Source organism: Arachis hypogaea, chromosome 12, assembly GCF_003086295.3.
Source record: "Arachis hypogaea cultivar Tifrunner chromosome 12, arahy.Tifrunner.gnm2.J5K5, whole genome shotgun sequence".
Taxonomy (NCBI): Eukaryota; Viridiplantae; Streptophyta; class Magnoliopsida; order Fabales; family Fabaceae; genus Arachis; species Arachis hypogaea.
Genome location: NC_092047.1, coordinates 74,939,349 through 75,011,437, shown reverse-complemented (window position 1 = coordinate 75,011,437; position 72,089 = coordinate 74,939,349). Strand labels below are relative to the sequence as shown.

The 72,089-nt window shown below is 37.8% G+C and overlaps 4 protein-coding genes and 1 non-coding gene across 5 annotated transcripts; 2 read left to right on the top strand and 3 right to left on the bottom strand.

The window, feature by feature from the left end:
• Positions 1–18,256: 18,256 nt before the first annotated feature.
• On the top strand, positions 18,257–19,408 carry LOC140176762 (uncharacterized). Its single transcript, XM_072208307.1, has 2 exons — positions 18,257–18,511; positions 18,722–19,408. Exons 1-2 carry the CDS (start codon positions 18,257–18,259, stop codon positions 19,406–19,408), a joined length of 942 nt encoding a protein of 313 aa, XP_072064408.1.
• Positions 19,409–28,482: 9,074 nt separating this feature from the next.
• On the top strand, positions 28,483–33,198 carry LOC112730134 (uncharacterized). Its single transcript, XM_025780240.1, has 2 exons — positions 28,483–30,708; positions 30,874–33,198. The coding sequence occupies exons 1-2, from the start codon at positions 28,483–28,485 to the stop codon at positions 33,196–33,198; spliced, it is 4,551 nt and encodes a 1,516-aa protein (XP_025636025.1).
• A 6,138-nt stretch (positions 33,199–39,336) lies between these two features.
• Positions 39,337–39,444, bottom strand: LOC112731641 (small nucleolar RNA R71). The gene has a single exon (XR_003167412.1). It is a non-coding gene; the product is annotated as a small nucleolar RNA R71 (small nucleolar RNA).
• A 6,455-nt stretch (positions 39,445–45,899) lies between these two features.
• LOC112727543 (zeatin O-glucosyltransferase) lies at positions 45,900–48,265 on the bottom strand. The gene is made up of 2 exons (XM_025777335.3): positions 46,832–48,265; positions 45,900–46,313 (listed from the first exon to the last, which is right to left on the bottom strand). The coding sequence occupies exons 1-2, from the start codon at positions 48,207–48,209 to the stop codon at positions 46,195–46,197; spliced, it is 1,497 nt and encodes a 498-aa protein (XP_025633120.1). The 5' UTR covers positions 48,210–48,265; the 3' UTR covers positions 45,900–46,194.
• Positions 48,266–48,609: 344 nt separating this feature from the next.
• Positions 48,610–49,407, bottom strand: LOC112730133 (uncharacterized). The gene is made up of 2 exons (XM_025780239.1): positions 48,726–49,407; positions 48,610–48,614 (listed from the first exon to the last, which is right to left on the bottom strand). The coding sequence occupies exons 1-2, from the start codon at positions 49,405–49,407 to the stop codon at positions 48,610–48,612; spliced, it is 687 nt and encodes a 228-aa protein (XP_025636024.1).
• Between the last annotated feature and the right edge of the window lie 22,682 nt (positions 49,408–72,089).

Here is a 72,089-nt window from a genome sequence, read left to right as displayed (position 1 = left end):
ACGTGTACGCGTGGATTGGAGTCCGCATGAATGACGCGAACGCGTGAACGATGCACTCGCGTGACAAGAAAAATCGCTGAATGACGCGAACGCGTGGACGACGCGAACGCGTGGACGACGCGAACGCGTGGACAACGCGTACGCGTGACCTGCGCGATCTGCAAAAATAATAGAAAATGCTGGGGCGATTTTGGGCCGCGTTTTGACCCAGTTTTTGGCCCAGAAATACAGAATAAAGCCAGGAAACATGCAGAGACTCAAGAGACTTTTTTTTATGCAACTTGACACAACTTCACATATTCTCATTAGGATAGTTTTAGATTTTTAGATCTGAATTTAGAGAGGAGTACTTCCCCTCTAGGTTCTCTTTACATTCATAGTTAATTAGTTTTAGGCTTTTGGATATTGAAGAAGTCATTACCTCCGGTGAAGACATTATTCTAGTTTGTTTACTCTGTCCCTTATTCTTCCATATCCTTATTTATTTTATTTAGATTTACAATTGGATTATTCTTATGGATTATTGATGCAAAGGATTACTTTTACTTTTAATTAATTCTCTATTTTATTGTAATTAATTTATTATGTCTTCTTATATTTTTCTGAGTATTATATCCATGTCAATAGAGTAGACTCCATACTTGACATGGGGGTTGATTAAAAGGAGACACTTCAGTTGGAAGGCTTAAGTTCTGTTTAAACTGGAAGTTGTTGGCTAGTTCTGTATTTACTAACGCTAGACCTTCCCAAGGAAGAGGACTAGGATTTGCAAATAAGGGTTAGCTTAATCACTTTACTTTCTTTTATTTAGTAAGGGTTAACTAAGTGAAAACAACAACCTTTTTAATACTGCACTTAAGAGATCCCAACAAGGATAGAACTTCCAATTAATCATTTTCCCAGTCAAGGCTTTTTATTTAGAATATCAATAATTATTCTTAGTTTATTTTTATTGCTTTAATTTATAATTATTTGATTGCTCATTATTCAACTCTCAAAACCCTCGGAAAATTCCTAATTAATAAAATAGCATACTTTCTCGCAACTCCTTAGGAGACGACTTGGGATTCATACTCCTAGTATTTTTCTATTCTAAATTTTTGTGATACTCTTTTTAAAATTGGTGAGGCAGATTTTAGCTGGTTAAGAGCTATACTTGCAATGCTGTTCTCTTATTAAAAAAATCTCTTAATTGGTCTAACTTCTTTCACGTACCACTGCCAATGCAACTTGGTTATTCATTAATATTTTAGATTATTCTATCTTTAAGTGCTAAGTGTACTTTGTGATATCAGTTAATGAAGGAGATTCACGTATCTTTTGGATGGTCATCTTATTTTTTTGGGCATCTTTTTATTAAGATAGTGAGAGATTGACCAATGATGTTGAAAAATAACATCCAATTTGATAGGTATCATGTAATGAATATTATGTTTATCTTTGTGATTTTTGGCTTTCTTTTTTCCAATTTACTATGTTTGATTGAGTAAATTTAGAAAACAAACCTAAAGTATTCATTTTGTAATGGAAAAATCTAAAAAAAAATTCTATTTTACCTTACTGACGGATTTACAGACGAATTTTTCTATCTATATTCAGAGTTTGGAATGGTTTTCCAAGGCTTCATTTACCGCGAAAAAATCTGTCGGAAAATCTGACGCTAGTTACTGACGAAAAATCCGTCGAAAAATCTGTCTCTAATTACTGACAAAAAATCTGTTGGAAAATCTGTCTCTAATTACTGACGGAAAATTCGTCTCTAATTACCGATGGAAAATCCATCGGAAAGTTTGACGTTCTAGGAAAATGGAGGGGAGAATTTACCGAGGAAAGATCTGTCGATAATTGGTAAAAATCTGTCGGTAAATTACAAATGGAAAAAATCTGTCAGTAAATAATTTTTGACGAGGCTTTTATAAAGGGATGAAATCCGTCGGTAATTTCGTCGGTAACTAAAAATTCGTCTGTAATAAAGACAAAATCTGTCTGTAATTCTATCTGTATTAAGCAATTTTCTAATTGTAGTTCTTCATCATCTTCACTTGCACCATCACAAACACCGGCACCTATAGTGCCGCTATATCAGGACCAACGGGACCTATTGGCATTAGGATTTTTTGTATAGTTTAACATTATTATATGTTATTTGTTTGATGATATTACTTTATTTTGTTTTGACATTTGTTATTTTGCAATGTAATTTTTTATTTTAATAAGACATATTTAGTTTTCATTAATTTTAATTTGAATGTTAATTATAATAATTATCACTACTACATAATTGACTTTTACTAACATTTAAAAAATGTTACCAAATTATATTAAAATATTAGCTATGTATATCAGTAATATTTTAACAAATGTTAAATATACCCTATGTTACTAAAGAGTTTTACTAACATTTTTCTAAAGATTTAATAACATTTAATAAAAATATTACAATAGATCTTCTATAGTAATATTATGAGAAATGTTACAATAGACCTTTCTTAGTAACACTTAAAGAAATGTTACAATAGATATATTTTGTAACACTTAGAAAATATTACCATAGATATTTTTTGTAATACTTAAAAAATGTTACAATAGATATTTTATGTAACACTTAGAAAAATGTTACCATAGATATTTTTTGTAACACTTCAAAAAATGTTACAAAAGATCTTTAGTAATATTTTTTTAGTTATATTATACTATTTTTTATTTTTTATTTTATATTATACAAAATATAAATATACTAAAATTAATTACTATAACATGAAATATTTTATTAAATTCACAAATTCACAAAATAAAATTTTTATAGCCTCTTTCATTAATCAATAATCATTGTACAAATACTTATAGAACTTAAACTCTATAAACATTCCATATAAAAAAGAAAAATGTATTTATCTGCTTGACTAGCTCATCGCTGCGACAACTTATTACCATTCCCTTAAACCGGTCAACCAAGTTCATCTGATGCACATCAAACAAAAACGCAATAAGAACTCATATAGTGGGCAGAAATAAAATCTGTAGAAAAATAATCATTGAATCACCTCTACAGGTGGTCTGGAATCCCAAGTAAAGTTTTCACCTTCAATTTCTACAACATTGTTGTCACCAACTGAACTTTGCTTAACACCACTTACAATTTCATTACTGCCTAACTCTTCAGCAAGCAAAAAGGTATTGAGTCGATCGAAAGATACCACAACTTGGATAAGAATAGAGAGAGCCTTAGGGATCATCCTAACTGGTTCTGACATGATCCTCAATGTTGCAAGAACTGTGAAAATTATCCCTACTCCAATGAAGCATTATGGAACAGAACACATCTTAGGAAGATAACAGCATAAACAATTGTCCTATATACAAATTCAAATAACCTATTTACAATTTTAAAACTGGAATTTACCATCAAAGATTCCAGACGCTGAACCATTTATCATTTTTTCCTCGCCAACTATTATAAACCTGCTCCACAGCATCATCAGTGTGAAGTCATGCTTAGGAAAATACCATGTTCGATATCTATCTTCTGAATCCTTATGAATATCCTTTGGAGTTTGTTCCTGAAAAAATCACAAACAAAACTGTAAACTACCTCCTTACTAAAATGGTAAAAGTAAAACCATATTTAATGTCTAAGATATCGCATAGTTTAGGAGGATATATATATTACTTTCCTAACTTAAATTACTCAAATTTTTTAATATCTTCCTAAGTTACACTATTAAATCACTATTAAAAACGAGTTTAATATTGTAAATTTACAAGTTTATGCATGTCATTGGGTAACCTATTCAAGTAACCTATAGAATTGAGAGGATCAAGTATTCAAGTGGAGATTGAACACTGAATTTCACCGTAACTCATTGCAGCAATTTCAACTTCAGTGAAGACCAGAGAGTAGAATAACTAGCGGCTTATGTATATACTCATGTGGAGAATGATGCAAGAAATGGAAATGGAACCTTTCTTATTACTCAAACAGTCACACATGTCGAGCTTCCAAATATATATGCTAGCAAATAAATTCCTATGTTTGTTTCTTTGATCAATGACAGTAAAGAAGGAGATAAAAAACTACAAGAAAGGTAACATAAGATAAACTGGTAGTGAATTGACAATTATAAAAATACAATATGATGGCAAAGTTCATAACAGTCTAAAGTTGTGGATCACTCACCGAGCTTTCAAATGAGCTTCCCTCTCCTCTATACAAGTGTAACAAGTGTAATAAGCATCAGGAACCTTTATATTTAGCAATTGACTTGAGACAGCTGGGTAAGGCATGGCTGAAAGGAGAATTTCAAAGTTGCTCATGGTACTGCTACTTGCTTGACTCCTGCAACTGTAGCAAACAATGAAAAGAATAAAAACACATGCTAAAGCTTGAACTGTTAATTATCATAGCTAGAATGAACAAGACATCCTTAAATTAAGCTGTTAGTTACTAATCATACTGTCAACTAGCAAGTGAAAAATCTCTAGTCTTAATCTAAAATCTAAATGTCATAATTTCAAAATGACATTCATTCGGCAAAAAGAATTATTGAGAATTTTTAAAAATAAAAATTTGTTGGATTTAAAAATAATTAGGTTTTTATTCGTTATAAAATGTAACAATTTAACAAAGGCTAAGTGGAAAAACCACATTGGGAGCAAGTGTTACTTCACGGTGTAGTAGAAAATACCTGCCCCATTGGAGAAGGTACCCAAAGCAAACTTTTCGAGGTTGCCTTTCCCTTTCAAAAACAAGTAGCAGCAAACCCTCAATTTCAAACTTCAAATTTGCAATAATTTTATGCAAGTGAAGCATTTCAATGCTAATTAGTTTCTGCTATATTTCATACTATGCACTGTTCATGAAAACAATAAGTTAGTACAAGATGGTCTTAATAAAGTACATATAATAAGAGCTTGAATGAGCAAGAGGAATACCTTGAACATGCGCATTATTGGCGCAAACAGAACCATGAAGAGCAGAAGATGATAAGTTAATAACTTAAAAAACTATGTTTCTTTTATTACGCAGCAGGAACAACAGAAGAAAGAACTAATAAAGTTTAAGTGCACACCTCAAGAGACAGGATCAAGCAATGTCTTGGCACCAGCTAATCCTCTGCTCCAAAGCAACCAACAGTTAGGAGGACAAATTTCAATTTCACAACCACTGTATGTATACAAATAAAGGAATATATATATATATATATATATATATATATATATATATATATATATATAAGAGGACGAATTTTAATTTCGCAACACGATATCTGATTTCAGAAATCAGAAACTGCAAAGCATAATAAAGAGAGGTTCAAGAAGGACCACAACATTATACACTATAACGGTCCAAAAATAAAAAACTAAAATAAAATAGGTTTAATTATTCTGCTGGTCCTTATAGTTTCGTAAAATTTTTAATTAGGTCCCTATACTTTTTTTTCTTTTAATTGAGTCCTTGAACCAATTTTTTTTAATTGGGTCCCTACACTTTTTTTTCCTTTTATTTAGGTCCCTGTACCAATTCTTTTTTTTTAGTTGGGTCCCTATAAAATTAAGCCAATTACTACTAAAAGGGACTTAATTGAAAAAAAAAATTGGTGCAAAGATCCAATTAAAAAGAAAAAAGTATAGGGACGTAATTGAAAATTTCACAAAACTATAGGAACCAACAGAGTAATTAAACCAATTAAATAAGAATGAATTAACATAATGACAAGTCCAAAAGCTCATACTCCAAATTTTATATCTTCTTTAGTAAAGTTAAAAGATGCAACAAAGCTAACCAATCATTTTCTTTCAAAAATTAGGACAAATGCAATAAGGACAAAAAAACTACAAATTGGGGAGATTGTAGAACTCAACTATAAACAAAATCATTGAAGAGAACTTTAATGGATAGGACTTCAAATTGAAAACAAAGGACTTACCACTCACACGTCTGGATAACTTTTCCAACTTTGCTCGTTACTACTAGCTTAGCCTTTTTGCCAGCAAATTCTCTTTTCTCAACAGCTTCAGCATCCTACTACCACCTCAAAATTAAATTGTTAGAGAAAAAAAGATACATTGCTGGAAAAGTGGAATCTTTCACCTCAAAATTTAGAAATTCCATTAGGCAAAGAACCTGATAAGACATCGCTGGAAAAATCTAATTGCCTAAGCCTACTCAATGACCAAACAATAGCGAAATCAATATAACCGGTGAAACGGTTATTCGAAAGATCAATGCTATTCAATGAAGAACATCTAGAGATTCTGCTAGGAATTTGTCCTTCAAACATGTTATTGGACAAAGAAAAGTAATGAAGGAAATTGTAACTGTCAAAGAAACTTTGAGGGATATGTCCTGAGAATGAGTTGTGAGAAAGATCAAGAGACCTAATTGAACTCATGTTGAGAAATGAAGTTGGTATTTGACCAGAGAAGCCATTGTGACTTAGATTAAGATTCTGAATGGTGCTGGAAAGTGTAAGTGAAGGAGTAATGCTACCATTGAAATTGTTATGAGAAAGAGACAATACCATTAGATGCTGCAACTTCTCAAGGCCTTTTCCAATTCTTCCAAATAATCCCAACCCAGCAAGATTGATCTTAGTGACTCTTCCTATTGCTGGATTGCATTGAAACTAGTTCCATGAACAAGCACTTGAATCATCTTTCCATGAAGCAAGAGATGAAGAAGGGTCATGGAGGTCTGATTTAAACACAATCAGGCTAAGAACATTGTAACAGACCAGACCATCCGCTAGCACGATATTGTCCGCTTTGGCACACAAGGCCTCACAGTTTTGCCTTTGACGATAGGGATGATAGCCGAAGCCCCCACACTCACTCGTCAAAACGCGTCATGCTAGGGAGAGGAATCTAGCACGATAATAAGGCATGTTTCGTTCCCTTCTCTAACCGATGTGGGACCTTACAATCCACCCCCCTAAGGGAGCCTAGCGCCCTCGCTGGCACATCGATCCGGGTTCCGGCTCTGATACTATCTGTAACAGCCCAGACCACCCGCTAGCACGATATTGTCCGCTTTGGCACACAAGGCCTCACGGTTTTGCCTTTGACGATAGGTATGATAGCCGAAACCCCCCACACTCACTCGTCAAAACGCATCATGCTAGGGAGAGGTATCTAGCACGATTATAAGGCATGCTTCATTTCCCTCTCCAACCGATGTGGGACCTTACAATCCACCCCCCTAAGGGAGCCCAGCACCCTTGCTGGCACATCGATCCAGGTTCTGGCTCTGATACCATCTGTAACAGACCAGACCACCCGCTAGCACAATATTGTTCGCTTTGGCATACAAGGCCTCACGGTTTTGCCTTTGACGATAGGGATGATAGCCGAAGCCCCCCACACTCACTCGTCAAAACGCGTCATGCTAGGGAGAGGTATCTAGCACGATTATAAGGCATGCTTCGTTCCCCTCTCCAACCGATGTGGGACCTTATAAACATCATCATTTAGATGAACATTATTCATGTCATTACTGTCTCCATAGCAAAAACTCAAAAATGGTTAGTTAACTAGTTAAGTTTACATACACAAACAGAAACAAAACAGAACAGGCGTGACAATATCATATCACAATAGTCGTAACATGTCACATAATATCCAAGTCTTGCTTCTCTCATTCTAGTTACTAACTGCTAACACTTTGCTTTCTAGTGCAAAATATTGCTAGGATAACTAAATGAATTTCGAAAATAAAGCGAGGAAAGAAAAAGGAGCGCCTTAGCAGCTGGAGATGCAATTCTGAAATCACCAGTGTCCTCTTCGGGATTTTCGGGAGTGAATTAAGCAGATCTTAACATTAGAAATTCAATCAATTCATGACCAACAAATCTTAACAAATATATACAAAAACGCTTAAGAAGATTGCAAAGAATAATAATGAAGCAGTGAAAATTAGAGAAGAAAGAACATGAAATGAGGTTCTTCTCCTCCTCCATTAGACTCACCTCAAAACAGAGAATAACACACATAACCCTAGAATTTGCTGAAATGAGAGAGAGATTCAAAGAGCGGAAGAGCACGATCGAAAATGCCAGTGAGATTGAGAACGAGAGTGCGAAGCAGAGATTGAGAGCGAGAGTGTGAAGGAGAACGAGATTTGGGGTGAGATTGAGAGCGAAAGTGTGAAGGAGAACGAGATTTGGAACAGGTTCCCTGATCTTTCTTTCGTCCCAGCAGTTAGGGTAGGTCTTCGATTTTGATTTCCAGGATTGGAATAGGTAACATTTTTGAAGTGTTTTTAAAAAATTATATATATTTACTAACATTTCATTATAAATATTACTTTATATATAATTTTATAATAATCACTAACACTTTAACAAATATTAAGCAATAAATATTACCAAATGCTCAAAATGTAGTAGTGTATGATAATTATGCTAGTAAAGCAGGTTATAATTATAATAATTATGCTAGTAAAAAATATTAATTAAAAATTGATTTTTTATTAAATAATATTACTATCAAATTTTGCGTAGAATGCATCTGACGGTCACATATAGATTTATTTTTAAAAATATTTTATTAAACTATATTAACATCGGTATTTCTGTAGAAAAATTTGGATGTTAATTAAGACACTAAAAAATTAAAATAGCCCCAATATTATCGTTAGATTTTTTTCGATAATAAACCCAAAATAAATTGGCTATTCTAAAAATAGTTGTAGTTGGATATTAGCAATATTTATATTATTAGATTTATTCTGACAGTAATATTATTATCTTTGGATTTTTTTGTGAATCTGTCTGTAAATCTAACGATTTTAAACGAATTTTTTTCCTAGTGATAGCCATTAGGATTTAGTTAAAAGGGTTTAAGTATTTGAAGAAATTAGAGAATATAATTACATAAATTTAAGAGTTATTAATAAGTTTATGCTTTTATAATGAGTTGTATAAGATAAAAAAATCTTTGAGCCTATTCAATAAGTAGTATGTGGCGAAATCAATTACTGAGTTACTGAGAAGTGTATTAGATTATGTTCTCTATATTATTGTTGGGAGAATTTTTTTTTTTTTTTGTAAAAATGATTTTTCAGGTTATAATAAATTTTTTAAAAAAAATATATACAATTTAGTTAGTAATATTAATTTGTTGAAATTGGGATGATAGAACTCAGAGCTTTAGGGATTGTGGTTAATGGAATTAGGATTATTAGTGTTTACGGTATAGACAATAAGATTTAAATAAAAAAGTTCAAGTATTTTAAATTTGGCATTATAATAAACTAAATTTAAAATTTATTCAATTGATAATTTTATAATAGAATTGGGTAATATAACACTATATGAAATTCGCTGATTTGAATTTATTATCGGATTTAAAGTGGGACGTTACCGTTAAATTTATTGTCAGATTTTTTGTCAATTTAATCAGTTTAATATGATTTTTTGTCATCCAAAAGAATTGTCAGATTTTTTGTCAGTTTAATATAATTTTTTGTCACCCAAAAAATATACAGTCAGATTCGTTAATTCGTCGATAAATTTGAGCGTAAATTTGATTAAACTTAGTTCCAATGTTACTTCGAATTTACTGGTAGACATATCTGACGATAACACAAAAAATAAACACATCATTTTAGTAATCGCATAATCGTTACAATTGAATTTTTCTACTAGTAAATCCGATGATAAATTTAGGGTAAAATTCAAATGCAAATCCCTCTCTCTCATTTTTGCAAACTCTCTCTCTCTGTCCTTTTCTCTCTCTCTCCATTGAAAATGGTTGTTGCACCACCCAAAGCTATCATCGCTATCGCTGAGACTCGTTGTTGCCGCAAATCAGCACGTAGCTGTTGCTACTATTGGAGTTCTATGGAAAATCTCTGCCGCCGCTGTTGCTAGAGTCTTTGTGAAATAATGTTGTTGTCCTTTATCGTTGAAGGTCGTCATTGTCGCTAAGGTCCACCATGCCAGAGATAGTTCTTGTTCATTTTTCTTTTTAATTGTTAAAAAAATTACAAAGACTAAACGCTAGTTTCACCATCGTAAGTTTCACTGCTGTTTCCTGTCACCACTGTATTTCCACCATCCTATAACCATCATCAGAGGCAATGTACCTGTAATTTTCTTATTAGATTATGTTCTCTACATTATAATGTTAGAGTATTTATAGTCCTTTTAGGATCCGTTTAGAATAGATTTTGAAAAAAATATTTATTTTTTCATTTTTTTTAAAATATTTTTTTAATGAACAAAAATTATTTTACATTTAAATAAATTTTAAAAAATTTTCAAGTATTAAAAACGTTTTTTACTTCTAATTTTTTTAAAAGTAAAGTATAGTTAGTTTTTAAAAAAAAGTAAATAACTTTTTTTTAATAAAAATATTTTTTTTAAAAAACTTATTTAAATAAATTTTAAAATAAATAAAAATATTTTATTTTAAAAAAATTTTACTTAAAAAAACAAATCCAAACTAATACTTAATTTGTTGACCCACGTAAAGTGAATAATTTGCATCAAACTTCTTTTTTTTGCATCAAGAATTTTATTTTCGACTAACACTTTATAGGTTAGGGTATAAGGTTTACCAACTTAAAATATAAATAAAAATGATTGTTTTTTTTTCTTAATATATACATATACACTAATGTTTTTCATGTCTAAATTATTTAATTTTGTTATTAAAAAATTAATTCATCTTATTTTAATTTTTATGTTTGACTTTTTATGTATCGAATAATTTAAGGGAGCACAACAATCATAATTATTTAACTTTGGTATATAATTATTTTTGTGCTTATTATGTTACGTTATAATTTAATAATTTATACTAAAAGTACTTGATAATATTATTATTGTAAGACTCCGAATTTTTTAAAATTAAATAATTAACTATTTATGAGTTAATATATTACATTGAGATATAATTTAAAAAAAATTTATTTTTAATAAAAATAATTAAATAAAATTTTATGATTATTAAAATTTAATTTAATTATTATTTATTTTATTAAATTTAATTTATTTATCAAAAAAAATAATTTAATAAAAAAATTATATTATTATTATTATTATTATTATTATTATTATTATTATTATTATTATAATAGTGGCCGAAGCCTAAAGAAACAGAAACAAGCAAAAGCCAAACGTGGCTTGTTTATATATAATCATATACATACATAATTGACACATGTTTTCTTTTATTCCATTAATCATCCTCATACACGCATGGTTGTTCATGCTTTGAAGAAAAAAGAAATCAAAGAGCCGAGGGAGAGAAAGAAAATCGTGAACCCGATGAACTTTCAACTCCGATTTCTTAAGATTCGTAACTCCAATAAAAAAATTTAATCTGATAAAAATGTTTGTATCCTCCTCTTCTACACGTTGGCACCACTTTTAATCGGTGAAAGTTGACGGTGACGTAGCTCCCTTATTCCTTGTGTTCGGCCAACTGGAGTTCTAGGAGGCACAAACGATTTCTGACATTTTTTTCTTCGGCAGCTCGGTCAAAAAGCTTGTCCGTAGCCTCGAGTATTTTGATTTCGTACGGAGGTAGAAAATTTTATTTTAAAATTAAACGTTTTAATCTATGAATACCATTAAAATTTAGTGAATAAGTACAAATAATTTATAAATGTCTCGTGACTGGTTATGTTATTGTGAGTGGTTAATTGATGAAATTGAATTGCGACTGGCTGAATTGAGGCTGTGACTGATGTTGGTTTTCTGATTTTGATGGAATTGTTTAAAATTTTGATTTATGAGATTATGATGAATTGGTTGGTTGTGGCTGAAAATTCTTATTGTTGAGTTAGAAAGTCGGTTTGATTGAATACTATGTAAAATGATTTTCTTTTCTTGATTTGGGGTTAATTTGATATTAAAAATAAGTCCGCATTTGAAACGATTTGAGATAGTAGGAATAAGTTTCATTTGAATCCTTTTGTATAATATTTATTATTATTATTATTTGAAGATCTTTGAAATGTGGTTTTAATTAATGGAAACAAAATTTTCTGGCTTTTCTTAAAAATTGAAACGCGAAATCGAACTAAAGGCTCAATATTAAATAGTTATGTTGGGAATAAGTAGTATGACCACAATCCAATCAATCACGTGTCAAACAATTTGTTATTATTATTATATTAAAATGTTAATATAATAAGGTCCTTGATTAAATTTTAAGATTTATCATTGTGATAGAGATCATAATATTGGGAGATAAATCTTTTATAATTTAATCTAAATTGTTCTTGGTCATAGGATTATTAAAGAAGGACATTAATAATCTGAAAAGATCAATATATGTATAATGGTCATCATTGGATGACGATTAATAGATCTCATTTATTAAATTATATATAGATGGTGCATATAGAGATATGACCATTGAATTGACTCACTTTGAGAATTCCTAATGGTTTTAATTACCGTATATTTGTCAATAGGATATTCTCAAGATGAACATGGTAATAGAGCTTTCTTTGACCTGCGACTATCATAGTAATTAACAATGTATTTATTATACTTTGATTCTGGACACCTAATACCCTATGGTGCTAGTTGAATAGATATTGGGTATGATTTAAATACTTGTAGAATTAATGATTAATCAATAAGGAATCCATCAACTCTTGGTAAAGAGTTTGAGCTCTATGATTATAATGACTAAGATGAATAAAACCTTGGCCAAAGGGATTGAATGAATGAAGAAATGAGTTTCTTAGGTCATTCACAGTTCATTATAATAATGGTAACTAGTTAGAGTTTGACCATTAAACCATACTCTAAGGGTTAACCAAGAGCTGGAAAGATGGAAGGAATTATACTTTGTTCTTCTAAGGTTCTTAGTAAAAATATATTACTTCATACTATCGGGTCGTTGAGGAGTGTTGCTAGACGCCAACCTTGATTAGTAAATTTAGTATGACTAATTTACTACCCGCTTAGTATTGAACATATGGGGTCACACACTAACGAGTGTTCTAATCTTTGCTATAGAATTATTTAATTATTATTTTGATTTGATCAAATAAATAATTATATTAATTCAGATGGAATATTATTATATTTTTTGCTAGCACCAAAAATATAATAATAGTATGATAATTGAGAATATTAAATGAGATTTGAGAATAATTAGTTATTCTATTTCTAAATTTGAATTCTAAATTTAGATGAGATCCTAACTGATTCTATTTCAAATTGAGTTATGATATGATTCATAAATTTAAAAGATTTAGATTTAGAATTTTAAGATATGATTTAAATTTGAATTGAGATTCAAATTTAAAATCAGCAACAAATCTCATACTATATATATGTATGCCAAGAGTGAAGGAATGACAGATGAGAATAACAAGAGTTTTATTCCTTTGCCTCTACACACATAAATGTATGTGAGCCTAATTTTTGAAGAAGAATTTTATGGTGTGCAAAAAGTTGCAAAGAGGTTCTCAATTTAGATCAGATATCCATTAGTCAAGGAGTTGACAGCAAAGGTTGGTCTCGGTGTGGATACGCATAGCGCCTTCATACCATCGAAAGAGAAAGTGATTTTTACTAGCGTAAACAGGTATTTAGATCTGATCTATATATTGTATATTATTGGAATAAATTTAAGTACAAAATAGATCTTTAAGGATTACTTTATTTTTTTCCGCTGCGTGTTATGAACACATGGTAAGCCTTCAAGTTAGTAAGGAAAACAAGTTAGTAACACCTTACTTTTGGTACGATCATGACGTGCTAAAAGTTAGGGTGTTACATTATGATATCAGAGCAGTTTGTTCCTGTTAGTGCATTGGGAATGGAATGACTATGCTTCACTACATACTATAAGTGTTTATCATGCAATAGGGCTTATCTTAATGACAAGAGTTTGAGTTTTAGATGCATGACTGTCTATTAATTAACGTTGTTAGCTTACCGTTGCATATCTACTGATATTAAGTCTGGCCAACTTAATGTTGATGGTTTATGTGTCCGAAAAGATAATAGGTTATTATAGACGAATTGGAATTGATAGGTAATGGATAATGCGAGTCACGTAGCTCGAGGATGCTAGGATTTTCTTTTCGTGCTTGGTCTCAACTTATGATTCTCGTTTACGTCGCTTAGCTTGGCATATCTTTTCTTCTTTGTTACTTTCATTGAAGTTCCTTGACTCAGATTCCTTCCTTGAACCCTAATTTGACCATTCTTTGATTGTATTTTATTATTCGTCCATAATCTTGTTTGATTGTATTCTTGAGAGTTTGTTTGAGTCTTTAAAAAATATCCATCTTTATCATTGATTATACTTTTCTTCATGAATCCTGTGCTCGTTGATCTGATCTTGAACTTGTTTTGGCGTAATGCATGATCCTTAAATTTCGAGCGGTTTAAACCTTGAAAGTTTCGATTCAAATTAGGCTACCTGTAATTTGATTATTTTACTTCATGTCTAATGTATATCTTGATCTGGCCATATTCTTTATTATCTCTTAAATTCTCGACATCATAGTCCCTAACCTTGAATTTGAGACGAAGTAATATGCGAGTTAGAGTACAGTAAAGTTTTTTATTTGTCAAGAGAATAAGAACGAGTGAGCGCCACCCATATTATCATAACGTGAACCCATCAAACCTGTTTTGAGATTTTTGTACCTTATTATGCCCTCTTTCCTTGTTTTATAAGTAATTAAGACCATGAGGCTTTTTATATCTAAAGCGATTTTCGAGGATGAAAATTTTTATAAGTGGGGTAGGATGTAAGACTCCGGATTTTTTAAAAATTAAATAATTAGCTATTTATGAGCTAATATATTACATTGAGATGTAATTTTTTTTAAAAAATTATTTTTAACAAAAATAATTAAATAAAATTTTATGATTGGATTTATTTCTTCAAATCCGAGTATATTCTGAGGCTCCGAACACCACCACAACAGGAACTTCTCCCCTAAATTCTCATATAAGTAGAATGGAAACTCGTCCTCTACACTTGCAACCTTCAGAAACATTTCCTTAAAATACTTGAACGAAGACTTATACAACTTAAACACAGCAAAACCTGGAGAACTATTCAGGTTAACCCAACCACCCTTCCAAACATATTTGGCCTGAAACATACAAAAGAACAGTTCCAACGACGGTTTCTCTTCTAGATACTCTATCAACACCTCAAAACTTCGCAAAAAAGCTCATCTATTGGGATAAAGCTGAGAGGGGGCGCAGTTCAACTACCTTAACACCTGACACTGAAACTCTGAGAATGGAAGCCTCACTCTCAGTTCTTCTATAATACAGCTATAGATAAAGAAATATTCAAACCCATCTACTTTATGATACACACGGTCATCAATAGAACACGGCAACAGTTTTATATGAATCCCTGAACACCCCTTCACTATCTTCTTCAAGTCTATTTCTTTCACAGCATCCACATCTCTGAACAGTGTTTTATGCATTTTCACATCCTCGCTCACCCAATTGTCTGACCAGTCCACCTTATCCCTCTTCTCTTTCTCTCTCTCAAAACCCATATTAAGCAAACAAAATTTGAAAGCTGCAGAAGAAAAATACAGAGGAAATGGAGGAAACTAGAATGTACCTCGTTTGCTCATTCTTTCCCAGAAACTTGCACAGCCAACTTTTAATCCAAGTGAAACTATACTCCAAGAGCAAAGCTGTTCACATTACAATACACTTACCCAAAGGTAACCCCCACCGGTTAAGTTTTCCACGTCAACTCCATCAATCAACTCACCGGTCCAAATGGCATTGGAAATGACAAACCTCTTAAATACCATCATAATTTACCTCTCTCTTCATTTATAACTATTACTTTTTCCAGTTATTTATTTTCAAATTAATGTTTTAATAAAGCATCTTGACCTGGGGGCTCCAACCCTCCTTTAATGGCCGAGTTATGAACCCACTCAATAGCCGACTTATGATTTCATTAGAAGCTCAACCTGCTTCATTAAATCTTATTCCCAGGTTAAGTTTAGGGGCTATGATATGGTTGTTACACATCCGACCTCATAATTCAGCATTATAACCATAACTCGGCAATTTTCGTAACAACTAGGCCGTTACGCGTTACAAGTTCATTAAGAACCTAATGATTGCCTTTTAATTCGGATGATCAGCAAATGTATAACCGACCAATAGTACTCCACCTATAAGAGGTATGACATCTTCTCCTTTAGCAACACATTGAATTCTCAATATTGACTTAAGTTTCGGAGTGCCTTTGTAGGTATACTCCCCCCTTGTTTCTTGCTCACGCTCTAAAAATTGGACATCCCTTCGGAGTAAAGCTCAAATTTTCACAAGGCTCAAAGGTCGGCACCGAAGATAACAACTCGGCGTCGATTCCCAGGGACCGAGCTCTCCCTTCAGGTATCCATACAAGAACAACTATTGATCCGGCCGTTACAAATATCAACTCATAACTCGGCATTAAGAGTCATAACTCAGCAGAACGCATCGTAATTCGGCGTTACATTATTAATTGGTGTTATAGCCATTAATCGGTGTTACAGCCATTAATCAGCGTTACAGCCATTAATCGGCAATTTACGTTACAACCAGACCCAGCATCTCATATCCTGAAACGCCCAATATAACGAAATGATTCATAACAGCCTAATCATTGCTCTTCAATTCCGAAGACCAATAGAAAAGTAAACCTTAATTCATCTATAAAGGTATGGTATTTTATCTTATGGACACATTGAATTTTCAATATTAACTTAAGCTTCGGAGTGCCTTTGCAGGTACACTCCCCCCTTGTTCCTTGCTCACGCCTAGCGCAATTGGACATCCCCTTGGAGAAAAGCTCGGACTTTCACAAAAGCTCAAAGGTCGTCACCGAAGATAATAACTCGGCGTCGACTCCCAGGGACCGAGCTCTCCCTTCAGGTATCCATACAAGAACAATTAGCGCCCACCGTGGGGCCGAGAATATAATCCCTTCCATATATCATCGGCCTCGAGGTTCTCGTTTGAAGTCATGGCTGAACGACTTCCACCCACACCATCCGAACTCCTTCAGATGGTGACCGAGTTGCGGTAAGCCAACCAGCACATGGCCAAAGAGATACCGACAACGATCGGCAAGAACCGACAGGAGAAATCGAGCATCAGTCAGGATTAACACACGTCTCTGAAACCGCTCGGCACGAAGAGGAGCAACCCGAGCATAATGAGGAAGCTCGGTCAGACGGCGAGGATGACAATCAGGAAAGTTCTCCTGGGCCATTCACGGCCGAGGTGATGAATTTCCTGTTAACCAGGAGGTTCATTCTGCCGACCACCGTATCTCCCTCTGATGGGTTAGGTGATCCGAAGAAATACATCAAAAAGTTCACCTCCATAATGATAGTAAACGGTGCATCTGATAAAGTTTTATGTCGTTGCTTTCCATCTTACTTAGACGATCCTGCACTTGATTGGTTTTGTTCTTTACCTACAGGTTCTATTTCTCACTTTCGAGACCTATCAAAGCCCTTTGAGGAGCACTTTCCTGGATCAGCCATTTACCTACACGACTCTGATAACCTGAATACAGTCAAGCAAGACCAGCACGAATGCCTTATGGACTACATGACGCGCTTTACAAAGATAGCCATGAGTATACCCAACCTCCACCCCGAGGTAGAATTGCACACAATAAAAAGCGGACTCCGACTAGGAAAATTCTAGGAAACTATTGTTGTAGCCAAACCTAAGACTACGGCCGAGTTCTGTGAAAAGGATAAAGGTCAGATCGACATCGAGGAACTTTGGCAAGCTCAGAAAACAGAAAAGCTTCACTACAGAGACGACGACAAAACGCGAGACAATAAGAAGAATTTCAAACCAACTCCACGATATGAGTCCTACACAAAATTCAACACCAAGCGCGACGACATCATCAAGGAGATCTTGAATTCAAAATTAATCAAACCACCAAGAAAAGCTGGTAGTTACCCATATTCAAAAGGCGCGGACCGATCAAAATACTGCTCTTTCCACCAAAAGCATGGACACACTACCGATGACTGTGTCATCGCCAAAGACCTTCTGGAGCGATTAGCTCGGCAAGGTCACCTGGACAAATACATCGGCAGCCACATACAACGGCAAACACCCCCTTCTGGCGACCAAAGCTCGGCCACACAGCATGGCCGAGATAAAAACCGACCGAACAACAACCATCCCGAACAACCAGTACGTATAATTAACTGTATTTCCGGAGGTTTTGCAGGTGGAGGAGCCACAAGCTCGGCATGAAGTGATCTTACCGAGCTATGCTTTCCATCAATGCCGATCAAACTCAACAGCAGACACTACCATACTCTCCGCAGATAACATTCCAGACAGCCGATCATAACAACAGTGTAGCAAATCTAGATGACCCGGTCATTATCTCCCTACAACTCAGAGATCTCCTAGTAAAAAAGGTGTTGCTGGACCCAGGGAGCAGTGCCGACATTCTCTTTTACTCCACATTCCAGAAAATAAAACTGAGCAATAACATCCTCCAACCTTCCACTGGTGACCTGGTAGGTTTCTCAGGTGAGAGAGTCCCGGTTATGGGCTCTGTGTGGTTACAAACCACACTTGGTGAGTTTTCCTTGTCAAAAACTTCAGATATTCAATACTTAGTGGTTGAATGTTTTAGTTCTTACAATTTAATACTTGGCCGACCTTTCTTAAATAGGTTCGGCGTTATAGTATCTACAATTCATCTCTGTGTTAAGTTCCCTTTGCAGGATAACACAATTACAACCATTCACAGTGATGCCCGAGAAGCCAGAGAATGCTACAACAACAGTCTCAAAAGACCTAACTCAAACACAAAAGTCCATGTTCACAACATCGGTAGCCTGGACGACCTACCAGCTCTGGCTGATCTTGATCCCAGAGCGGGAACCCTTGAAAGACTAACCCCAATAGAAGAACTGCATAAAATCTATTTCACAGAAAGCACGGACAAATTCACATACGTCGGCTCAACATTATCCTCAAAAGAGAAATCGTCATTCCGAGCATTCTTACAGCAAAATGCCGACCTGTTTGCTTGGACCCCAGCTGATATGCCAGGCATCGATCCATCCATCATATCCCACAAGTTGGCATTAGATCCATCTGTCCGACCAGTAGCACAGGAAAAAAGAAACCTCGGCCATGACCGAAAACAAGCTTCCCTAGAAGAAACCAAGAAGCTCATCAATGCGGGCTTCATCCAAGAAATCAGATTCACAACATGGCTGGCGAATGTCGTCATGGTAAAAAAACATAACGGTAAATGGCACATGTGTGTTGATTTCACCGATCTCAACAAAGCATGCCCCAAAGATTCCTATCCTTTGCCCTCTATTGATTGCTTAGTTGATAATGCCTCTGGTTATGAAAAATTCAGCTTTATGGATGCATATTCTGGCTATAACCAGATCTAAATGCATCCATCTGATCAAAATAAGACAGCCTTTATTACTGAATATGAAAACTATTGTTATAAAGTCATGCCATTTGGCCTTAAGAATGCAAGTGCAACATATCAACGTCTAATGGACAAAGTCTTAGCCAAACAGATTGGCAGGAACATTGAGGTCTTCATTGACGATATAGAAGCCAAGAAAAAGATTGGCAACAATCACCTTCATGACCTCGCAAAAATCTTCGGTCAACTAAGAAAATACAACATGCGGTTAAATCCTGAGAAGTGCGCATTCGGCGTCCAGAGCGGCAAATTCCTCGGCTTCATGCTCACAAGCCGAGGTATCGAAGGGAATCCATAAAAATGGCGAGCTATTTTAGACATGACAAGCCCACAAACCATCAAAGAAGTCCAGCGATTTATAGGGAGACTTGCTGCACTCTCTAGATTTTTACCCTGCCTAGCTTCTAAATCTTTATGTTTTTTCCAATCTTTAAAAAAGAAAAAAAGCTTTCCGTTGGACTGATGACTGCGAACAAACATTCCAAGTTATTAAAGAAAATCTTTCAAAACCACCAATCTTACAAACCCCTATTCAGGGAGAACCATTATTCTTGTATTTATCTATCACTAACTGGGCTATAAGCTCTGCTCTTGTTTCAGAAAGGGAAAAGAAGCAGTTCCCGATCTATTTTACCAGCAAAACATTACAGAATGCCGAGATTCGATATCCGAGCATTGAGAAGCTGGCCCTAGCCCTGGTCTTCTCGGCCAAAAGACTCCGACCATATTTTCAGAGCCATGAAATCCATGTTCGGACAGATCATCCTTTGCGACAAGTCCTTCAGAAACCTAAGCTGGCTGGCCGACTAGTAAAATGGTTGGTGGAGCTATCAGAATTTGATATCAAGTACGAAGGCCATACATCTATCAAGTCCCAATTCTTGGCCGACTTCATCGCCGAGTTCTCAGTACTAGACACAACTGAAGACTACATCGAATGGTCTTTATACGTCGATGGGTCCTCCAACCCACAAGGATGTGGAACAGGTATCATACTTGATGCTAGCCACGGCAAAATCATCGAACATTCCCTCAATTTTTCATTTAAAGCAAGCAACAATCAAAGTGAGTATGAAGCCCTAATTGCCGGCCTTAGACTCGCTGCTGACCTAAACATCACCGAACTTAAGGTATACTTCGACTTTTACTCATCATCCAGCAAGTAAACAACTTATACCAAGTAAAGGACCCTTTTCTTTCTAAATACCTTAACATTGTACAAAATTTACTTTCAAAATTTTCTAAATACGAAATACAGCACATACCCAGGGAGAGTAATGGCCTAGATGACATTCTGTCTAAACTCGCCAGTACTCAACCAAACGGGTCATCCCTTTATCAGTCAACATTGCTTAAGGCAAGCATTGAACTCACAGAAATCTTAAGTGTAACACAGGGAGCAGATTGGAGATCTCCGTACATAGACTATCTTAGGACAAGAATCTTGCCAGACGATGTCGAAAATGTCCGACACTTTCACCGACAAGCTTCCTTTTTACAATTTATAAAAACTACCTATATAGACGAGGATTCTCTCGTCCGTTACTAAAATGTCTTTGCAAAACAGAAGCCGAGCTTACACTTGCCGAGGCACATGAAGGGATCTGTGGTACACACCTCGGAGCCCGAAGTCTCTCTTCAAAAATCCTCAGAGCTGGATTATACTGGCCGACAATACGACAGGATTGCCAAGCAAAAGTTAAAAGCTGTAACAACCGCCAGAAACACAGTCTGATCAAACATCTCCCGGCCGAACTCCGACACTGTTCCGAGGTAAGTTGGCCCTTGAACCAATGGGGCATAGATATCCTCGGCCCTTTCCCCACAGCAGCAGGATAAGTAAAATTCCTGGTTGTAGCAATTGACTATTTTTCCAAATGGATAGAGGCACAGCCCCTAGCCAAGATCACATCACAACATATACTTTCTTTTGTCTGGAAATATATTATTTGTCAATTTGGCATCCCTCGGCACATTATCACAGATAATGGTCGCCAGTTTGCCGATCAAAAATTCACATCCTTTTTGTAGGAACTAAAAATCAATCAACATTTCTCGTCAGTGGAGCATCCACAAACAAACGGCTTAGCAGAAGCTGCAAATAAAGTAATACTACACGCACTAAAAAAGAAACTGGATGATGCAAAAGGCCTCTGGGCCGAGCTTATCCCAGAGATCATATGGGGATACAACACCACAATTCACTCAACCACAAAGGAAACACCCTTCCGGTTAGTCTACGGTTAGTCGACCAAGATTTTTTCCAAAAAGGGTTTTGCTTGGAGAGGTTTTAACGAGGCTAGCATAACTGGCCCTTTGAAATCAAAGGTTTTACAATAAATAAATTTATTATCTAGTCAATACTCTTTGCATTTCATACTTCTCATTTATTTGATATTTATACCACCGATCTATACTCCGAACCGACTATTCGGTAACAATCAGTCAAAACAGCCGAACTATAATCTAACTCCGACCATTTGGATACTATCAATCAAACGAACTACCGATCTATATTCTGAATCCGATCATTCAGATTCTATCATTCAATCAACTAACCGATCTTAATCGGAATCCGATTACTCGGATACAATCAATCAATGCAATAGCCGACCTTAATCGAAAACCGATCACTCGGATACAATCATTCAATTAGCTAACCGATCTTATTCGAAATCTGACCACTCAGCAACTATCATTCAATCAAAAAGCCGAATCCGAATCCGATCATTCGGAAACTTTCAAATACCGATCTTACTCGGAAGCCGATCAGTCCGAAACTATCAATCAAATCGAGTAGCCGAATCTGAAACCGATCATTCAGAATCCATCATTCAAACAAATATCCGACCTTATCGCAAAACCGACTATTCAGAATACATCACTCCAACCGATTACCGACCAATACTCGGAAACTGACTATTCAAATTTTATCAAAAATTACTGCCGATTATTAAACAATCCAGTTACACAAAATATTATCAAACATACACTATGCCTACTAATCGGTATCTCAAATAAACTTGGCCTACTCGGCCTCTCCATGATACTTCTCCATCAAATTAATGGCATTATACCATTAACACCATTAACATGTTTGGCTTCAAGACAGAGTCACAAACAGATAAACAGCCACATATCATACAAACAACAATATCATATTATAGTAATAACATGCACAAATAGCATGTCATCAACAGCATAAAAGGTTGTTTTTCTCCAAAAATCAATAGCAACATAACATTACAAAATAAGCTCACCTCAGGAGCAAATTGGTTTACCAAACAAAATACATATAACAAAATCAGATCTAAACCTATTCAACATTTTCACCCCCCTGCTTAGCAGCACCATCGTCCTCCACCATGACCCCATCCTGCACAATCTTTCCTGGATCCATCTGAGAAAAGTCAACTCCAGGTGCAAGAAATTTGGCTTGAATAGAAGCTCTCTCAAAACCTTCAATAAAAGAATCCAAAATCTCCCCTTGCTTACTCTTTTTAGTTTCTTGCAGCTGCCTCGTTAACTCAATAACACGAGTACTCATACTGGAGAGATCGGCCTCTTTCTTCTTAAGGTCCTCCACTTCCTTCGAATAATTTTTCTTTGTTAACAACAAATCCTTCTTTACCTCAGCAAGCTCCGCCTCAACCTCGGCAACCCTAGCCTTTTTCAAATCTAACTCCTCTTGTAACTTTGGATCCAACTTTTTAACTTGAGCTTTCAAATGTCTCTTTTCTCGGCTACGCCCCAAACTAGCAAGACGTAGACCCACAACCTTAGAAAAAACATCATTAGCATAATCAACTACAAATAAGTCAAACAAACCAACAAATTTATACTCACCTGCATATACCGATCAATGGCCACATCCCCAACCTCCTCCGCCAAGATAACATCGGACGGAGTCTGACAAACTTCATCAGCAGTTATCATGAATGGATAATCCTTTCCCCAGAAAGAGGAACCCCCACCTTGCTCGACAAAATCATGCAACCTTTTCTGATTATCAGAAAAATCCTAAACTTCCTCCATTGGAACTTCTAACCCATCACCCGAATCCTCGGATAGGTCCACCACGTCAGCTTTCTTTCTTTTTAAAATCACATCTCTCCTACTCGGCTTTGGCTGATCAACTCGCCATCATCAATCTTATCCGCTTTGGACGAAGATCCTTCTTTATCCAGACCTTTACTCCTCACCCGAGCCCTCAAATTCGCGGCAGACACGCCAGGATATTTACCTCCTGCAAAGTAAACAAAACCAAACATTGATTGCATAACCCGATACAACAACCAAATTGAAAACCTTACCTAAATATTCTATAACAGCCGCCTTATTATCCTCCCACTGCAGCAGTTCATATACAGAAATCAATTCCTTACGATCAACAACCTCAGTCAAATATTCAATAACACATTCATTCCTCGCACTTATAACCTCCCGCCCCAGAATACTCTGAGGCTCCGAACACCACTACACAGGAAATTTCTCCCCAAAATGCTCATCCATATAAAAAGGGAACTCTCCCTAAACACTTCTAACCTTTACATACATTTCTTTGAAATTTTTAAAAGAGGATTTGTACAGTTTGAAAACACCAAAACGGGGTGAACTATTCAAGTTCACCTAACAACCCTTCCAAACCTCTTTCGCTTGAAATAAAGAAAAGAATAACTCCACTGTCAGTTCCTCCTCCAGAAACTCCATCAGAATTTCAAAACTACGAAGGAATGCCCAACCATTAGGGTGAAGTTGGGAAGGTGCACAATTAAGCTATTTCAACACCTGACACTCAAAATTCGTAAATGGCAACTTCATCATCAACTCCTCCAAAACACTGTTGTACATATAGAAAAACTCAAAACCTTCGCCTCTGTGGAAAACCCTGTCACCTGGAGAACAAGGAAACAGCTCCAACCGGACCTCAGCACCTACCCTAATAATCTTACTACTATCAATCTCCTTCACAGCATCCTCATCCAAAAACAAAGACACACGATTTCTCATGTCCTCATTAACCCAATCATAGGACCAATCAATCTTCTCTTTTTTCTCCTTTTCGAAACCCATCAGTAACCAAATAATGAAGGAAAAGAAGCAAAAAAACAGAATGAAGAAGAAGAAAACATAAAATGAAGGAGGAGGAACATAGAGGATTTTAAGAGTGTTTTAATTAAACACACTTTACCACCTATTTCGATTCCATTGCCCACAACTCAAATTAGTTACCTCAAAAATAGTGAACCACATTGGAAATATGCACGCTCTGCAACGTGCATTTAATTATTTCTCTCTCATAATCATATCACTACTTAGCATTAATAACTGTTTAATAAAGCACCTTGAACTGGGGGCTACAGGGTAGAACCACACGCCGAACTATTCAGCAGCCGACTTATACATCATTTAAAGCTTGACCTGCTTCATTAAACATATTCCCAGGCTAAGCATGGGGGCTATGATCTGGCCATTACAAATATCAAGTCATAACTCGGCATTAAGAGTCATAACTCAGCAGAACGCATCATAATTCGACGTTACATTATTAATCGACGTTACAGCCATTAATCGGCAATTTACGTTACAATCAGACCCAGCATCTCATATCCTAAAACGCCCAATATAATAGAATGATTCATAACAGCCTAATCATTGCTCTTTAATTCTGAAGACCAACAGAAAAGTAATCGACCTTAATTCATCTATGAAGGTATGGTATTTTATCTTATGGACACATTGAATTCTCAATACTGACTTAAGTTTCGGAGTACCTTTGCAGGTACACTCTCCCCTTGTTTCTTTCTCACGCCTAGCGCAATTAGACATCCCCTTGAAGAAAAGCTCAGACTTACACAAAATCTCAAAGGTCGTCACCAAAGATAACAACTCGGCGTCGACTCCCAGAGACCGAGCTCTCCCTTCAAGTATATATACAAGAACAATTATTATTATTATTATTATTATTATTATTATTATTATTATTATTATAGTGGCCGAAGCCTAAAGAAACAAAAACAAGCAAAAGCCAAACGTGGCTTGTTTATATATAATCATATACATACATAATTGACACATGTTTTCTTTTATTCCATTAATCATCCTCATACACGCATTGTTCATGCTTTGAAGAAAAAAGAAATCAAAGAGCCGAGGGAGAGAAAGAAAACCGTGAACCCTGATGAACTTTCAACTTTGATTTCTTAAGATCTGTAATTCCAATAAAAAAATCTAATCCGATAAAAGTATTCATATCTTTCTCCTCTACACGTTGGCGCTACTTTTGATCGGTGAAAATTGACGGTGATGTAACTCTCTTACCCCTTGAGTTCGGCCAACTGGAGTTCTAGGAGGCACAAACGATTTTTGATATTTTTTTCTTTGGCAGCTCGGTCAGAAAGTTTTTCCGTAGCCTTGAGTATTTTGATTTCGTACGGAAGTAGGGAATTTTATTTTAAAATTAATCGTTTTAATTTATAAATGCCATTAAAATTTAGTGAATAAGTGCAAATAATTTATAAATATCTCGTGACTAGTTTTGTTGTTGTGAGTTGTTAATTGATGAAATTGAATTGCGACTGGTTGAATTGTGACTGTGACTGATGTTGGTTTTCTGATTTTGATGGAATTGTTTAAAATTCTTATTTATGAGATTATGCTGAATTGGTTGGTTGTGGCTGAAAATTCTGATTGTTGAGTTGAAAAGTCGATTTGATTGAATACTATGTAAAATGATTTTCTTTTCTTGATTTGGGGTTAATTTGATATTAAAAATAAATCTGCATTTGAAATGATTTGAGATAGTAGGAATGAGTTTCATTTGAATCCTTTTGTATAATATTTATTATTATTAATAATTATGTGATTATTATTATTATTTGAAGATCTTTGAAATGTGGTTTTAATTAATAGAAACAAAATTTTTCGGCTTTTCTCTTAAAAATTAAAACGTGAAATCGAACTAAAGGCTTAATATTAAATAGTTAGTAAGGAAAACGAGTTAGTAACACCTTACTTTTGATACGATCATGACGTGCTAAAATTTAGAATAGGAAAAGTCTAGGGAGCCAGCAATTTTATTGAATTTTGGCCAGCATGTAACCAGCAGAGAAAGGTGAGTCATTAGATGAAATCTCACACCAATCTCACACCATTAGATCATCATTAATGACTATTTGATGGCTACTAATCACAAAAGTTGCTGGTCCCTAGCATTGCTGTTTAGAATATTACAATTATTGTATGTTATTATCAAATCACTTCTAATAAAAAAAAAAGTAGTTAATAATATCACTACTTTATTGTATGTTACGTTATAACTTTTTTTTTCTATTCACCAAAAAAAAGCACTTCTAATAAAAAAATTTCATAAAAGATAAAATAATGAAATGAAAGGTAATTTGACAAAATCACTCTCTTATATTAAAACCTGATAAAAAAAAAAAAAAGGCATCTATCGAAAATTTAGTAATAATAGAAAAATATTTTGATGAAAGAAAGATATTGATGAGTGATATGTGAATTGTAGTAATAAAATTATTTATACATATGAAATATTATTGCTGCGTTATAATAATTTAAAAGATGAACATTTCTTTTTTCTGAATGGTAATTGATTTACCAATTACCAATAGTCTTCTAAAACAACCTACAAAATGATGCCATCTTAAACAATGCAAGAGGGGACTAAATCCTCCACTCTCAATTTGGCTCGCTAATTTTGTGACACCATTCCCATGTAGTCATATACGTAAGTTTTTTTGGATAAAAATATGATGATTTTTAAGGATAAACTATGTACGTAATGCGATTGATTTAATAATGGAAGTTGATGCATCATCGGATAAGCGGTGACGTTAGGGTGACGTCTAAGCAGTCCTCGCCGGAGCCTTCATGATCTTTGCATAGTGGCTCTACGACGAAGAGGAGGACACCGGTGGTGACAGGTCAGGTTCAGATGAAGACGGGGCAAGTGTGTACACGTGGCGAGCAGTTATTGGTGAGCTCAGTACAGATAGTGACTGAAAGATGGCGATGTAAAGCCATGTTTGCTGGTAGAGATGAGAGCAAGTAGCTAGTGGGGGATCGATTTTTTCTTTTTGGATTTTGTAATACAATAATTGTTATTTCTTTGCCCTACTCCCAGGTACTTTCTTGACGTTATGCTTTTTTTTTTTTTAAACCTCTACACCGGCTGATGTAAAGAAATAAAGAATATGTATACTGTTAGAAGAAGGAACGACGGGCCGCGCGTATGGAGAGAGAAAGTTGGCGAGGTGTTTTTACAATGCTCGACTACAGCAGAGAGCACTGGTTTTTTATGCAGTTCGGTTTGATTGATTCTCACCGATTTTTCTCTTGAAACGGTCTTGGTTTTGGATTGAACCGGATTAGAGTCTGATTTATTAATTTTTCAATCTAACCGATCAATTCAATTTAGTTTTTACAACTATGGTTTCATATTTTTCGAATAAATTGCCTTATCATGTGATGCGTACCACGCCATAATCGGCATGGAGGTTCAGTTGCAGACTGACCTTAAAAATCGGAACCAAGTAGAACAGAACAAACAAACTTTATAAATTATCTCCGAAACTGAATACACCACTCAATCACGTCTCTTCACAAGATATCCATAACGGCACTTGACCAGGAATATCGGAACTAACAAGGAGCTCACCAGCAAACTCGAGGAGCCTATAAATCTTACCCCCCTGATTCAGAAAGGGCAGGTTCCACATTCACTTCTAGTTATTTACTCTTTATTCATTAATTATTCTCCCACTTACTTGAGCGTCGGAGTGCTTTGTGCAGGTGCTCCCGCCGCCGTGTTTCAGAAGGCCGAGGTTAAACTCACATTGTTACTCGAGGACAACATATAATCCAGCCACGCATCCAAGTGCTCGGCCGGAGATCATCAACCTCGGTCATCACAGACGGAACATTTGGCGCCCACCGTGGGGCCAATCTAACCCCACTTTATTCCCACTCTCTTTTCTTCTCTTACGCAGGACCCATTAATTTGAGGACATGGCTGACAATGGAGTCCCTCAACCCAGTCAGGCCGAACTCATGGTCCAGCTGGCCGAACTACAAGCAGAAGTCAAGAGATTAGCTGAGCTATCCACGCAGAACAGCAAGCAAGAGGAAAACAACTCCAAAGGTCCAACCCAAGGTCGAGCCGATCTAATCTGTGCCAACCCCCCCAAGGAAAAGCTGACCTTGGACAACCCGTTTTCCGAGGAGATCACAAACTACCAAATGCCAAAACATTTCACTCTCCCTTCCTTTCTTGAGCCGTACAAGGGGATTGGTGACCCCCGGGCTCACCTAAAGAAATTTCAATCCATGATGTTTTTTAACGGACCTAACAATGACCCTGTGCTTTGCAGAGCTTTCCCTACTTACCTCGATGGGGCTGCCCTGTTATGGTTCTCGAAATTGTCTGCAGGATCAATCTCCTCTTTCGAGGAATTAGCTAGGTCATTCATCGACTATTTCGCGGCAGCTCGGATTTATGTGCATGGATCGGACTATCTCAGCACCATTCGCCAGGGCCCACAAGAAAGCTTGAAGGACTACATGACCAGGTTCACAGACGCCACCATGGAAATACCTGACCTGAACCCAGCCATCCACCTACATGCCCTCAAGGCTGGTCTCAGGCCCGGAAAGTTCAGAGAAATCATCGCAGTGACTAAGCCAAAAACACTAGACGAGTTCCGCGAAAGAGCAGCGGGGCAAATGGAAATCAAAGAGCTTCGGGAAGCCGACAAAACAGAAAGGAGGCCGAGAAAAGAGGATGACAGATCTTCCAGGCCAGCAAATGCTAAAGACCTCGGCAGATCATTCAAGCTCACTCCGAAGTTCGATAACTATACCAAATTCAACACAAAGAGAGAAAGGATAATAAAAGAAATACTCAATGCTAAAATCATAAAACCACCTACCAGGGCGGGAAGCTACCAGGATCAGAGATTCGTTGATAAAAGCAAACATTGTGCCTTCCACCAGAAATATGGCCACACGACCAACGAATGTGTGATAGCCAAAGACCTCCTCGAGAGATTGGCGCGGCAGGGCCTCCTCGACAAATACATTGAGGGTAGAAAACACAGAGAAAATAACAAGGAAGAGCGACAACAAACCTCAGCCAATAAAGACACCAACAAGTGGCCGAGCAATAACCCCCCCAAAGGCATCATAAACTGCATATCTGGAGGATTCGCAGGAGGGGGTGAGACGATCTCAGCAAGGAAACGAAGCTACCGTGCCATGTTAGCAATCGAAGAAACAACGCTACCAAACAACAAGGACATACCTGACTTAGAAATCACATTTAACCAAACCGACATATGCTCGGCTGTTCCAAATTCGGACGACCCGGTGGTAATATCGATCCAAGCCGGCGACCTTCTGGTAAGGAAAGTCCTTTTGGACCCAGGTAGTAGTGCAGATGTTCTCTTTTATTCTACTTTCTTAAAAATGAATCTATCTGAAAAACTAATACAGCCCTCGTCCGGAGAATTAGTAGGGTTCTCTGGCGAGAGAGTACCAATCAAAGGTTACATATGGCTAAGGACGACGATGGGAAACAACCCATTATCAAAAACCTTAGACGTACAATACCTAATAGTTGATTGCCCCAGCCCCTACAATATTATCCTCGGACGACCTGCCCTGAATATGTTCAGGGCAGTCATATCTACTTATCATCTGTGTGTTAAGTTTCAGGCGCAAGACAGCAAGATAGTGACAATACATTCTGATCGACAACAAGCTCGGCAATGCTACAATGCTAGCTTAAAAAAATCGGACATAAGCCACAAACAAAGGGAGGTCCATGCAATAAATGGCACAGAAATCTTATCCCTGGCCGAGCTTGATCCTCGAGGAGATACCCAGGAAAGACCTCAACCAGCAGATGAGCTACACAAGATCCAGCTAACTCAAGTCCCGGGACAGGTGACTTACATCGGCCAAGCACTAATAGGACAACAGAGATCGGAATTGATAAAGTTACTACAAGACTATGCTGACTTGTTCGCCTGGACCCCGACAGATATGCCTGGCATTAGCCCAGATATCATCTGCCACAAGCTAGCCACTAACAAGACATGCCGACCCATAGCCCAGAAAAAGCGAAACCTCGGCACAGAGAAGTCAAAAGCGGCCTTAGAAGAAACAGAAAAGCTCCTCAAAGCCAACTTCATCAAAGAGATCCGTTTCACCACATGGCTCTCAAACGTGGTAATGGTAAGAAAAAACTCAGGTAAATGGCGCATGTGCGTCGACTTTACAGATTTAAACAAGGCATGTCCCAAGGATGCTTATCCCCTGCCATGCATCGATAAACTTGTAGACAACGCCTCAGGTTTTAACAGCTTGAGCTTCATGGATGCATACTCTGGGTACAACCAGATTCTAATGCATCCAGAAGACCAAAGCAAAACAGCATTTATAACTGAACATGGTAATTTCTGTTATAGAGTTATGCCATTTGGCCTTAAGAATGCAGGTGCAACCTACCAGCGTCTGATGGACAAAGTATTCCGACACCAAATAGGTCGGAATATTGAAATCTATGTGGACGATATGGTCGCCAAGTCCACTGAAGATCGGTCACACTGCGACGACCTCAAGGAAATATTTGAACAGATCCGAGCATACAATATGAGATTAAACCCAGAAAAGTGCGCCTTTGGAGTCCAAGGAGGGAAATTCCTTGGATTCATGTTGACTTCAAGAGGGATCGAAGCAAACCCCGAGAAATGCAAGGCTATACTCAACATGACAAGCCCCAGGACGATAAAGGAAGTACAACAACTAGCAGGACGGATAGCCGCCCTCTCCCGATTCCTACCCGCGGTCTCAAGTCGGTCACATCCATTCTTCCAGACGATCTTAAAAAACAAACGATTTCAATGGACACCAGAGTGCAAAACCGCGTTCGCCGAGCTAAAGACCCTTCTATCATCACCTCCCGTACTACAAAGACCTGAGGTCGGCAAGCCTCTATATCTATACCTATCCATTTCCAATCATTCCATAAGCTCGGCCCTTGTCACTGAGACAGGAAGGATCCAACAGCCAGTATACTTCGTCAGCAGAGTAATGCAACCAACGGAACAGAGGTACCCGAAGATAGAACAGCTCGCCCTGGCACTCGTAGTCACAGCAAGAAGACTAAGACACTATTTCCAAAGCCACACAATAGTAGTAAGAACAAATCACCCATTGAGGCAAATATTAACAAAACCAGAGCTGGCAGGACGGTTGACCAAATGGTCAATTGAACTCTCAGAGTTCGACATTCAGTTTCAGGCCAGATCGGCCCTCAAGGCACAAGTCCTCGCCGATTTCATCACGGAGATGACCCCAGGCGATCACATTGAAACATGGGAATTACACGTGGATGGAGCGTCAAGCCGAGAAGGGAGCGGGGCCGGCATAATCTTAAAAGAGGGAAATAAAGTGATAGCCGAGCAAGCCCTCCAATTTCACTTCTCGGCAAGCAACAATCAGGCCGAGTATGAAGCCCTCATAGCGGGACTCAAGCTCGCCCTAACCCACAAAGCGACGAACTTAACAGCACATTGCGATTCCCTCCTAATGGTCCAACAGATCCGAGGAGAATTCCAGGTAAAAGATCCCTTACTAGAACAATACTGGCTCATAGCAAAGGATCTAATTTCAAACTTTAGTTCATTCACCATATTACACGTACATAGAGAACAAAATGTCAGGACAGACATACTATCTAAACTCGCCGCCACCAGGGCGGACACGCAAACATCAACATTATCACAGCACACACTCACAAAACCGAGCATTGAACTATTATGTATCGAACACATCAACCACCTCCACGATTGGAGGAAACCTTTCCTTGAATACATATGTACAGGTACGGTGCCCAGAGACGAGCTCCACCCTCAACAGTTTAAACGTAAGGCAAGCTTCTACACGAGAATATCAGGGGAGCTATACAGACGAGGTTTCTCACAACCATTACTAAGATGCCTAGACCAAGACCAGGCCAGAGAAGTAATGAACGAAGTCCATGAAGGAGTATGTGGGAACCACATAGGAGGACGAGCTCTCGCTGCAAAAATAATCCGAACAGGATATTATTGGCCGACCATGAAGAGAGATTGCATAGCAAAAGTCAAAACATGTGACAAATGCCAGAAACACGAGGCGATCTCAACCAAGCCAGCCGAAGTACTACACAGCATGGAGGTAAGCTGGCCTTTCTACAGATGGGGACTTGACATCCTCGGCCCCTTCCCAACAGCACCAGGACAGGTAAAATTTCTTTTGGTATCCATAGACTACTTCTCAAAATGGATAGAAGCGCAACCCTTAGCAAAGATAACAGCTGAAAAGGTACGATCTTTTATTTGGAGAAATATAATATGCCGCTTTGGGATACCAAAAGAAATAATATCAGACAATGGTAGACAATTCACAGACAATAAGCTCGGTTTATTTCTAAAAAATTTCAATATTCAACATCGTTTTAGCTCGGTAGAACACCCACAAACTAATGGGCAAGCCGAAGCTGCTAACCGAGTTGTGTTGCAGGCAATAAAGAAGAAGCTCGACAACGCAAAGGGAGAATGGGCCGAGCTCATTCCCGAAGTACTGTGGAGTTACAACACCACAATACATAACACTACAGGCGAAACACCCTTCAAGTTGGTCTATGGCTCAGAAGCACTGATCCCCATTGAGGTCGGATAACCGACGTTAAGAATCGAGTTGTACGACGAACAACAAAACCTAAGAGCCAGGAGCGTCGAGCTTGACCTAGCCGAAGAGGACAGGGAAATCGCCGCTATCAAACAAAGGGCCCAGAAAAGAATAATAGAAAGAAAATACAACAGGAAGGTGATTCCGAGGATATTCAACAAAGGCGACCTTGTGCTCAGGCGAACAGAGGAAGCCAGAAGACCTCCAGCTCATGGCAAACTCGCCGCAAATTGGGAAGGCCCCTTCCGTGTTACCCAAGTGCTCGGCAAGGGGGCATATCAACTCCAAACATTACAAGGCAATGCCATCCCAGGAAACTGGAACATCTCATCACTCAAAATGTATATGTCATAGTTTGTACAAAATGCGAATGAAGGTACTCTTTTTCCTCCTTAGAGCTTTTTTCCCAACGAAAGGGTTTTGCCTAAGGAGGGTTTTAATGAGGCCGGACGCCCCCCGAATCCAAATAAAAGCGGTAAATTCTTTTCAAATAAAGCCTGACAATGACAAAATATAACAAAGCAAAAACACTTACTATAAATATAATATTATATTATCAAACTGGCCTGAAACATCGGCCAAATACCACCACCTAATAGTCAAACCGGCCTAACGTCGGCCAAATACCATACAAAGTTCAAAAAACTAACAGTCTAGAGCTCAGACAGTCAAAACAAAAGCCACAAATACAAACAAACTAAGAAGGAGCATTCTCATCGTGCTCCTCCACAGTACCATCCACAACTAACTTTCCACCTACAACTATCTTTGTAATATCGAGCTTATCACAATCAAAATTAGGGGCTAACAGGGCAATCTGACTCACAGCACGATCAAAACCATAAGAGAACATCTCCATCCCAGCCTCCTCTAGCTCATGAACACGGGAAGTAAGCCGACCTTTGGCCACGTCGTGCTCCATAACTTCAACTTGCAACAAACGGATTTGATCTCTTAAACGAACCACCTCATCCTCAGCTTCTTTCGCTTTAGCCACAACACTGGTAGCAACATCTTCCTTTTCCTTTACAGCCTTCTCCAAATCAGCAATCCGAGCTGTATATGACTTCTCCATGGAAGAGACCTTGTTCACAGCTTCTTGCTGATCAGCACCAACGCACTCAACAGTCCGACCAACGCAGAGTAAGCGAGAAGCAACCACCTACCGAGCATCCGTAGTATGAGAACAATACAAAAGATTGAAAGAACAAGAAACACAAACAAAACATACCTGAACAAATTTACCGAGCGCTTCCATTCCAGCTCGGCGCGTCATAAGCATGTCCCCAGGATACTGCGAGGCCCTATCAGAAAGCTCCGCAAAATTAAACTGTTCGTTCCAAAGGGAGTGCGAGCTAGAACCAGCAATGAAGCCATGAAGCTTTTTCTGCTGATCAAAGCAACTCCGCCACCACCTACAACCTCACGATCACCTTCGGAAATAACCTCTAAGGAAGTATCGTCTCTCTTCCTTTTAAATGAAGACGCAGGATGCGCAACAGACGAGAAAGCCTGCTCGCACGCATCCTTCCGATCACCAGCACTCCCAATCCCTTTCTCCTTTTTCTTACTCAAGAAAGATTGCAGCTTGTTCGGATCCAACAAGGGAACTCGGCCACCTAAAAGAAACCACCAAATGTCAGACAAACTCGGCAAATGCCCAATACTTAATAACAAAACACCAAAAACATTACCTATGTAAGCCCTAAGACCCTCATTATCACCCAAATCATATAAACGCAAAATTTCAGGGATGGACAAGCATTCCCCAGCAGCAACACTCTCCACAATAAAGTTCATCACAAACTCCTCTTCCTCACTCCTCTCAGAAGCCTCGAGGATCTAAGTCGGTTCAGAACACCAGTAGAGAGGAAATTTCTCGCTCAACTCACCATCCAAATAGAAAGGGTACTCAGACTCAGCCGAGCGGACTTTGACAAAAAGAGATTTGAAGTTCTTGGAAGATGACTTATAAAGAAGGAATACAGACCGACCCGGTGATGAGCGGATAATTTATACGCTTTTTGACATTGTTTTTAGTATGTTTTTAGTAGGATGTAGTTACTTTTAGGGATGTTTTCATTAGTTTTTATGTTAAATTCACATTTCTGGACTTTACTATGAGTTTGTGTGTTTTTCTGTGATTTCAGGTATTTTCTGGCTGAAATTGAGGGACTTGAGCAGAAATCAGATTCAGAGGTTGAAAAAGGACTGCTGATGATGTTGGCTTCTGACCTCCCTGCACTCAAAGTGGATTTTCTGGAGCTACAGAACTCGAAATGGCGCGCTTCCAATTGCGTTGGAAAGTAGACATCCAGGGCTTTCCAGCAATATATAATAGTCCATACTTTGGCCAAGAATAGACGACGTAAACTGGCGTTCAACGCCAGCCTTCTGCCCAAATCTGGCGTCCAGCGCCAGAAAAGGATCCAAAACCAGAGTTGAACGCCCAAACTGGCACAGAAACTGGCGTTCAACTCCACAAATGGCCTCTGCACGTGCTACACTTAAGCTCAGCCCAAACACACACCAAGTGGGCCCCAGAAGTGGATTTATACATCAATTACTTACTCATGTAAACCCTAGTAGCTAGTTTATTATAAATAGGACCTCTTACTATTGTATTAGGCATCCTGGATTGTATTTTGATCCTGTGATCACGTTTTGGGGGCTGGCCATCTCGGCCATGCCTGGACCTTCACTTATGTATTTTCATACGGTAGAGTTTCTACACTCCATAGATTAAGGTGTGGAGCTCTACTGTTCCTCAAAGATTAATGCAAAGTACTACTGTTTTCTATTCAATTCTTCTTATTTCTCTTCTAAGATATCCATTCGCACTCAAGAACATGATGAAGGTGATGATTATGTGTGACGCTCATCACCATTCTCCCCTATGAACGCGTGCCTGACAAACACTTCTGTTCTACATGAATTAAGCTAGAATGAGTATCTCTTAGATCTCCTAACCAGAATCTTCGTGGCGTAAGCTAGAATGATGGTGGCATTCAAGAGAATCCGGAAGGTCTAAACCTTGTCTGTGGTATTTTGAGTAGGATTCAATGATTGAATGACTGTGACGAGCTTCAAACTCGCGAGTGCTGGGCGTTGGTGACAGACGCAAAAGGAGGGTGAATCCTATTCCAGCATGATCGAGAACCGACAGATGAATGGCCGTGCTGTGACAGAGCATGTGAGCATATCTTTCACTGAGAGGAGGGGATGTAGCCACTGACAACGGTGATGCCCTTGCATACAGCCAGCCATGGAAAGGAGTAAGACAGATTGGATGAAGATAGCAGGAAAGCAGAGGTTCAGAGGAACGAAAAGCATCTCCATTCGCTTATCTGAAATTCCTACCAATGATTTACATAAGTATCTCTATCTCTATTTTATTATATATTCGAAAACACCATTATCACTTTATATCGGCCTGACTGAGATTTGCAAGGTGACCATAGCTTGCTTCATACCAACAATCTCCGTGGGATTCGACCCTTACTCACGTAAGGTATTACTTGGACGACCCAGTGCACTTGCTGGTTAGTTGTATCGAAGTTGTGACAATTATGAATTAAGATCAGAGCACCAATCTTTGGAGCCATTACCAGGATTTGTTCGAGCCTGGAGATCACAATTTCGTGCATCAAGTTTTTGGCGCCGTTGCCGGGGATTGTTTGAGTTTGGACAACTGACGGTTCATCTTGTTGCTCAGATTAGGTAATTTTCTCTTTGTTTTCTTTTCAAAAATTTTTCAAAAATAATTTCAAAAATCTCTCAATTGTTTTCGAAAAAAAAAATGTTTTCAAAAAATAAATTATTCTATGACTTCCGAATTTTTAAGAATGAATTCTAGTGTTTCATGAAGCATGTTGAAGCCTGGCTGGCTGTAAGCCATGTCTAACTTTTTGGACTGGGGTTTCAACTTGCCATCACAAATGAAGAGATTTTCACACACTGAGTTGCTCTATACATGAAAAGTATCCATACCTGCTGAAGCTTGGCTGGCCATTGGCCATGTCTAGTGTTTTGGACTGGAGCTTTCATTGAAAGCTTGGCTGGCTAGTGAGCCATGTCTAATTCCTGGACTGAAGCTTTAGACTAACATGGCAAGATTCCTGGAATTCATATTAAAAATTTTGGAATCCTTATTTTTCTTTTTCAAGACTATTTTCGAAAAATATAAAATAAAAAAAAATTTAGAAAATCATAAAAATCAAAAATATTTTTGTGTTTCTTGTTTGAGTCTTGAGTCATGTTATAAGTTTGGTGTCACTTGCATATGCATCTTGCATTTTTCGAAAATATCATGCATTCATAGTGTTCTTCATGATCTTCAAGTTGTTCTTGGTAAAGTCTTCTTGTTTGATCTTGATTATTTTTTGTTTTGTGTCTTTTCATGTTTATCATATGCATTCTTGAATTCTTAGTGCATAAGCATTAAAGAATTCTAAGTTTGGTGTCTTGCATGTTTTCTTTGCATTAAAAGTTTTTCAAAATTGTGTCTATGATGTTCATCTTGACATTCATAGTGTTCTTGGTGTTCATCTTGACATTCATAGCATTCTTGCATGCATCACATGTTTTGATCTAAAAATTTCATGCATTGCATCTTTTTAGTGTTTTTGTCTCTCATCATAAAAATTCAAAAATCAAAAAAATATCTTTCCCTTTTTCTCTTATCAAATTCGAAAATTGAGTTGACTTTTTCAAAAATTTTTAAAAATCAAATTGTTTCTTATGAGTCAAATCAAATTTTCAATTTGAAAATCTTATCTTTTTCAAAATCTTTTTCAAAAATCAAATCTTTTTCAAAATTCTTAGTTATTTTCGAAAATTCCAAAAATATTTTTCAAAAATCTTTTTCTTATTTTTATATCAAATTTTCGAAAATAACATAATCAATTAATGTTTTGATTCAAAAATTTGAAGTTTGTTACTTGCTTGTTAAGAAAGATTCAAACTTTGAGTTCTAGAATCATATCTTGTGATTTCTTATGAATCAAGTCATTAATTGTGATTTTAAAAATCAAATCTTTTTCAAAAACTAATTTCTATCGTATCTTTTCAAAAATATCTTCTTATCTTATCTTTTTCAAAAATATCTTTTAAAAATATCTTTTCTAACTTCCTAACTTCTTATCTTTTCAAAAATTTGTTTCAATTAACTAACTAACTTTTTGTTTGTTTCTTAACTTTTTCAAAACTACCTAACTAACTCTCTCTCTCTAATTTTCGAAAATATCTTCTCTCTTTTTCAAAAACTTCTTTTTAATTAACTAATTATTTTTAATTTTTATTTTTGATTTCAAAAATTTTCGAAAATTACTAACATTTTTCAAAAACCATTTTCGAAAATCACTAACTCTTTTTCAAAAATATTTTCGAAAATTTTCCCTCCCCCATCTTACTCTATTTATTCATTCATATCCTAACATCTCATTTCACCTCTCTTCCATCCTTACAGTTGTGTTTCTTCCATTATATTACATTCTTTGTCTCCCCCTCTTCTTCCACTCACACAGGAATCCCTATACTGTGGTATAAAGGATCTCCATTATTATTATTATTTTTCTGTGCCTTCTTCTTTGTCATATGAGCAGGAGCAAGGATAAGAACATTCTTGTGGAAGCAGATCCAGAACCTGAAAGGACTCTGAAGAGAAAAATAAGAGAAGCTAAAATACAACAATCCAGAGATAACCTTTCAGAAATTTTCGAACAGGCAGAGGAGATGGCAGCCGAAAATAATAATAATGTAAGGAAGATGCTTGGTGACTTTACTGCACCTAATTCCAATTTACATGGAAGAAGCATCTCCATTCCTGCCATTGGAGCAAACAACTTTGAGCTGAAACCTCAATTAGTTTCTCTGATGCAGCAGAACTGCAAGTTTCATGGACTTCCATCTGAAGATCCCTTTCAGTTCTTAACTGAATTCTTGCAGATATGTGATACTGTTAAGACTAATGGAATAGATCCTGAAGTCTACAGGCTCATGCTTTTCCCTTTTACTGTAAGAGACAGAGCTAGATTATGGTTGGATTCTCAACGCAAAGACAGCTTGAACTCTTGGGATAAGCTGGTCACGGCTTTCTTAGCCAAGTACTTTCCTCCTCAAAAGCTGAGCAAGCTTAGAGCTGATGTTCAAACCTTCAGACAGAAAGAAGGTGAATCTCTCTATGAAGCTTGGGAAAGATACAAACAGTTGACCAAAAAGTGTCCTTCTGACATGCTTTCAGAATGGACCATCCTGGATATATTCTATGATGGTTTATCTGAGCTATCAAAGATGTCACTGGACACTTCTGCAGGTGGATCCATTCACCTAAAGAAAACGCCTGCAGAAGCTCAAGAACTCATTAACATGGTTGCTAATAACCAGTTCATGTACACTTCTGAAAGGAATCTTGTGAGTAATGGGACGCCTATGAAGAAAGGAGTTCTTGAAATTGATACTCTGAATGCCATATTGGCTCAGAATAAAATATTGACTCAGCAAGTCAATATGATCTCTCAGAGTCTGCATGGAATGCAAGCTGCATCCAACAGTACTCAAGAGGCTTCTTCTGAAGAAGAAGCTTATGATCCTGAGAACCCTGCAATAGCAGAGGTAAATTACTTAGGTGAACCTTATGAAAACACCTATAACTCAACATGGAGAAATCATCCAAATTTCTCATGGAAGGATCAAAAGCCTCAACAAGGCTTTAATAATGGTGGAAGAAACAGGTTTAGCAATAGCAAGCCTTTTCCATCATCAACTCAGCAACAGACAGAGAACTCTGAACAAAATGCTTCTAATTTAGCAAATCTAGTCTCTGATCTATCTAAGGCCACTATAAGTTTCATGAATGAAACAAGGTCTTCCATTAGAAATCTGGAAGCACAAGTGGGCTAGCTGAGTAAAAGGATCACTGAAATCCCTCCTAGTACTCTCCCAAGCAATACAAAAGAGAACCCAAAAGGAGAGTGCAAGGCCATTGACATAAGCACCATGGCCGAACCTGTAAGGGAAGGAGAGGACGTGAATCCCAAGGAGGAAGACCTCCTGGGACGTCCAGTGATCAATAAGGAGCTTCCCTTTGGGGAACCAAAGGACTCTGAGGCCCATCTAGAGACCATAGAGATCCCATTGAACCTCCTTATGCCCTTCATGAGCTCTGATGAGTATTCCTCTTCTGAAGAGAATGAGGATGTTACTGAAGAGCAAACTGCCAAGTTTCTTGGTGCAATCATGAAGCTAAATGCCAAATTATTTGGCATTGATACTTGGGAAGTTGAACCTCCCTTGTTCATCAATGAACTAAGTGATCTGGATCAACTGACATTGCCTCAGAAGAGACAGGATCCTGGAAAGTTCATAATACCCTGTACCATAGGCACCATGATCTTTAAGGCTCTGTGTGATCTTGGTTCAGGAATAAACCTCATGCCCCTCTCTGTAATAGAGAAACTGGGAATCTATGGGGTGCAAGCTGCTAAAATCTCACTAGAGATGGCAGACAGCTCAAGAAGACAGGCTTATGGACAAGTAGAGGACGTTTTAGTAAAGGTTGAGGGCCTTTACATCCCTGCTGATTTCATAGTCCTGGATACTGGAAAGGAAGAGGATGAATCCATCATCCTAGGAAGACCTTTCCTGGCCACAGCAAGAGCTGTGATTGATGTTGACAGAGGTGAAATAGTCCTTCAATGGAATGAGGACTCCCTTGTGTTTAAAACTCAAGGATCTCCCTCTGCAACCATGGGGAGGAAGCAGAAAAAGCTTCTCTCCAAGCAGAGTCAACCAGAGCCCCCACAGTCAAACTCTAAGTTTGGTGTTGGGAGGCCACAACCAAACTCTAAGTTTGGTGTTGAACTCCCATATCCAAACTCTAAGTTTGGTGTTGGAGAGTCTCAACAAAGCTCTGCACATCTGTGAGGCTCCATGAGAGCCTACTGTCAAGCTATTGACATTAAAGAAGCGCTTGTTGGGAGGCAACCCAATGTTTATCTAATTCTTTTTTTTATTGTTTTTCATGTTTTCTTAGGTTCATGATCATGTGGAGTCACAAAATAAAAAAAAAAAAAATTCAAAAACGGAATCAAAAACAGCAGAAGAAAAATCACACCCTGGAGGAGCATCTGTCTGGCATTCAAACGCCAGAACAGAGCATAGTTCTGGCGCTGAACGCCCAGAATGGGAGCATCCTGGCGCTGAACGCCCAGAACAAGCATGGTTCTGGCGTTCAACGCCAGAAATGGCAGCAAATGGGCGTTGAACGCCCAAAATGGGCACCAACCTGGCGCTGAACGCCCAGAGTTGTGTGCAAGGGCATTTTGCATGCCTAAATTGGTGCAGGGATGTAAATGCCTTGACACCTCAAGATCTGTGGACCTCACAGGATCACCTCAGGATCTGTGGACCCCACAGGATCCCCACCTACCTCCACTCACTCTCTTCTCTCTTCTCAATCATCCTCTATTCCCAATAAACACTCTTCCCTATTAACTCTTTACCACTCACATCCAAACACCCACTTTCCTTCAAAATTCAACATCTCTTTCCCACCCAATCCCACCCATATGGCCGAATACACATCTCCCTCCATCTCCTCCATATCTTCTTCTTATTCTTCTATTCTTTCTTCTTTTGCTCGAGGGCGAGCAACATTCTAAGTTTGGTGTGGTAAAAAGCATAGCTTTTTTGTTTTTTCCATAACCATTGATGGCACCTAAGGCCAGAGAAGCCTCTAGAAAGAGGAAAGGGAAGACAAAAGCTTCCATCAAGGGTCTATAGCTCAGTGGTAGAACATTTGACTGCAAATCAAGAGATCCCTGAGATACCTCAGGGGATACATTTTCTTCCACACAATTATTGGAAGCAACTAAGGGTGGAACATCAAGAGCACTCCATCATCCTTCATGAAATCAGAGAAGATCTAAAAGCAATGAAGGAGGAGCAGCAAAGACAAGGAAGAGACATAGAAGAGCTCAAGGACATCACTAAGGTGGACTCATTCCTTGTTCTTACTTTCTCTGTTTTTCATTTTCTATGTTATGTGCTTATCTATGTTTGTGTCTTCATTACATGATCATTAGTAGTAGTAACTATGTCTTAAAGTTATAAATGTCCTATGAATCCATCACCTCTCTTAAAAAAAAATGTTTTAAATCAAAAGAACAAGAAGTACATGAGTTTTGAATTTATCCTTGAACTTAGTTTAATTATATTGATGTGGTGACAATGCTTCTTGTTTTCTGAATGTATGCTTGAACAGTGCATATGTCTTTTGAAGTTGTTGTTTAAGAATGTTAAATATGTTGGCTCTTGAAAGAATGATGACTAGGAGACATGTTATTTGATAATCTGAAAAATCATAAAAATGATTCTTGAAGCAAGAAAAAGCAGCAAAGAACAAAGCTTGCAGAAAAAAAATAGAAAAGAAATAGGCGAAAAAAAAAATTAGAAAGAAAAAGAAAAAGCAAGCAGAAAAAGCCAAAAGCTCTTAAAACCAAGAGGCAAGAGCAAAAAGCCAATAACCCTTAAAACCAAAAGGCAAGGGCAAATAAAAAGGATCCCAAGGCTTTGAGCATCAGTGGATAGGAGGGCCTAAAGGAATAAAATCCTGGTCTAAGCGGCTAAACCAAGCTGTCCCTAATCATGTGCTTGTGGCGTGTAGGTGTCAAGTGAAAACTTGAGACTGAGCGGTTAAAGTCAAGGTCCAAAGCAAAAAAAGAGTGTGCTTAAGAACCCTGGACACCTCTAATTGGGGACTTTAGCAAAGCTGAGTCACAATCTGAAAAGGTTCACCCAATTATGTGTCTGTGGCATTTATGTATCCGGTGGTAATACTGGAAAACAAAGTGCTTAGGGCCACGGCCAAGACTCATAAAGAAGCTGTGTTCAAGAATCATCATACTGAACTAGGAGAGTCAATAGCACTATTCGAAATCTGAAGTTCCTATAGATGCCAATCATTCTGAACCTCAATGGATAAAGTGAGATGCCAAAACTATTCAAGAGGCAAAAAGCTATAAGTCCCGCTCATATGATTGAAGCTCTGTTTCACTGATAGTTTGGAATTTGTAGTATATTCTCTTCTTTTTATCCTATTTGATTTTCAGTTGCTTGGGGACAAGCAACAATTTAAGTTTGGTGTTGTGATGAGCGGATAATTTATACGCTTTTTGACATTGTTTTTAGTATGTTTTTAGTAGGATCTAGTTACTTTTAGGGATGTTTTCATTAGTTTTTATGTTAAATTCACATTTCTGGACTTTACTATGAGTTTGTGTGTTTTTCTATGATTTCAGGTATTTTCTGGCTGAAATTGAGGGACTTGAGCAGAAATCAGATTCAGAGGTTGAAAAAGGACTGCTGATGCTGTTGGATTCTGACCTCCCTGCACTCAAAGTGGATTTTCTGGAGCTACAGAACTCGAAATGGCGCGCTTCCAATTGCGTTGGAAAGTAGACATCCAGGGCTTTCCAGAAATATATAATAGTCTATACTTTGGCCAAGAATAGACGACGTAAACTGGCGTTCAACGCCAGCCTTCTGCCCAAATCTGGCGTCCAGCGCCAGAAAAGGATCCAAAACCAGAGTTGAACGCCCAAACTGGCACAGAAACTGGCGTTCAACTCCACAAATGGCCTCTGCACGTGCTACACTTAAGCTCAGCCCAAACACACACCAAGTGGGCCCCAAAAGTGGATTTATACATCAATTACTTACTCATGTAAACCCTAGTAGCTAGTTTATTATAAATAGGACCTCTTACTATTGTATTAGGCATCCTGGATTGTATTTTGATCCTGTGATCACGTTTTGGGGGCTGGCCATCTCGGCCATGCCTGGACCTTCACTTATGTATTTTCATACGGTAGAGTTTCTACACTCCATAGATTAAGGTGTGGAGCTCTGCTGTTCCTCAAAGATTAATGCAAAGTACTACTGTTTTCTATTCAATTCTTCTTATTTCTCTTCTAAGATATCCATTCGCACTCAAGAACATGATGAAGGTGATGATTATGTGTGACGCTCATCACCATTCTCCCCTATGAACGCGTGCCTGACAAACACTTCTGTTCTACATGAATTAAGCTAAAATGAGTATCTCTTAGATCTCCTAACCAGAATCTTCGTGGCGTAAGCTAGAATGATGGCGGCATTCAAGAGAATCCGGAAGGTCTAAACCTTGTCTGTGGTATTTTGAGTAGGATTCAATGATTGAATGACTGTGACGAGCTTCAAACTCGCGAGTGCTGGGCATTGGTGACAGACGCAAAAGGAGGGTGAATCCTATTCCAGCATGATCGAGAACCGACAGATGAATGGCCGTGCTGTGACAGAGCATGTGAGCATATCTTTCACTGAGAGGAGGGGATGTAGCCACTGACAACGGTGATGCCCTTGCATACAGCCAGCCATGGAAAGGAGTAAGACAGATTGGATGAAGATAGCAGGAAAGCAGAGGTTCAGAGGAACGAAAAGCATCTCCATTCGCTTATCTGAAATTCCTACCAATGATTTACATAAGTATCTCTATCTCTATTTTATTATATATTCAAAAACACCATTATCACTTTATATCCGCCTGACTGAGATTTGCAAGGTGACCATAGCTTGCTTCATACCAACAATCTCCGTGGGATTCGACCCTTACTCACGTAAGGTATTACTTGGACGACCCAGTGCACTTGCTGGTTAGTTGTATCGAAGTTGTGACAATTATGAATTAAGATCAGAGCACCAATCTTTGGAGCCATTACTAGGATTTGTTCGAGCCTGGAGATCACAATTTCGTGCATCACCCGGAAAGCTACTGAAACAAACCCACAACCCCTTACGAACCCCCTTTGCCTGAAAAAAGGAAAAGAATAAAGACAGCGAACAAGGGAAGGAGAGGAATTCCATCAGACATTGAAATGCGCGAAAGAATGCCCAAGAATTTGGGTGCAACTGTGACGGAGCACAGTTTAGCTGAGTAAGGACGTCACACTCAAAAGAAGAAAAGGGAAACTTCACTCCAAGTTCAACCATGCATGGAGTATACATATAAAAATACTCCCAGTCACCCCTCCTCTCACAAACCCTATCACTACTAGAACAGGGCTGAAACTCGACAACGACGCCAGAACCCCCCCTCACGAAATCTATGCCCCTCAAATCAGAAAGGGATTCAACGCTGATGAAGGAAGATGAACGTGTCTTCACATCATCTTGGACCCAGTGATATGGGTCGTCTTCCCTATCCTCAATAGCCTTCAATTTTTCTTTCAATTTCTCTCCCGCCATGACAGAGTATGCAGAAACGAACAGTCAAAGAAGAGTCAGAGAACGTTTACCTTTCGAAGACATAGCGAAGATTTGAAGACTAGGAGCAACACAGCGTAATTTCCAAAACAATGAAAATAACTATTATTGCAAGCCCACTAACAAAGTGGGTAAATTAATTCATGCCCACTAACAAACGTGGAAACCGAAACGGCAATAATGGGCAATAAAAGATGACACGATTCGCGAAGAGACAAGTAAAACCCTTTTCAAATTTTTTCAAAACAAAACCTAGCCACGTATGAAAAACAAAAAGCTCGCCTACCGACCTATACGGAACGCTAGCCGACCTGGGGGGCTATGATGCGTACCACGCCATAATCGGCATGGAGGTTCAGTTGCAGACTGACCTTAAAAATCGGAACCAAGTAGAACAGAACAAACAAACTTTATAAATTATCTCCGAAACTGAATACACCACTCAATCACGTCTCTTCACAAGATATCCATAACGGCACTTGACCAGGAATATCGGAACTAACAAGGAGCTCACCAGCAAACTCGAGGAGCCTATAAATCTTACCCCCCTGATTCAGAAAGGGCAGGTTCCACATTCACTTCTAGTTATTTACTCTTTATTCATTAATTATTCTCCCACTTACTTGAGCGTCGGAGTGCTTTGTGCAGGTGCTCTCGCCGCCGTGTTTCAGAAGGCCGAGGTTAAACTCACATTGTTACTCGAGGACAACATATAATCCAGCCACGCATCCAAGTGCTCGACCGGAGATCATCAACCTCGGTCATCACAGACGGAACATCATGCATGAAATTAAAGCCTTTGTTCTCTAAATAGACAAAAAAAATTCACGTGTGAATCTGAATATAGTTGTCGGTAGAAATACACTTTTTATTTTTAGTATTGAAAAAGAAGGTGTGCTTTACTGTATTATAACTTATAAGAACAAAAAGTGTATCACAAAATTGTTAGAAGAAATATGAGAATTAGATAATTAACATTTGAAGGTTAAATTTGTGTTTATGAATTTTTTATTATTTTAAAATAAAAAATCTGAGATCACAAATCTAACACTTCAATTTATGTACCTAAAAAATTCTATTATATAATTTGACCTTTAAATTTTTTTCTCCATATTAAAAAAAAAATACACTTAACTTATCCATAACAGTAGATACGTTTCATCCATTTCTAAAAAACTTAGCCATAGAAATATTAGAGATAATTGATATAAGTTTACATGTTAAATGACAAATATAAGGTTTAGAAAATTTAAATGGTAAAAAGATTCATGTTATCTAGAGATATGAGCAATGAAGGAATCCATTTCCCGTCTTGAAAACCCACCTTCATCCATGGATTCAAGAACGGCATCTCTCAGCTTCAATGCTGTCTTTCTCATCTCATCACCTTCCTTTGATGCCATCAAAGTTCTCACAGCTTTCTCAACCTCGGAAGCAGTAACCAACGCATCCCTTTTGGCCCAATCCTTAACAACCAAACCAATCTTCAACACTTGCGTTATCAAAAGCATGTTCCTTGGTTGGTCAGAGTGCATAGGCCATGCCGCAATTGGCACCCCCATTGTTATGCTCTCCATGGAAGAGTTCCATCCACAGTGACTCATAAATCCTCCGGTTGAATTGTGCCTTAGAATCTCCAATTGTGGAGCCCAATCTCTTATAACCAACCCCATCCCTTCAATTCTCTCTTCAAATCCGTCAGGGAGAATGTATCTCCTGACTTGGCCGTCGAAAATGTCCCCTTTGTCTGCATCTCTCAGCACCCATATGAACTTCTTCTTGCTCTGTTCCAACCCAGTTGCAATCTCTTTGATTTGTTGCTCCGTCAATGATGTTGTTGTCCCAAAAGAGATGTATATAACTGAATTTGGTTCTTGCTTATCAAGCCACTCAATTATGATGTCCTTTTCCTTGCAACTTTTCTTGCTGGGGAATAAAGGGTTGAATGGCCCCAGAGCAAAATGCTTAATATTTTTGTTGTTGCCAGGGAACTGTTCTATCATCTCCATATAAGGACCTTCAATGGCTCTGCTTGTGTTGTGGATGAACCCATTACTCAATGCAAAGAATTTGACTTGTTCTGTAATGAAGTCCATTATTTCTTCCGGGAAGCATCCTTCTAAAGAAGCAGCTTCGGTAATATGAACACCAAAACTTTCAATATTCGGATTATTGTTTTGCATGAGATCCAGCACAAGGTACAATGCAAAGCAAAACGCAGAGACACTCTGAAAAGTGTAGTTCTCTGCGTTTGGTATGTCCGAGGCATCTTGTGCCACAGACGACATTAGCGAGTCGTGGATCACTACGACCCTTTCGTGCTTGCACGAAAGGGATCGAAGAAGTGATGCCACAGGCTCGCGAAGATTTGAGGAAGAGTAAAAGGTAGGAATTATGTGAGATGGGAACATGATTTGTTGGTTAGGGTTTGTAGGAGGAGAAGGAAAAGGAGGGACTTCAAAGTCATGGAAATGGAGGTTGGAAATGGAGTTTGGGTCCCAACCTTGAACACGAAGTGTGGCTTGGCGGTTGTGTGATTTTGTTCCAACGTAGTGGACGGGTATGTTGTGTGATATGATTAGGCGTGAGAGATGGAGAAGCTGGTTGAGGTGGCCTTGTGCTGGGAAAGGTATCATCACAACAACAACTTGGTTTTGATTATGAACATTATTATTGTCATAGATTTTGCCACTGGAAGCCATTTTTCAAGTTTGGGCTGTAGGGGTTGATGCTTAGGTGGCTACTATGTAATGTACATATAAAGCATACTAGACTTTATTAATATTTATAATTTAAAAATCACATTTTTTTTTTATTTATTTTATGAAAAGTGGAAAACGACATTTGAACTTTATTCGGGGTAGTATCGATAAGATATACTTTATCTTCTATAAAATGAGTGTTTATTTTGCTAAATTAATTTTCTATAAACAGTTATTCATTGAACCTTTTTATCAGTTAGGTTCATATTTCGATTTTTTTTAAATAAATAAAAAAATATTTTATTTATTAAAATAAATAATTTATAAAATAATTTCAAAAATACTTAGTATGTCTTATCTCGTTTATAGTGTAAACGAGATAAGTTTACACATATATCATTTATACTGTAAACGAGATAAGACATGCAAATGATACGTGTATATCTTGTTTACACTGTGTAAACTTATCTCGTTTACACTGTAAACGAGATAAGAGTGGGATCGGCCTATATATACATATCGTTGACAGCAACGTTTCGCGCTCCATTTCCAACCTTTCGACCACTTTTTCCTCTCTTCTACCCTCAAGCATTGCATTGATACACTCCGAAAAATTCGTTGTCATGTGACCGAATCGGCAACCACTGCCGTAATGTTGTAGCCATATTTCTTTGTTGAACGTACCAGCCCAGTCCGCCATCTCTCGCGACAAACCTCTCAATGCATCTATGTACCACTCGTACCCAACCTTGCTTGGACTATAAGTAGCGTTTATGAGGTATCGCTTGCCCTCGGCGGACTGGAAATGAGACATGAAATTTATGGCCAAGTGTCTAACACAATAAGCATGAAACGCCCTGAGAGGATGCCAACCACTATCATCGGCCCTCAGTATAGCCTTGATCGCCTGAAATCTATCAAATATAATCAACAAGCCTTCTTGTGAGGTGATATGTCGTCTCAAATTAGTCAGGAAGAAAGACCATGACTCCATACTCTCAGACTCTACAATTGCAAAAGCAATAGGAAGAATATTACTATTGCCGTCTTGTACCACTGCAATAAGCAACACACCGCCATATTTTCCATACAAATGTGTGCCATCGACAGAAACAAACGGCTTAAAATGCTTGAAAGTCTTAACACATGACGGGAAAGTCCAAAATATTTTGTCGAACATGCTATAGTTACGAACCATAAGGTGCCCATCATAGTAAGGTAAGGCCCTAAATTCACATATTGTTTCGGGACAACAACTTTGCAGTGCTTGTAGCAACTTTAGCACCTTGTTGTATGACTCCTCTCAGTCCTTGTATATCTGCGCAATTGTATTTTGCTTCGCCATCTAGACTTTTCTATATGACAGTTTGAAGTGATAGATTTGCCGAACTGCACCCTGTAGGACAGGGATGCTGACGGATGGCTTAGACTGTATCAACGGCAAGATGACAATGCAGAAGAGGGGTGCTGTCCAACTGTCGATGATCTTGGGACATGGTGGGTGCTAAACATGTATGTGCTCCACTAACTCGCCGAACCTCCCTAACAAAATAAAACATTCATGGTTAAAAACTACACCAGATATAACAATCATAAATGAGTAAATACGCCATAATTAAACTTGACCTCACCAATATCCAAGGTTCTATCGGAGAGCTACGTGGAGACTCCTGGGACATCCAGCTGCAGATTGGCGGCAATGCACATGGTACTTTAATAAGTCCGATTCAAAAACTCGGTACTCAGCACTTCTGTGAATGTTGTAGTTCTTCACACTCGGCACTACTGCATCTCTGTTTTTGAATATGTGGGTAACCTGAAACTCCACACCACCGACTAGGTTGTTATCGTCTTTTTCGGTGTTGAAAAATGGAGATTTCTCATGCATCGCTGATGAGCGAATATTTTATACGCTTTTTGCCATCATTTTCACATAGTTTTTAGTAGTTTTTATTTAGTTTTTATTAAGTTTTTATAGGTTTTAGTGTTAGAATCACATTTTTGGATTCTACTATGAGTTTTTGTATTTTTGGACAATTTCAGGTATTTTCTGGCTGAAATTGAGGAGCTAGAGCAAAAGTCTGATTCAGAGACAGAGAAAGCACTACAGATGCTGTCCGGATCTGACCTGCCTGCACTGGGAAGAGCTTTTCTAGAGTTACTGAAGTCCAAATGGAGCTCTCTTAACGGCTATGAAAAACTGACTTCCAGAGCTTGCCAGCAATATATAATAGTCCATACTTTGCTTCGGATTAGAAGGCCCAAAACTAGCGTTCAACTCCAGCTACCTCCCCCCTTCCAGGCGTCCAGCGCCCAAAAGATCAGAGACCAATGTACAAACGCCCAAAGAGGACCCTCTAGCTGGCGTTCCATGCCCAAGAGACCTCATAGCACGTGGATCTCATCAAAGCTCAGCCCAAATACTCACCAAGTGGGCCCCAGAAGTGAATTTTAGCACTAAAAAGACTATTCTACCCTTACTAGTCATTTGTTTAGTATTTAAGGGATTTTATTTATGTAATTCAGGAGATCGAACACACCTTGAACACCATTCAGCCATTATTTTCATTTTACATTGTATTTTACCTTCAATATGAGTTTCTAAATCTCCTAGGTTGAGGAGAGGAGTCCTGTTGAGTCCTATGAATTAATAAAAGTAATACTGTTTTCTCTTCGATCCGTGTTTGATTAATTCTAAGATGTATATCCAATCTTCATCGTGGTGAATAGAATGATCTAACAAATTAGCTCTGTTCATCACATTAAGACGAACGTGCCTGACAAATACTCGCGTCTACTTGGGTTTAGAATGCATCTTTCATCGGATAAGGACGAACCAACAGCTATGTTTATACATCTCTCAGACAGCTAATCCACAACTTCGTTGGGGACTTCTCGAGACATCAGTTCAGCTAATTTTCGGGGAGATTAGGATCTCTGTGGTAGAGGCTAGAACCAAAGGTGCAGCATTCTCTGATCCAGAAGATCTGACCTTGTCTGTGGCGTTTTGAGTAGGATCATTAAGGAGAATGAACTGTATAAGCTTCACGCTCAATCAGAATGGATCCACACTAAATCTGAGGTTCAGATCCATTGAAGAAATCACTCACAAGAAAAGAGAGCAGTAATACCAGAGTTAATTAAGAAAGACAAAGCAACTCCAATCCTTTACCTTATCCTTATCACTGATTTCCATTTAATTTACAGAGTATCTTTATTAATTATATGTCTTCATAGTTTCATGATCATCATAATCCAACAACCTTCTGATCTGCCTGACTAAGACCTGCAAAATAACTATAGCTTGCTTCAAGCCAACAATCCTCGTGGGATCAACCCTGACTCGCTCAGGTATTACTTGGACGACCCAGTGCACTTGCTGGTACTACTGTACGAAAGTGTGGGGATCGTATGCACCAAGTTTTTGGCGCCGTTTCCGGGGATTGTTTGAGTTTGGACAAACTGACGGATTATCTTGCTCCCTAGATCAGGTAATTTTTATTTTATTTGAGTCTTTTATTTTTATTTTCTTCTTCTATAATTTTCGAAAAATCATTAAAATCTTTTTCTAAAATATTTTTCTTTTCTTTGTTTAATTTGTGTTCTTGGTATTGAGTCTTCCATGTTCTTGTTTCCTGTTTTTCATTCCCAAAAATTTTAAAACTCTTTCAAAAACCTTTTTCATACAGTTTAATTTTGAGCATCCTTAGCTTTCTATTTGAGAGTCTTTGTTTGTGTTCTTGATTAAATCTTTTATTTTATTCCTCTCTATCTTTTCAAAAAATTTAAAAAGCTTTTCAAAAATATCTTTTTATTTTCCTTATTTAATCTTTGTTCTTAGTTTGAGTCCTTTTGTTTATGTTCTTGTTGAGTCATGCGTTTTCTTTGAGTCCTGTTTTCTAAAAATTTTCAAAAACAGTTTCTTTGGTTAAATCTTGTGTTAAGTCTTTATGTTTGGTGTCTTCTTGTTATTTTTCTTTTAATTTTCAAAAATTTTTTTTTGGTTTTCTAAAAATTTTAAGTTTGGTGTTCTTTTTATGTTCTTGTGTTCTTTGAGTCTTTAAGTTTTGTTCTTTGTGTTCTTGTTACTCTTTAAAGTGTTCTTCCGTCTTTTTTGTGTTTTGATCATAAAATTTTTAAGTTTGGTGTCCCCTTGTGTTTTCCTCCAAAATTTTCGAAAATTAGGGGTGCTAGATCTAAAAATTTTAAGTCTTGTGTTATTTGTGTGTTTTTCTCTTTCATCATAAAATTCAAAAATAAAAAATATATTTTCTAACTTAATTTTAACATAATTTTCGAAAATAACAATAAAAATTCAGATTTTCAATTTTTAATTCTTATCTTATCTTATCTTAGTTGTCAAGTTTTCAAAAATCAAATCTTTTCAAAAATAAAAATCATATCTTTTCCAACAAAAATTTTTTTTATCTTTTTCAAAATCTTATCATATCTTTTTCAAAATTTAAAAATCTTATCTTATCTTTTTCAAGTTTCAAATTTTAAAAATCAAATCTTTTTCAAAAATTAAATTTCTTATCTTATCTTTTTTTAATTTCAAATTTCAATTTCAAATATTTTCTTATCTTATCTTCTATCTTATTTTAAATTTAAATCTTTTCTTAATTCATATCTTGTCTTCTTCTGTCTCTTCTTTTTCAAAACTTTCTAACTAACTCTTCTCTTCCTTAATTTTCGAAAATTATCTCTCTTCTTCTCTCTCTTCTTTTTCAAAACTACCTAACTAACTCTCTTCTCTCTTAATTTTCAAAAATTTCCCCTCTCTTCTCTCTCCTCTATTTTCGAAAATTTAACATTTAAATTTTAAAATCTTTTTAAATTAATTAACTTAATTTTTAAAATTAATTAATTAATAAAATAAAAACAAAAATATTTTAATTCTTATTTACTTTTTCTATTTATACTTCTTCTCTTCTCATCTCTATTATTCGAACTCTTCACCTTCTCTATTCTTCCTTCTCATATTTCATTATCTTTTAATTACTTCTATCCCTTATTTTTAAAGTATTCTTCTTCTACTTCTTTAATTTCTTTTATTCTATCTTCTTCTTTCTTCACATCTGACTTTAACGAGGAGCTTCTTGCCAATTGGCACAAAGAGCTTTCTTCTTTTCCATCTTTTATTTTTTTTCTTGTTTATGACCAGAAACAGGGATAAAGAACCCCTCTTGACTCCTAATCCTGAACCTGAGAAGACTCTAAGGAGGCGTTTACAACTAGCTAAAGCACAACACTCCGGAAGTGACTTTTCAAAAAATTTTGAATAAGAAACAGAGGATATGGCCGAACCTCAAGAGGAGCCAAGAAAGGTCCTTGGTGACTTTACCATGCCTACCTCTGAATTTTATGGCAGAAGTATTACTGTACCTGCCATTGGAGCTAACAATTTTGAGCTTAAGCCTCAGTTAGTCTCTCTTTTGCAGCAGAACTATAAGTTTCATGGACTTTCAATGGAAGATTAACATCAGTTTTTAGCTGAGTTCTTACAGATCTGTGATACTGTAAAGACTAATGGAGTTAATCCTGAAGTCTACAAGCTTATGCTCTTTCCCTTTGCTTTAAGAGACAGAGCTAAGTTCTGGTTGGATGCCCAACCAAGAGAGAGTCTTGACTCTTGGAAACAGCTGGTTAATGCTTTTCTGGCTAAGTTCTTTCCTTCTCAAAGGATGAGCAAGATTAGAGTGGAAGTTCAAACCTTCAGACAAAGAGAAGGTGAATCCCTCTATGAAGCTTGAAAAACATACAAGCAGCTGATCAGGAGATGTCCTCCTAACATGCTTTCAGAATGGTCCATCATAGGCGTGTTCTACGATGGCTTGTCTGAGATATCCAAGATTTCATTGGATAGTTCTATAGGTGGATCCCTCCACTTGAAGAAAACACCTGCAGAAGTAAGAGAACTCATTGAAATGGTTGCTAACAACAAGTTCATGTACACTTTTGAAAGAAATCCTGTAAACCATGGAATCTCTCAGAAGAAAGGAGTTCATGAAGTTGAGACTCTGAACGCCATCTTGGCTTAGAATAAGATCTTGACCCAACAGGTCAACATGATCTCTCAATATCTGATTGGGATGCAAATTGCAGCTAGCAGTACTCAGGAAGCTTCTCTTGAAGAAGAAACTTATAATCCTGATCAACCCACCATGGAGGAGGTGAATTACATGGGAGAACACTATGGAAACACTTACAACCCTTCATGGAAGAACCATCCTAACCTCTCATGGAAGGATCAACAGAAACCTCAACAAGATTTCAATAACAATCAAGGTGGAAGAAATCAGAATGGGTTCAATAACAGACCACCATTCCCATCTTCTCAGGGGAATATGGAAACCTCTAAGCAGAGCCTTTCTGACTTAGTAACTCTGGTTTCTAGCCTCTCTAAGACCAATCATAGTTTCATTAATGAAATAAGGTCCTCCATTAGAAATTTGGAGGTGCAAGTTGGTCAACTGAGCAAGAGGATCCCTGAGATTCCCCCTGAAACTCTTCCCAGTAAGACTGAGGTAAATCCTAGAGAAGAGTGCAAAGCCATAACCATGGAGGTAGAGGCCGAATCAGAGGAGAAAGGGAAGGCATTGAACTCCAGTGAAGAAGCCTTCACTGGGCGTTCAACGCCCAATCTGGCAGCAAGCCTGGCACTGAACGCCAGTGAGGAACCCCTCATTGGGCGTTCAATGCCCATCCTGGCAGCAAAGCTAGCGTTGAACGCCAGCCAAGGAGCACTGGCTGGGCATTCAACACCCAAACACCCAGGCTTTCTGGCATTGAACGCCAGTGAAGAACCCCTCACTGGGCGTTCAACGCCCAACCAGGCAGGCTTTCTGGTGTTGAACGCCAGTGAGGAACCCTTCACTGGGCGTTCAACGCCCAGTCACCCAGGAAAGCTGGCGTTTAACGCCAGCAAGGACATCACTGCTGGGCGTTTAACCCCCAGAATGCTAGAGGGACTGTTATTTAACGCCAGTCAAGTTGGACAGCAAGGGCGTTCAATTTAACACCCTAATTACCCTAAGTCTTACCTCTAGCCGTAAAGCAAAGGTTAATCAGAGGTTACAACAATTCTAAGGCTTATATATATATATAGAAGGAAATAATATATTCTAGAAGCCTAATGAAGGATTAAGCTCAAAGACAGAATTACAAAAGCGTGAAACGTTCACACGGAGCTAACGCATAAGATACAAGGTATAGGTATACGAGAATAAAACATATATAAATATATGAATATAATATTCATAGAGAACTAGCCGAAGCTTGCAGAGTTTAAACCGACTAGTTACAAATAGAAAGATACAGAGTTTTAGAATTAAAACAGCTTATACAACCTATCTCTCAAACAAGCTTCTAAGGCCATATAGATAAATATACAAAAGGTGAGAGAATACTACGACAGAAGTAAAATAGAAACATACGAGGAAAGAACCATACTCCGCTCTGTCACCATGTCCTCAATTTCACCGAGGTGAATTCCGACCTACATCTGAAAAACAACGAAAAAGTATGGAATGAGAACCGGACGTTCTCAGTATGGTAACAGTGCCCAATAATGTAAGATGTAAGGCTCCGGGACGCCGAAGGCAATCCTAGAACTTCACATCACATACAGATATTCAAGCTTAGAACAAAATAAATAAATATATAAAGAACTTAAACCATAAATCGGGTTATCTAAACTTAGGAGAATTCTAACTAATATTAATCACACCACTGTATCCCACAGCCTATGCCACCCTAATCTCCGTGCGATCCCATCGCCACCACCTACCTAACCTCCTCAACACCAGACAATCACAATTAATGCAAACAAGTAAAACACAGATAATATTCATATACAACAAGTAGTCCAAGAAGCGGGTAGGCATGTTATACAATTAGGCAAACTCAAGTAAACAAAGCAAGCAAGCATACAGAAGATGCACATGATAATGTCTGCCCTATTGGCTGTGATATCACATGTCGGTTATCTCCAAATCCGACAGAAAATTCGGTCGACAACTCCCGGATTAGTCTCTCTATTGCGCATAAGGAGGAAAATTCCAAGGGATGAGTGCCCTACAACCTTCTCCTTTCAGAAGGAAATATTCCAAGGGAGAGTGCCCTACCACCTTCCTCTGGATGTCGCATAATTTCGTGGGTTAGTGCCCTACCACCTTGCAATCAGAGAGAAGTCGCATTTTTAGGAGGAATAGTTCCGTGGGATAAGTGCCCTACCACCTTCTCCTTTCAGAGGAAAATATTCCGAGGGAGCGTGCCCTACCACCTTCCTCTGGTTGCGAGAAATATGAGTGAGAAGCCCAACTTCAACTCTCACATCTGAACGTAGGCGGGAGACTACCACAGTCCCTACGACGGAGAACAATGCATATCGTAATCACATATTCACCACTCTTCCTTCTCTCTCAACCAACTCATCCTCAGTACACCAGAAACCTAAACCTTCGTTTGCTACCTTTTCAAAGTAAAACCCAATCAAACCTCCTAGGACCTTTCCCATGTTCCAATATCCAAAAATAAGCCCAAGAATCTCGAAATGGTGTCACAGAAGCTTACAAGCTTGTTAGAAAGGTGAAACAATTGAAAACAAAGTTTAAATTCGAGAAACAGGACGTGTGCGTTTGCACAGGGGTGTGTGTGCACATGCCCAAAAAGTTTCAAAATGTGTGCATACGCACAGGGGTGTGCGTACTGATGAGCGGATAATTTATACCCTTTTTGGCATTGTTTTTACATAGTTTTTAGTATATTTTAGTTACTTTTTATTATATTTTTATTAGTTTTTATTCAAAAATCATATTTCTGGGCTTTACTATGAGTTTGTGTATTTTTCTGTAATTTCAGGTAATTTCTGGCTGAAATTGAGGGACCTGAGCAAAAATCTGATTCAGAGGCTGAAAAAGGACTGCAGATGCTGTTGGATTCTGACCCTCCTGCACTCAAAATGGATTTTCTGGAGCTACAGAAGCTCAATGGGTGCGCTCTCAATTGCGTTGGAAAGTAGACATCTTGGACTTTCCAGAAATATATAATAGTCCATACTTGGCCCGATATTTGGTAGCGCAAACTGGCGTTTAAATGCCAGTTCCTTACCCTTTTCTGGCGTTAAACGCGAGAACTGGCATAAAAGTTAGAGTTAAACGCCCAAACTGGCACAAAAGCTGGATTTCAATGCCAGGAATAGCCTATGCACGTGAAAGCTTCAATGCTCAGCCCAAACACACACCAAGTGGGCCCCGGAAGTGGATTTCTGCACTATCTATCTTAACTTACTCATTTTCTGTAAACCTAGGTTATTAGTTTAGTATAAAAACTACTTTAAGAGATTCATTTTGGACCTCGTGACATTTTTTACATCTGAATTTTGTATCTTCTATGGCATGAGTCTCTAAACTCCATGGTTGGGGGTGAGGAGCTCTGCTGTGTCTCGATGGATTAATGCAATTACTACTGTTTTCCATTCAATCATGCTTGTTTCTATTCTAAGATATTCACTCGCACTTCAACATGATGAATGTGATGATCCATGACACTCATCACCATTCTCAACCTATGAACGCGTGCTTGACAACCACTTCCGTTCTACCTTAGATTGAGTGTGTATCTCTTTGGTTCCTGGTTTACGAGTTTGATTGCCTCTCCTGACAACAGAGAATTCAAATCCATGAGATTAGAGTCTTCGTGGTATAAGCTAGAATCAATTGGCAGCATTCTTGAGATCCGAAAAGTCTAAACCTTGTCTGTGGTATTTCGAGTAGGATCCGGGAAGGAATGACTGTGACGAGCTTCAAACTCACAAATGTTGGGCGCAGTGATAGTGTGCAAAAGTATCAATGGATCTTATTCCAATACTAGTTAGAACCGACAGATGATTAGCCCTACGAAACCCGTAGCTGGACCATTTTCACTGAGAGGACGGATGGTAGTCATTGACAACGGTGATCTACCAACATACAGCTTGCCATGGAAGGAGCCTTGCGTGCGTGAAGAAGAAGAAGACAGTAGGAAAGCAGAGGTTCAAAAGACAAAGTATCTCCAAAACCTCAACCTGTTCTCCATTACTACATAACAAGTATCATTTAATCCATGTTCCTTTATTCATTCCAATTAAAACTGATAATTATTATTGATATCCTGACTAAGAGTTACAAGATAACCATAGCTTACTTCAAGCTGACAATCTCCGTTGATATCCTGACTAAGAGTTACAAGATAACCATAGCTTGCTTCAAGCCGACAATCTCCGTGGGATCGACCCTTACTCACATAAGGTATTACTTGGATGACCCAATGCACTTGCCTTTCCCACCATCATACTCAAACACTTACATTCTGGTGGCAGTAGACTATGTATCTAAATGGGTAGAGGCAATTGTCACTCCCACTAATGATACTAAGACAGTGCTGAAGTTCTTCCAGAGGCATATCTTCAGCAGATTTGGTGTCCCTAGAATACTAATCAGTGATGGAGGGACTCATTTCTGCAATAAACAGCTTGACTCTACTTTGATCCGATATGGAATTAACCACAAAGTGGTAACTCCATATCATCCACGGACAAATGGTCAGGCTGAAGTCTCAAATAGAGAACTAAAACGAATCCTGGAACGGACTGTAAGTACCCGTATAAAGGATTAGGCAAGGAGTCTGGATGATGCTCTATGGGCATACAGAACTGCATTCAAAACTCCTATAGGGACCTCTCCATACCAGCTTGTGTATGGAAAAGCCTATCACCTGCTAGTGGAACTAGAACACAAGGCCTACTGGGCAACCAGATTCCTAAACCTTGATGCCAAGTTAGCTAGAGAGAAAAGATTGGTTCAGTTGAATGAGCTAGAGGAATTTAGGCTCAATGCTTTCGAAAATGCAAAAATTTACAAAGAGAAAGCAAAAAGGTGGCATGACAAGAAACTGTCATCCAGAGTCTTTAAGCCAGGACAGAAGGTTCTACTATTTAACTCTAGGCTCAGGTTGTTCCCTGGGAAATTAAAATCCCGGTGGAGGAGACCATATGTGATCACAAGTATGTATCCATATGGATATGTAGAGCTTTAGGATGTTGACTCTGACAAAAAGTTTATTGTTAATGGATAGAGAGTCAAACATTATCTTGAAAGCAATGTTGAGCAAGAATGCTCAAAACTGAGACTAGACTAAAGCTCAGTAAAGGTCCAGCTAAAGACAATAAAGAAGCGCTTGCTGGGAGGCAACTCAGTCATTAGCAAAGGTTCTTATTATTTAAATAATAATTATAGGAGTTTGATATAAATTATCTTTAAGGTTATTTGTCCAAATGTAGAATTTTACAGAGTTACAGAAGGATTCAGAGCACAAAGCAGAGAAAAGGAGCTCATTGGTTCGAAAATGCCAGTAAAGATACCTTCCTGGGCATTAAACGCCAGAATGGGCACCATTCTGAGCGTTTAATGCCAGAGTTGCAGCATCCTGGGCGTTTAGAAAAACGCCCAGTGATAAAAGATTTCTAGCGTTTAACGCTAGCTAGGGTACCTGGCTGGGCGTTAAACACCCACAATGATCAACATATGAGCGTTAAACGCCAGAATGGATACCATTCTGGGCGTTTAACGCCAGAAAGGGCAGGGGGAGGAGATTTTGTTTCCACTTCAAATTTTTTTCAATTTTTCATGTTTTAATTCATTATTTTTTGCATCAAACATATTTTAAACATTCATCTTTCAATTTCTATTTTCAAAAATTAATAATCTCTCCAATTCTTTTTAATTCTTTTTCAATTCTTTTCAATTCCTTCCAAAACATTTTGAAAACTTACATATCTTTTCAAACCTTTTCAACTCTTTTTAATTTTTCTTACATACAGTAATAATTTTTCAAAATTAATTACATCATTCTTCTTCTACCCCCTTCTATATTTTTTTGCTCGAGGACGAGCAAAGCTTTTAAGTTTGGTGTGGAAAAGCTCAGCTTTTTGCTTTCCATAACCACTAATGGCACCTAAGGCCGGAGAAACCTCTAGGAAGAGGAAAGGGAAGGCAGTTGCTTCTAACTCCAAGTCATGGAAGATGGAGAGATTCATCTCAAAAGCCCATCACTAGAAAGAGGATGGAGCAAACAAGAGAGCCCACTCATGGACCTCAACAAAAGCACTCCATTATCCTCCATAAAATCAGAGAGGACCAAAGAGCCATGAGAGAGGAGCAACAAAGGCAAGGAAGAGTTATTGAGGAGCTCAAGCACTCCATAGGATCTTCAAGAGGAAGAACTAGCCGCCCTCACTAAGGTGGACCCGTTCTTTAATCTCCTTGTTTATTTTCTCTGCTGTTTTCGATTTTTATGCTTTATGTTTTGACTATGTCTGTGTCTTCATTACATGATCATTAGTGTTTAGTGTTTATGTCTTAAAGCTATGAATGTCCTATGAATCCTTCACCTCTCTTAAATGAAAAATATTTTCTGAAAAAGAAAAAGAAGTACATGAATTTCGAATTCCATCTTGAAAATAGTTTAGTTATGCTGATGTGGTGGCAATACTTTTTGTTTTCTGAATGAATGCTTGAACAGTGCATATTTTTGATATTGTTGTTTATGAATGTTAAAATTGTTGGCTCTTGAAAGAATAATGAAAAAGGAGAAATGTTATTGATAATCTGAAAAATCATAAAATTGATTCTTGAAGCAAGAAAAAGCAGTGAATAGACAAAGCTGGCGAAAAAAAAAGAAGAAAGAAAAAGAAAAAGCAAGCATAAAAAGCCAATAACCCTTTAAACCAAAAGGCAAGGGTAAAAAGGATCCAAGGCTTTGAGCATTAATGGATAGGAGGGCCCACAGAAATAAAAACCTGGCCTAAGCGGCTAAATCAAGCTGTCCCTAACCATGTGCTTGTGGCGTGAAGGTGTCAAGTGAAAAGCTTGAGATTGAGTGGTTAAAGTCGTGGTCCAAAGCAAAAAGAGTGTGCTTAAGAGCTTTGGGCACCTCTAACTGGGGACTCTAGCAAAGCTGAGTCACAATCCGAAAAGGTTCACCCAGTTATGTGTCTGTGGCATTTATGTATCCGGTGGTAATACTAGAAAACAAAATGCTTAGGGTCATGGCCAAGACTCATAAAGTAGCTGTGTTCAAGAATCAACATACTGAACTAGGAAAATCAATAACACTATCTGAATTCTGAGTTCCTATGGTTGCCAATCATTCTGAACTTCAAAGGATAAAGTGAGATGCCAAAACTATTCAGAAGCAAAAAGGCTACAAGTCCTGCTCATCTAATTGAAGCTAATCTTCATTGATATTTTTGAGATTTATTGTATATTCTCTTCTTTTTATCCTATTTTGTTTTTAGTTTCTTGGGGACAAGCAACAATTTAAGTTTGGTGTTGTGATGAGCGGATAATTTATACCCTTTTTGACATTGTTTTGACATAGTTTTTAGTATATTTTAGTTACTTTTTATTATATTTTTATTAGTTTTTATTCAAAAATCATATTTCTGGGCTTTACTATGAGTTTGTGTGTTTTTCTGTAATTTCAGGTAATTTTTGGCTGAAATTGAGGGACCTGAGCAAAAATCTGATTCAGAGGCTGAAAAAGGATTGCAGATGCTGTTGGATTCTGACCCTCCTGCACTCAAAATGGATTTTCTAGAGCTACAGAAGCTCAATGGGTGCGCTCTCAATTGCGTTGGAAAGTAGAAATCTTGGGCTTTCCAGAAATATATAATAGTCCATACTTGGCCCGATATTTGATAGCGCAAACTGGCGTTTAAACGCCAGTTCCTTACCCTTTTCTGGCGTTAAATGCCAGAACTGGCATAAAAGTTGGAGTTAAACGCCCAAATTAGCACAAAAGCTGGAGTTCAATGCCAGAAATAGCCTATGCACGTGAAAGCTTCACTGCTCAGCCCAAACACACACCAAGTGGGCCCCGGAAGTGGATTTCTGCACTATCTATCTTAACTTACTCATTTTCTGTAAACCTAGGTTACTAGTTTAGTATAAAAACTACTTTTAGAGATTCATTTTAGACCTCATGATATTTTTACATCTGAATTTTGTATCTTCTACGGCATGAGTCTCTAAACTCCATGGTTGGGGGTGAGGAGCTCTGCTGTGTCTCGATGGATTAATGCAACTACTACTGTTTTCCATTCAATCACGCTTGTTTCTATTCTAAGATATTCACTCGCACTTCAACATGATGAATGTGATGATCCATGACACTCATCACCATTCTCAACCTATGAACGCGTGCTTGACAACCACTTCCGTTCTACCTTAGATTGAGTGTGTATCTCTTTGGTTCCTGGTTCACGAGTTTGATTGCCTCTCCTGACAACAGAGCATTCAAATCCGTGAGATCAGAGTCTTCGTGGTATAAGTTAGAATCAATTAGCAGCATTCTTGAGATTTGAAAAGTCTAAACCTTGTCTGTGGTATTCCGATTAGGATCCGGGAAGGGATGACTATGACGAGCTTCAAACTCACAAACGTTGGGCGCAGTGATAGTGTGCAAAAGTATCAATGGATCTTATTCCAACACTAGTGAGAACTGACAGATGATTAGCCCTATGAAACCCGTAGCTGGACCATTTTCACTGAGAGGATGGATGGTAGCCATTGACAACGGTGATCCACCAACATACAGCTTGCCATGGAAGGAGCCTTGCGTGCGTGAAGAAGAAGACAGTAGGAAAGCAGAGGTTCAGAAGACAGAGTATCTCCAAAACCTCAACCTGTTCTCCATTACTACATAACAAGTATCATTTAATCCATGTTCTTTTATTCATTCCAATTAAAACTGATAATTATTATTGATATCCTGACTAAGAGTTACAAGATAACCATAGCTTGCTTCAAGCCGACAATCTTCGTGGGATCGACCCTTACTCACGTAAGGTATTACTTGGACGATCTAGTGCACTTGCTGGTTAGTTGTGCGGAATTGCAAATGTGTGATTGTGATTTCGTGCACCACGTACGCATAGGTACCAAAATTCACAATGTCTGTTCACTCGCACCACCTGTGCCAGCGCCCCCAACAGACTGACCTTCCCAACAGACGGATACCGGAATATTATTATAGGGGGGCCAATAACATATATGATATTAAAAATTATGCAAAAAATTATATAATGTAAGATGTATTATAAAAATATATCGATAGAGAATATATTTTAAAGTACTAAAAATGCATGTACTTTTTACTAACGAAGTGGTCGATTTTTCGTATCATAAAATTTATCGATAAAAGAATCTGTGTCAAATTTTTCAGCAATTTTCTTTTTAATATAATTAAAAGATAATTAGCAAAAAATTCATCTTTCATCTTGTTTCTGAGTTATTTTTCACAATATTCATAGCTGAAAAAGATCTCTCAGTTGTAGCAGTTGAAACAGCGAGAATTAATACCAAATGAATCAAGAAGGACGATCATAAGAAGAAAAAGAATCCACTTTATGGGATTTGAAAAATTTTGTTTAATTAAAAAATATTAGTAATAATATCTTTTTTAGATTTTTTTAATATTGTTACTTATTTTTTAGATATTAGAAATCATTAATATTTAGGTTGGACTATATACTAGACTAAATACTAAACGCATTTTTAAAAAAAAAAATCATACTTAATAACTGATTACTATTAATTTCTTTTTAAAAAAGTTGGGGGCCGAGGCCTCCCCCCCCCCCCCGCCGTAAGTCCGTCCCTACACACAAAGCTGTGCGTACGCACATACCAGAAATCACAATATTCTGCAACTTTACAGAATTTCTGATTTTGACACCAATCTTTGAATGATCATATCTTCCTCTACAAAATCTAAATTTTACAAACTTTATATCAATTTGAAGAGCTTTCAATGAACTTTAATTTAAATCAAATTTCAACAAGTTTCAAAAACCGAGGCTCAAGTTATGATCCTTCAAAGTTGACTAAAAACCTATTTTTACCAAAAACCTTAAAAACTTACTTTTACCAAAACTCTCATTTCAAAACCAAACTACTCACAATCCAAATAATACCGAATCATCACAAAAGCCCATACCACTCATTCATCAATCTCAACCATCAATAATCTCCCATTTACACTATCCCACACCATCAAAATCATTATTCTCCAACAATAAAAAATCATCACAAACAATCCTAATTCTCCTCATTCATCAATACCATTTCCACAGCTCATCATCAAGTATCAACAATACCAACAACTCTCAACAACATTACACATCAACAATAATCCACTAACCTTAACATAACATCAACCACGAGACTCAATATCCAAAAATCATCATCAATATACATCATCACACATCATAATCATCAATATCCTTTATTCCAAACCACCACAACATTTTACATTAACTTATTACCTTAAATTTTCATAATCCTCATTATTCAATAATATAACTAATCACCATAAATACTCATCAATACCCATAATTCCCAACAATCACCATCAACCACACTAATATAATTTAACCAACAATTACATCAATTCACATATAATTATTCATACACCAATATCATTCAATCTTATCTTAGGGTCAACTAGCCTAAGTATCCAGAAACATTACATATTACATAAAGGAAACCAAAACCATATCTTGGCCGATTCTCAAACACTCCAAACACCAAAATGAAGCCACCAAACTTGATCCAAAGCCTCAACCAACTCCAACAAACACCAAAGCTCAAACTAATAGCACATATATCACCAAAATCAAAACTTAAGGTACACAAAACAACTAAACACAAGGATTTAGTGAAAACTTACCTTACCCAACAAGATTAAGGGTAAAATCCAATAATTACCCGCTACTAGAGACCACCTAAACAAGCAAAACCACAAAACATGCTCAAAAACCAAACTCAAAACGCACAGAAATCTAGGGCACAAAACTTGGGAGTGAGATACGAGCCCTTACCAAATTTCTTTACATAGAAAGGAAGAGCTCATCGAGCGCTTTGCGTGGCTACAAACGGCTCGTCAATCGGAGCTTCGGATCAAAAGTTATGGCTCCCGAAAGGTGGAGGTGAATAGTCTCACCCCCTTCCTTCTCCCTTCTCTCTTCTCACCGCCCCTCTCTCTTTCTTTTCTGAAAAATGAGCTCAAAGCTCATTTAATGAGCTTATATATGTTGGACCTTGGGTCCGGTTTGGGCCCAGTCCAACCCGTTAGCGTTTTTAGCCCGATTGGCCCACTTTGGGCCAAAACCTTTAAGATTAGTGCCCGGTTTTCAATTCTAAATTATTTTCATCATTTCAAAATAATAAATCAATTTTTTAAAATATTATTTTTCTCAAAACACAGTACCGGACAGGCTTAAACCGGTTCGACCGGTTCGGCTGCCAGTTCTCGGTCTTTCGCAGAAAATACATTTTCTGACTCAGAAAAATTCACTGAAACCAAATTTCACCTTTATATTTTCAAATTAAAACTTCTAAATTTTGAATCCATCTGGAACACTTAAAATTATTATTTTATCAAAATAATTTTACGTGAAAAACCCCGGTTCTTACATTCAACGCCCAGTAAGCTAACAGAGCTGGCATTGAACGCTAGTCGAAGCACACCCTTTGAGTGCTCAAAGCCCACTCAAGAACCCTATATCTCAGAACCAAAGGAAACCATAAAGACCATAGAGGTTCCTTTGAATGCACTTATACAGTGTATGAGTTCTGATGACTATTCATCCTCAGATGAGGATGAAGATACTAGGGAAGAGCAAGTTGCTGAAGCTGAATGCCAAGTTATTTGGTACAAAGCCTATGGAGGAAGAACCTCCACTACTTACCAAAGAACTCCATGCTTTGGTTCAGCAAGAGCTACCTCAGAAGCTTCCAGACCTGGACGCTTTCTGATTCCTTGCACCATAGGCACTATGACTTTTGAAAAGGCTCTGTGTGACCTAGGGTCAAGCATTAACCTCATGCCATTCTCTGTAATGGAGAAGCTGGGAATCCTTGAGGTACAAAGTGCAAACATATCATTAGAGATGGCAGACAAGACAATGAAGAGGCCATATGGCTTAGTAGAGGATGTCTTGGTAAAGGTTGAAAACCACTACATCCCTGCAAACTTTATTGTCTTAGACATTGGAGAAGATAAGGATGACTGTGTCATCCTTGGAAGACTTTTCTTAGCTACTGCAAAAGCCTTGATTAATGTAGCTAAGGAAGAAATGGTTTTCCAATTAGGAGAGGACTATATCTTATTCAAGATGTCCAATCCCAATTCTCCTTCTGATAAGAAAGAGACAACTGTGCAACACCTAGTGTGCTAACCCTCTCTTTCTGTGCATAGCTTTACAGAGTCCCCAAACATCAATTCTAAGTTTGGTGTTGGGTAACCCTCAACACGTTCTAAGCACAAAACTACTAAAAAGAAAGTACCTAAAGGCTGGAAGGACAAGAAAGTCCCAACTGAAGGCCTCTTGATGATAAGAATTTTGTTGTGATGGTATAGAATTTCCTCAATTGAATGAATTCTCGTTGCAAGTATAGTTCTACACCGACAAAAAATCCTCACATGCAAAAATATTGGTTGGCACAAGTACAAATTCCAATGAAAATTAACCGAAGTATTTGAACTCCGGGTCATCTCACAAGGAATTGCAATGAAGTGCTCAATGATTGGCTATGAAGAACAAAGGGGGTTTGATTTTTGTATTTTTACAAGAAAATAAATGGCAAGAAAAGTAAAGAGAGCAATTAAATAAAGCAATTAATAAAGAGAGACATTCATGGCAAGGTTTGAGATCATAGGCTTTCTATCCTAGTCATTAATCATAACAACACTTAACAAGAATTTATCTTATTTCGTCATCCCCAATGTTGGAAGAAGGTGTAAGTTATCTTCCATTAGAGAAAGTCAAACAAGACTAGTTAATCTCAAATCAAAAATCCTAATCAACTCACTAATTAAATTAGCAAGAGATTAGTGTCATTGAAAATGATATTAACTAACAACTCTAGATCGCCAATCTAAATTGGGTATTAATGACTCAAGATTGTCCAATTACTCTTCCCAAGCCAAGAATGCTCAAAATCTACTCTAACATCCAACCAAGCATTTTGTCAAACACTTGGAAGGCATAAAAGGAAAGCATAGTAAAAATGCAAGAATAATAAATCTACCAACTACCAATTGCAAGAAAGTAAATCAACAACTCAAATCATCAATAAAGAAACATCAACTATCAAATCTCATTAAAAGAAAATCCAAATCCAACATGAGCATTCATAAACATAAAAGAGACATAAAAGTAGAATTAACACTACAAACTAAGAGAATCAAGAGTAGAAGCATGAAATTGTAAAGAAAACAAGATGAGAACATGAAATTGAGACTAGATCTAAGATGAAATTAACCTAAGAACCCTAATTCTAGAGAGAAGAGGGAGCTTCTCTCTCTAGAAACTAAACTACATGATGACAAAACTCCAAACAATTGCCCCCCTTGCCCAAGCTTAAATTCTGCATAAAATAGCATCAGAAATGAGTTGGGTTGGACCCAAAGTGCTTCAGAAATCGCCCCCAGCGATTTCATCTTTAGTGGGCCATGTGCAGCATCGGCGCGCACACATACAGTGCACGTGCGCGCCCCTAAACGCGAAGCAACTATGACAAATTTTATATCATTTTGAAACCCCAAGATGTTATCTTTCCAACGCAACTAGAACTGCCTCATTTGGACCTCTGTAGCTCAAGTTATAATCGATTGAGTGCGAAGAGGTCAAGCTTGACAGCTTTACGGTTCCTTCATTTCTTCATGAGTTCTCCCACTTTGCATGCTTCTCTCCTCACTTCTTCCATCCAATACTTGCCTTATGAACCAGAAATCACTCAACAAATATATCAAGGCATCGAATGGAATTAAAGTTAGTTAAATTTAGCTATTTTAAGGCCTAAAAAGCATGTTTTCACACTTAAGCACAAATTTAGGGAGAATTACAAAACCATGCTATTTCATTGAATAAATGTGAGAAAAAGTGATAAAATCCCCAAATTAAGCACAAGATAAACCACAAAATTGGGGTTTATCACCTCTCACCTGGAATGAGAGTTGTCCTCACCAAGAATCCAGTCCTACCACAAATAGTGAGTCGTTTCATATCTCTAGAGCGTGTAGAGCTCATTCATGAGAGGACAGGAAGAAAATTCACTGTCAGGGGCAAAAATATGAGCCCATAATTACCTCCGTAAGGAGCTAAGGGTCAAGCTAGTAACGTTAAAGAAGCTCTTGTTGGGAGGCAACCCAACCTTACTCAACCATATTTATTTTCTTTTATTTTGTTTTTCTTTTAGTTGTTAGAGTCATGATCATATGCATCAGTCCAGAGACAGAATTTCGCAGCAGTGAAAACAGAGGACTCTGGATGGAGTGTCAAAGTTAAACGCTAGTGAGGAAGCCCTCAGTAGGCATTCAACGCCCCTCATGGGCAGCATTGCTGGCGTTGAACACCAACCAGGGAGCAGCCCTTGGGCGTTCAAACGCGAGTGCAGAGAAGCAAGGAATCTGGATTCCCTAGCCTCTCAGGACTAGTGGGTCCCACAACATCTTTCACCTATCCTACTTACCCCACTCACTTTCACACTTTCCCATACACACTTTCCTATAAATCCTAGCCGAATCACATCCATACTACTTTTCCAAAACCATCATAACTCCCACATACCCCCACCCACCTCAAAATCAAATTTCCCACCCAAAACCCACCATATGGCCGAACCTAACCCTACCCCTTTCCTATAAATACCCTACTTCATAATCCTTCATACACACACCTCTCATACCCTACTACACCCATAAGGCTGAAAGCCCTCTCTCCCTCTATATCGTTCTATTTTCTTCTTCTTCTACTCTATTCTTCTCCTTTGCTTATTTTTGCTCAAGGACGAGCAAAGTTTTAAGTTTGGTATGAAAAAAGCATAGCTTTTTCTTTCCATTACCATTCATGGCACCCAAAGTTGGAGACTCCTCTAGAAAGAGTAAAGGAAAGGCAGTAGCCAATCCCTCTGAATCTTGGAAGATGGAGAGATTCGTCACCAAAGCCCACCAAGACCACTTCTATGAAGTAGTGGCTAAGAAGAAAATGATCCCTGAGGTCCCTTTTATGCTCAAGAATAATGAGTATCCAGAAATCCGAAGAGAGATCCGGAGAAGAGGTTGGGAAGTCCTAACCAATCCCATTCAGGATGTTGGAATTCTCATGGTGCAAGAGTTCTATGCTAATGCATGGGTTACTAAAAACCATGAAACTAGTGTGAACCCAAATCTAAGGAATTGGATCACCATGGTTCGAGAAAGAATCTTAGATTTAAGCCCAAAAAGTGTGAGGTTGGCGTTCAACTTGCCTCTAGTGCAAGGAGCTCCTCATCCTTACACTAGGAGAGTCAACTTTGATAAGAGATTGGATCAAGTGCTCTCTGAAATTTGTGTGGAAGGAGCACAGTGAAAAAGGGATTCCCAAGGCAAGCTCATTCAACTAAGAAGGGTTGACCTAAAGCCCATAGCTAGAGGATGGTTGGAATTCATCCAAAGATCCATCATTCCCACTAGCAATTGATCAGAAGTGACTGTTGACAGAGCCATCTTGATCCATTGCATCATGATTGAAACTGAGGTGGAAGTACATGAGGTGATTCCTCAAGAACTGTACAAGGTAGCTGAGAAGTCTCACACCAATGCAAGGTTAGCTTTCCCACACCTCATCTATCATCTATGCAATACAGCTAGAATTGTCATAAATGGAGATGTCTCCATTGGGGAGGATAAGTCCATCACTAAGAAGAGGATGGAGTAAACCAGAGAGTATGCACAAGAGCCTGTGCAGCCGCCTCAGTATGAGATCCCTGAGATGCCTCAAGGGATGTATTTTCCTCTCCAAAGCTATTGGGACCAATGGCAAACTTCTCTTGGAGAATTGAGCACTAACATAGAGCAATTGAGGATGGAGCATCAAGGGCATGCCACCACCCTCAATGAAATAAGAGAAAATCAAAGAGTCATAAGGGAAGACCAAAGGGCTATGAGGGAAGAGCAACAAAGGCAAAGGGAGGACATAGAAGAGATTAAGCATCATATTGGATCCTCAAGGAGGAGCACTAGACGCCATCATTAAAGGTGGACTCGTTCTCTTTTACCTCCTTTCCTTTATTATTTTTCTGTTTTCTGTTATGTTTTGTCTGTTCTATTATTGTAGTTGTATGATCATTTGCATTGATGTCTTTAGGTCGTAAAATGTTCCATATATCTCTCACCTTGCTTAAAAGAAAATTTTTATTTAAAGAATTGAGAGATGCATGAATTTCAAGTTTAAAATAAGAATAGTTTAATTATGTTGATGTGGTGGCACTACTTTTGTTTTCTGAATGTATGATTAAATAGTACATATATGAAGTTAAAATTTTAGAATGTTGGCTCTTGGAAGAATAAGGAAAAAGGAAAAATATTATTGATAATCTGAAAAATATAAAAATTAATTCTTGAAGCAAGAAAAAGTAGCAAAAAGAAAAAAAAAGCATGTTGAAAAAGAAAAAAAATTACATATGCATGCGAAAAAAGAAAGAAAATGGCGAAAAAAAAGAAAAAAAAGTAGAAAAATCCATTACTGTCCAAAAATGCAGGAAAAGGAGGGCAGATTGAAAAAGCGAATAACCCGTTAAACCAAAAGTCAAGGGCATAAAAGGACCCAAGGCTTTGAGCATTAATGGATAGGAGGGCCCAAAGGAATAAAATCTTGGCCTAAGCGGCTCAATCAAGCTGTCCCTAACCCTGTGCTTCTGGCGTGAAGGTGTCAAGTGAAAAGCTTGAGACTGAGCAGTTAAAGTCGTGGTCCAAAGTAAAAAGAGTATGCTTAAGAACTCTGGACACCTCTATCTAGGGACTCTAGCAAAGCTGAGTCACAATTTGAAAAGGTTTGCCCAGTTAAAGTGTCTGTGGCATTATTGTATCCGGTGGTAATACTGGAAGACAAGGTGCTTAGGGTCACAGCCAAGACTCTAAAAGCTGTGTTCAAGAATCAAAATAAGCTTAACTAAGAGAGTCAATAATATTATCTGGATTCTAAATTCCTAAGGATGCCAACATCTCTGAGTTTCAATGGATAGTGAGATGCCAAAACTGTTTAGAAGCAAAAAGCTACTAAGTCCCGTTCATCTAATTGTAACTAAGCTTAATTTGAAACTTAGAAATTTATTTACATCTTAATTTATTTTTATCCTACTTTGTTTTTAGTTGCTTGGGGACAAGCAACGGTTTAAGTTTGGTATTGTGATGAGCGGATATTTTATACGCTTTTTGACATCAATTTCATAAAGTTTTTAGTAGTTTTTGTTTAGGTTTTGTTAAGTTTTTATAGGTTTAGTGTTAAAATCACATTTTTGGATTCTACTATGATTTTTTGTGTTTTTTGACAATTTCAGGTATTTTATGGCTGAAATTAAGGAGTTGGAGCAAAAGTCTGATTCAGAGATAGAGAAAGCACTGCAGATGCTGTCCGGATCTGACCTGCCTGCACTCGAAAGAGCTTTTCTGGAGTAATAGAAGTCCAAATGAAGCACTCTCAATGGCTATGGAAAACTAACTTCCAAAGCTTTCCATCAATATATAATAGTTCATACTTTGCTTTGGATTAGAAGGCCCAAAACTGGCGTTCGACGCCAGCTACCTGTCCCCTTCCAAGCGTCCAGCGCCCAAAAGAGTAGAGACCAATGTACAAACGCCCAAAGAGGACCCCCTAGCTAGCGTTCCATGCCCAGAGACCTCATAGCACGTGGATCTCATCAAAGCTCAGCCCAAACACTCACCAAGTGGGCCCAAAAGTGAATTTTAGCACTAGATAGACTATTTTATCCTTACTAGTCATTTGTTTAGTATTTAAGG

Bases quoted from the DNA above. Each gene is read 5' to 3' on its own strand.
- LOC140176762 (XM_072208307.1), top strand. From the start codon at position 18,257: ATGCTTTCCATCAATGCCGATCAAACTCAACAGCAGACACTACCATAC. The intron at 18,512-18,721 runs GTAGGTTTCTCA...TTCCCTTTGCAG, and splicing joins AACCTTCCACTGGTGACCTG to GATAACACAATTACAACCAT.
- LOC112730134 (XM_025780240.1), top strand. From the start codon at position 28,483: ATGGCTGACAATGGAGTCCCTCAACCCAGTCAGGCCGAACTCATGGTC. The intron at 30,709-30,873 runs GTAAGAAAAAAC...GGGTACAACCAG, and splicing joins GGCTCTCAAACGTGGTAATG to ATTCTAATGCATCCAGAAGA.
- LOC112727543 (XM_025777335.3), bottom strand. From the start codon at position 48,209: ATGGCTTCCAGTGGCAAAATCTATGACAATAATAATGTTCATAATCAA. The intron at 46,314-46,831 runs GTGGGTTTTCAA...TTGTCTATTTAG, and splicing joins TCTTGAATCCATGGATGAAG to AGAACAAAGGCTTTAATTTC.
- LOC112730133 (XM_025780239.1), bottom strand. From the start codon at position 49,407: ATGGTTCGTAACTATAGCATGTTCGACAAAATATTTTGGACTTTCCCG.